This window comes from Ruditapes philippinarum, unplaced genomic scaffold, assembly GCF_026571515.1.
Source record: "Ruditapes philippinarum isolate M1 unplaced genomic scaffold, ASM2657151v2 ctg757_1_1_1_1, whole genome shotgun sequence".
Lineage (NCBI taxonomy): Eukaryota > Metazoa > Mollusca > Bivalvia > Venerida > Veneridae > Ruditapes > Ruditapes philippinarum.
Genome location: NW_026861682.1, coordinates 48,243 through 120,331, shown reverse-complemented (window position 1 = coordinate 120,331; position 72,089 = coordinate 48,243). Strand labels below are relative to the sequence as shown.

General features: G+C 32.3%; 4 protein-coding genes across 7 annotated transcripts in view; 1 reads left to right on the top strand and 3 right to left on the bottom strand.

Moving 5' to 3' along the window:
- Positions 1–24,249, top strand: part of LOC132716493 (dual serine/threonine and tyrosine protein kinase-like) — a 26,211-nt gene extending 1,962 nt beyond the window's left edge. The window contains exons 2-14 of one of the 3 annotated variants that reach the window (XM_060699780.1): positions 2,278–2,792; positions 3,265–4,162; positions 5,653–5,805; positions 11,004–11,089; positions 15,648–15,725; positions 17,370–17,467; positions 18,530–18,738; positions 19,342–19,498; positions 20,195–20,350; positions 21,288–21,378; positions 22,041–22,119; positions 22,798–22,968; positions 23,502–24,249. In XM_060699780.1, coding sequence (XP_060555763.1) covers positions 2,278–2,792; positions 3,265–4,162; positions 5,653–5,805; positions 11,004–11,089; positions 15,648–15,725; positions 17,370–17,467; positions 18,530–18,738; positions 19,342–19,498; positions 20,195–20,350; positions 21,288–21,378; positions 22,041–22,119; positions 22,798–22,968; positions 23,502–23,737 — 2,927 coding nt within the window. In that variant the 3' untranslated portion in view covers positions 23,738–24,249. Of the gene's footprint in view, positions 1–2,277; positions 2,793–3,264; positions 4,163–5,652; positions 5,806–11,003; positions 11,090–13,770; positions 13,855–15,611; positions 15,726–17,369; positions 17,468–18,529; positions 18,739–19,341; positions 19,499–20,194; positions 20,351–21,287; positions 21,379–22,040; positions 22,120–22,797; positions 22,969–23,501 lie in introns of all 3 variants that reach the window. The other 2 variants (XM_060699778.1, XM_060699779.1) reach the window with 2 other exon arrangements.
- An 8,616-nt stretch (positions 24,250–32,865) lies between these two features.
- Positions 32,866–40,532, bottom strand: LOC132716492 (uncharacterized). The gene is made up of 2 exons (XM_060699777.1): positions 37,591–40,532; positions 32,866–34,589 (listed from the first exon to the last, which is right to left on the bottom strand). The coding sequence occupies exons 1-2, from the start codon at positions 40,529–40,531 to the stop codon at positions 33,430–33,432; spliced, it is 4,101 nt and encodes a 1,366-aa protein (XP_060555760.1). The 5' UTR covers position 40,532; the 3' UTR covers positions 32,866–33,429.
- Positions 40,533–40,537: 5 nt separating this feature from the next.
- Positions 40,538–63,455, bottom strand: LOC132716494 (uncharacterized). Its single transcript, XM_060699781.1, has 3 exons — positions 63,298–63,455; positions 41,712–41,919; positions 40,538–40,933 (listed from the first exon to the last, which is right to left on the bottom strand). The coding sequence occupies exons 2-3, from the start codon at positions 41,868–41,870 to the stop codon at positions 40,538–40,540; spliced, it is 555 nt and encodes a 184-aa protein (XP_060555764.1). The 5' UTR covers positions 41,871–41,919; positions 63,298–63,455.
- Positions 63,456–65,267: 1,812 nt separating this feature from the next.
- LOC132716491 (uncharacterized) overlaps positions 65,268–72,089 on the bottom strand; it is a 7,712-nt gene continuing 890 nt past the window's right edge. The window contains exons 2-5 of one of the 2 annotated variants that reach the window (XM_060699776.1): positions 71,279–71,983; positions 69,613–69,775; positions 67,463–67,648; positions 65,268–65,628 (exon numbers count right to left, since the gene is read on the bottom strand). In XM_060699776.1, the coding sequence (XP_060555759.1) occupies positions 65,279–65,628; positions 67,463–67,648; positions 69,613–69,757 (681 nt within the window). In that variant the 5' untranslated portion in view covers positions 69,758–69,775; positions 71,279–71,983 and the 3' untranslated portion in view covers positions 65,268–65,278. Of the gene's footprint in view, positions 65,629–67,462; positions 67,649–69,612; positions 69,776–70,808; positions 70,952–71,278; positions 71,984–72,089 lie in introns of those variants that run through there. The other variant, XM_060699775.1, reaches the window with a different exon arrangement.

Here is a 72,089-nt window from a genome sequence, read left to right as displayed (position 1 = left end):
TTCATGCGTTTTTATTCTATAAAAGTTGTTAGTATATTTTTCCAGTTTATATAAATAACGAAGTTATAAAATGTGTTACGTAATTTTGTTAATAAAATATTTGGTTTTCGTGTGTTTTTTATTCAATAAAAGCTGTATTCAGTGTAATTAATTTATGTAATTAACAAATGAAATATAAAATGGAAAAAAAATCCCATCAACAATTTGAAAACATGTGTGAAAAAGTTTGTATTTGAACACGTGGCGAATCGTTATTTAACTGTGGCGAATCGTTATTACTCTGTGGCGAATCGTTATGTGGCGAATCGTTAGTGTGGCGATTCGTTACATTACCCTGCACGGCTAGCCAAAAGTTCTAGCCATTTGTGAGTCACATACAACGTTTCATGGAACATGCAAACTTTCCTTAATGATGGACAAACTACTGTGGGTAATTGACGCAATTATCAGAGCCCAACAACAATTATTTTCGGTGCTTTTTTCATTTTTAAAGGTGTTGAAAATAAAACTTATTGAAACAAAAAAGGATTATTGTCATAATTTCCAAAACTATTTCAACTGACGCTATTCAACTGCAACCTAATGCTCTTTTATTTTCGCCATCAGGATATTAGTACTTTCTTTACGGGGCTTTCTTTACTGTAGCCAACATGGCGATTAATCTCTAAAAAGTCAACATACGAAGACAATTGCTGTTTCTTGGTTAAAATCCTCGCTTAAAAACATAAAATAACATGTGCATTTTCGACTTTCATGTAATTTTAAAAAGTGCGGTACGGCTAGCCAATACAGTGTGTCCTGGCTAGCCGTACGTGACTCACATACGGCTAGAACTTTTGGTTAGCCGTACAGGCCAGTACGACTGGCCACTTCTATTTATAAATTTATACTTTAAGATGTTTTCTGGAGTTTTCATATTATTATTATAGAAAATAAATTTCTAATTACTTCCTTTTATTTACATGAAATGTTAAATTTGGTAATATCTTTATAAATAATGCTTTTATCATATTTATGATACAAAACCATAAAAAAATTGTGTTAAAGAATTTTTAACATACAAATGTACAACATGACAACTTTCAATATATGACAACAAACATAATGCTATTTTAAAGACAATGTACAGTTAACATACAACTCAAAAGTTTGATATATTACTATATTTAAAAAAAATGTAAGGCAATTTAAAGATGACATGCAAATAGGAAAAAAATCAATAAACAATTATATTGTATATACTTGCTGACAAATACATTAATTGTATATGTGTAACTTGACTTTCAGCATGAGCAGAACTATCAATGTGCAGTTAATTAAAGAACAAAGGAAGTGTGAAAGGGATTAAAGTATCATCATGTATCTAAGACGAACTTTCATACAGTGTGATATGCACTTTATATGACTCATATAAAATAAGATATTTTAATCAGTCAAACTTTCATGGCAACTGAAATGTTCTAATGATATATTAGAAAAAAAATACATTAATGATCATATTTATTTGCTATTTCAAAAATACTATTATGGAAGAGCCTTTTTAGGAAACAATATCTCTATTTAATATGGTCTACCTTTAATATACAATAAAAGATATGGCAAAACAATGATGAATGATTATTTAATTTTTATTCATCACTAACTCCATTTTACATGTTTCACCTTCATTTGTATGAAAAGGCAAAGCCAAACAATTATTGTGGTAAAGTGTCTCAATCAGTTTTCATAAAAAGAGAGGTGAAGTGTTTGCAAAAAATGGTCTGGGATGAAGTGTCTGAGGGGTGAAGTGTCTGTAAATCTGTGAATATGATGAATGCAATTCTACAACATGTATCTCATCAAGGACAATCTCCAGGAATACATGTATATTTTTTTGCAACAGTCAGTTGTAGCTTCAGACCCAATAGAAGGAACTTCAGCTTTTGCGTTATCAGACTCCTGAAAATTGTCAGACTAAATTGCCCTGCTCTGCAAGTTTTAAATATCTCCTGATATTTTGACACCAATCAAAACCACTGCATTGGGACAGGCTGAAGGTTAAAATTGCCCTGCTCTGCAAGTTTTAAATATCTCCTGATATTTTGACACCAATCAAAACCACTGCATTGGGACAGGCTGAAGGTTAAAAGGTGATTCATTTGAATTGCTAACCCCTGGGCTGTGTTACAAATCACTGGCACCTTATAGAGAAACATATTTCTAATTGTGTTTAACTCTACTTTCTCTAGATCGTTATTATTAGTATTAAAGCTACATATATTAGAACTTCTGTTTCAGGTCCACTTTTGCCACTTGAGGTTCTCCATGAGGAGGAGGAAGAAATCCTGTCTACAGCTGACAAACTTCCAGGCATTGTCGTTCTCGGACAGAATGAGTATTGCAAGTCTCGAATAGTGAATGAATTATTTCAGAGAACTATATTCCCAACTTTTGATTCTAATGACAATGATAACCGGTATCGCACCGTTAGATTTAAGTATGGGGAAAATCTCTGTATAAATCTAGAGCTACCTGATGATGAGTATGCTCTTGCAGAAAACTTAGAAGCATACAAAGGACCCTGGAATACCATTCCACATAAAGATCTTGAGATCTCAGTTAATGACAAATCTGATTCTGCAATGGGATCGGCTGTACTAGAGGTTAAATTCAATCATCAGTTGTTGAGGTATGGATGTACTTTGGTGGTGGCCGCATCAAATATATCATTTGAGGAGGAGCTTAAACGATGCACTGAAAACATAGCACCAGTTATAATCTATGCATTTCACACAGAATCATTTTCTACCAAGGTAATACTTCTAGTGTTTGGACTATTAATATAATACTTATTTGTTGGAATCTATCTTAAGGATAGATAGTGGACTGAGATATCCTAACAACCTTAGGGTTGGGATCTTTCAATCCTATCTGATTGCTTAGTTTTCTTAATAAAACATAACAGTACTCAGTGACTGTTGAATCAATGATCTGTCGCAATACAGTTAGAAGTGCCATGTACACTGTACCTTTCTAAAACTTACTGGTAAGCAGTGCTTCACAGAATTCGTCACCTTAGTGCAATAACTGGTTAACTCCTTGAATTAACCTGTTACTGCACTAAGGTGACAATATGAGCTTCCTGATACATATGTATGTTTATATTCAAAGTCCCTGTCATTTGATTCCATTGATTGTTGTCAATTTAAATGTTAGAAGGGATATTGTTGTAATCAAAATACCAAATCAGTCTTTCTAACATTTTCTAACATTTTCTCATTACAGGAGATTCAAGACTTAGAGTTACTGAAGGAGATTACCAATTTTCAGCCCATCTGCTTCGTACATGTACCAGATCCATACGTGATGCCGCATATTGTAGCTGGAAATCCATTCTGTGGTGTTGTTCACAGTCAAAAACTTCCAGGAGATGGTCACTCATCGCAGAATAATTCTGTGTTATCCACAGTGGAGAACAATAATAACACAGTGACAGAAAATGCACAAGCAAATAGTGACAGTGCAAAATCGAACGATAAATGTGATAAATCAGGCATTCAAAATGCTGGCGATCACAGTCCCAGAAATGATAACAATTTTGAAACTGGCAAATCTGATATAGATAAGATAAATGCCAACAAATCATCAACACCAAGTAGCGAGCCCTCGTCCACACCAACAGTTACCTCCCCTAGTCACAGAATGGGTAAAGTGTTTGCTACGTCAATACCTCCGCCTATCTGTCAAAAGATATTCATGGAACTTTGTAAGGTTGGATATCTTACAGAAACACCAGGTGTAAGAAATATCAGTCGAAATATGCTGGAAGACTATTTTGAGGTAGATAGTATATTAATAACAGACTTAAAACAGTTCCAAGATTCTTTCTCAAATTTTTCCGAACTTACAATGCAGCGTTTCTTAGTGAACGCAGTGACTGTGTTAAACAATACTCATATACGATGTCTCAATACTTTCATAATCTGTGCGTTTGACATGGCGAGGGAAGTGCTAATCACACCAAAGAAAATTGAATTCGCTCGGGAAAAAGAAGAGGAATTGTTCAAATCGTTAATGAAAATTGCGATTGAGAAAGGTGATGAGATTAAGGACATGATCGAACGAACTGTTCAAGACAGTAAATCAAGTCTGGTTCAAAAGGCATATGATTATGACTTTATTGGTAAGTTTTGTTTGTTTGTTTGGTTTAGGTTTTACATCACACCGACACAATATATGTCATATGGCAACGTTCCAGCTTTACTGGTGGAGGAAGACCTCAGGTGCCCCTCCGTGCATTATTTCAGGCACGAACGGGCACCTGAGTAGAACCACCAACGTTCTGTAAGCTAGCTGGATAGCTTCCATACATAAAAGAATCCAAAGTCCCAGTCGGGATTCAAACCCACAGCGATGAGGGGCAAGTGGTTTATTGGTTAGTAAAACCTAGTTTATATTCACTCAGTGATTATTTTGAAAAAGCTATGAAATTGTGAATAATTTTTATTTTTTTCATTTTTTTTTTGGTATCTAATATAAATCATTTTAAATACAGGCACCTTTCATTTATAAATCTTTACTACAATACTATATATCTAAACTGGTCCATCTTTCGAAGTAAATACTACCTGAGTTATAGCGGACAGTTTAGACCATGAGCTGTCTGATCTTGGTATTTGATATTTTTCTGTCAATCAATAATCGATACACATTTGAAAAAATCGATAATTTTGATTTGAATTATCTAAATGTCTATGAATTATGTAAATTCACCCAAAACATATTCAAAAGCAGGTGGCCATGTCCAACACCAAGCTGTTGTTCCATAATGGGAATTAATAAAAGGATAAAAACATGATTTTTTAAATCCTGAATAAGTATGGCAAATAATTTTAACCATACACATTCTTAACTTCATTAAAAAGGCCTCAACAATTCAAAATTATATAATTATTTATAATATACTGTTAAAAGTGTGTAGAAGTAGCATGTAAGGTGGTAAGGACCATAGCAATAGTTATGTCATGAACAAAACCCGAGATCGTGTAATTATGATCTGATTCTATAAAATTAAGAGACTTACAATACGTTAATCTTGTGTAAATTTAAGTATTTGTGTTACTGTAAAATCCAATGTTAGTTGGCAAGGGCCATAACTCTGTTTTGCTCAATGTATATCAAAGGTCAGGATTGTTGTTTTTTTCATCAGTTTCCTGAAAGGCCCATTATGCCATCTTAATTCTTATTTTTTTGTTTCTCAAAAACATGTATTTTTGGTATTTTGTGTCAATTTCGAAAAAATACTTTTTTGCCATAATTATACATGAACTATCTGTTGGCAATTGGTATAATTATAGTGAATAAGTATTTTATTTGGAAGTCAAAATACTACTTTATTTACATTTTGCTACCTTGACAACACATTACTGCACATTTACTACTTTGTTTACATTTTGCTACCTTGACAACACATTACTTCACATTCAGAACCACTTTTCTCAGCTATTAAGCATATAACATGCTCTAAATTCGTTATTAGAACATTATTAAACACATGTTTTGACATTTCTTAAGAATTTAATAAATATGTATCTCTGAGGCATAATGTGCCTTTAAAGAATTACAATGTTGAAAGCTTATTTGAATATGAATCTTATTTGTTGATTATTTAAGGTGTTGACTTTACGGAAAAAGGAGAGATTCTGACCCATAAAGGTCTGAAAATCTGTACCGGACAGATCCAGGAGCTTGTGCTTGGTGGACTGAACCAGGCTGTTGCTGGGAAGCTGGTCAATTCTGTGGACATCATGAGAGATTCATACACAGGTCAGTATTCAAAAAACTGATTAATACCTAAGTACATAAACATTACATGTGTATAACTACTTGTTTCCCAATCTTAATTCCAGTGATTTTACTACTTATATAACAGAAGAGGAAAAAAAGACCTCTTCCCAATTGAAATATTCTTTAAAATCTTGCAGTTTTCCCAAAGATCTGAACTTAAACCAGCTTTTATACTTCACAAATCAGCAATTTTAGCGATATTTTTTCCCAAAATCAAGAGGCTAAGGCCTCTTTCCAATTAGTTGAGAAAAATCACTGGGTTCGTAATAATTATGATGATGATAAAATTGGGAAATGTTGGATAGTGAAGTTAGATTACTTTGGGAAAAATAAGTCTCTGTGTATTCTAGGGTTTAAATGAGAGTCCAGGCACTGAAAGTATGGACCCTAAAAAATAGGTCTATCAAATTCATGACCTGTTTAAGCTCTTACGTAATTGACCCTTGTCTCAAAAACCAATTTTCCCACTAGTGAGATGTAAATATATGATATTTGGTTGTTCATGTAGATACGCGTTTTCCCACACATAGGATGTGGATAAATGTTAAAATGTATCTAATTATGTAAGGGGTGTCGTGGCCGAGTGCTAAAGGTTGTTGACGAAACGAAGGTGGTTTCTACTCAAGTGCCTATTTGTGCCTGAAATAATGCACAGAAGGGTATTTGAGGTCTTCCTCCACCATTAAAGCTTAAAAGTCGCCATATAACCTATACTGTGTTGTGTAGCCAATAGCACTCTAGAAATGATCATTTATCAGATCTATATATATCTAGTACTTGTTACTTAAAAAAATCATGACATGTTTTGACAAGTAATGTATCACATGAAAGTGGGTCATTATAAGTCAATATACTATAGGAAGTACAATTGGTTTTATGATTACTACAGTACAGCTTCAAAAAATCAACCCCCTATGTGAGACAAATGTTGTTGTTGTTGTTGTTGCTCTGGAGAGGTTGATTTGTTGGAAAAAAATTATTTTGTAAAAAGCTGATGCCATTTTTGTAAAAAGGCCATTTTTCTAGGTTTAACTGTATTTTTAAGATTTTTGTTTAATCAAAATTGATTAACTAACTTGATAACTAAAATTGAAAAGGCTGTCTAATTTATAGGTCACTTTAAGGAGACAATACTTTTTAAAGATAATTACAACTGTACATGTACTTCAATTGTGTTTCCACAACTTAAAAGGTATAATATTACTCATTTCAAATTGTATCAGTAAACAATAGTGTGACAAACACAGGATATCATTTATGATAGTCCATCTTAACGCCTTATCACACCAAACATCATAAATGGACTCTTCAGTCATTCAATCTGGACAAAACCATTACTCAAGTTTAGGGAAAATTTCAAAAATATGCACTGAGTGAATAGTTTACAGACTTTGATCAGACGACAAGGATGACTGCTTGATGATTTTAGTCTGCACTTAGTTAAGGCGGAACTTCAGATTTTATTTTTTTTTGAAAAACTATTCTGTGTTGTTTCAAACTTAGTATTTCAGTAATTTTATCTTTGAAAAGTGCACTATAGCACTTTTAGGCCTTTTTCAAAATGGCGTCCCAAGAGCTATTTATAGTTTAAACTTAGAAGATTGGGAAATGAATCACCCACTTTACTAATATACAAATAGAGAGCAGACCAGAAGATTAGAGGTATTGAGGGGTTTCCTTATTGTTTATGTATTTTATTGACGACAAATTTCATTTTACACCTTAATTTTTTTGCTGAAACAGTTTATCTAAAAATAGAATAAAATAAAAGCTGAAGGCGGCTTTAATAATCAAATAAGTAGAATCTGTTGCTAAGGATTATTATTGCATTCTGGGAGAGTTAGGAGGTCATTTCATATACATAAAAACTTACGTTGGCGAAATGCCAGAGAAAAAGACGTCACCGTTTCAACACAAGGATCATTGGAGACATCAAATTTATTAAAATGGTCTTCCAGGATCATTTACCAAGAAAAGTATGAGATAATGCATGTTACAAGTAACTAAAATTGGAATACAAAATAAGATAGCCTCATAATGAGCTCTATTGTTTTTTATGTTTTTGGGGGTGGGGGGAGGAGTTTCTGTCAAATCTGAAGTGTTGGTACATGTATATATTGTTAATCAATAACAATGTAGTGATATCTCTTAAACAATATGATAATAATGTTGCAACTTGGTTATTCACTTATGTGACCTTAAATGTTGACAAACAAGTTTACATAAGGATGGAGGTAGAAAATTGATGCATTTGGTTTTATTTATGGTATCTCTATTGTTCATAATTTTAATACCATTATGGCAGTTAGAAGATAGTTATGATATCCGATGGAAGTTACATTTTGTTTTCCCATTTCAACACTAAACCTGCATAATGTGAAATGGATTTGCCCATCTTTAAACCTGGCACAGTTCATTTATAGCCATTGGAATTTAATAACAATATACAAAAATTGAGCTACCAAACAGTATAGAGCTTGGTCAGACTTCACGGTCAGTGCAGGTTGGCCTGGCTCTATACTGCTGGCAAAGGCTTATCACTTTCGGTTCCAGCAGGTTAACAGCTAATGTCAAACCCCTTCTCTGGCCCTGGACTTGTATTCTAAGTCATTTCAGGTGACTTGTTCCTTGATATTGCAACCAGTAATTGATCTAGTGTGGTTTGGGAAAGTTGAAAAAGACTGCAAAGATTTGGACCTATGACCTTCAGAATAGAAATTCAATGCTGTACCCCTACACTTAACTTTTCCTCTGTAATAATTAAGTGATTATAAATTATTTCTTGTAATAAGTTAATATTACAGTGTACTTTATATCCTTAGGCCCTGTATTCACTAAGATTTAAGGATCAGGATCAAGATCAAAAACAGGATCAAATTTAAAAACTCAAATACATGTATTCTCCATTGTTTTTCCTTACAGATTAAATATTTAATATTTACTTGATAAAATTGGACTAGAAATACATTTTTGTAGCAATAGCATTTATATGAAATTTTTGAATAAATTTCTTGTTATCTTAAAAGATATGGGCATTTTACAGTTTGTCCAAATATTGATCTTGATCCTTAAATTGATCCTTATTTTGATCTAATTATTTAGAATTAGTCATGTTATTTGTTAATTTTATCTGTTATTAGGGTTGTTTCTATGCAAATCTTTTACATTTTATTTATGTTCCTTATAATCTTAAAAAGATACAATCAATTTTAGTTTTATAAAGCTATGAAAATAAAATCATGGTCACTTGATTCTTGTTTTAATAGTGAACACAGGGCCAGGAGACGAAATGAAACTATTTATTTTAGATATTTGATGTATGATAAATTGAAAATTATGGTCAATTAATAAAAGGATAAAGATTGAAGTGTTTGCTATATCAGAAGGGTTCAGAAAATGATAGTTGTCATTTTAGTTTCCTGTAACCCCTCACATCAAGGAAATATATTTAAGCATTAGGAAATTGGTGGTAAATAGAGTGAAGTAGGCTGGACTGTTTGGTTGTTTTGAATCGAATTAAACCACATTGTGATAAAAGGACTATTGTTGTAGTATTATGTTTACAGAAAATATGGTCATGTGTATTGTTTCTGGCCATTTGAATTGATTTTTACATACAAGAATAGGGGTGTCCGTGGCCGAGTGGATAAGGTCGTTGACTTCAAACCACTTGCCCCTCACAGCTGTGGGTTCAAATCCCGACAGGGACTTTGGATTCTTTCATGTGAGGAAGCTATCCAGCTAGCTTAGGGAACGTCGGTGGTTCTACTCAGGTGCACGTTTTTGCCTGAAAAAATGCACGGAGAGGCACCAGTGAGGTCTTCCTCCACCAGTAAAGCTGGAACGTCGCCAAATGACTTATACTGTGTCAGTGTGACTTAAAACCCAAGTAAAAAAAACAAACAAAAAAAACATACAAGTATATTCCATGAATTTTAATATTGATATTTGTGCACCGTTACAAATGGAACAAAACAAACAAATAAAACATTGACATAATTGTGGTGTGGTATTTTTTGGATGATATTCTCATGAGCTATTAGGTGGTAATATGCCACCCTGGCTAAATTAGCTTGTGTTTTGTTGCATTGTTTTATTTTTCTCATTTTTTCGTTTGTTAGAAACAATCAATCAATGCCTTGCTAAAGTGTCAGAATATACATTGCACTGTCACAGCTTGCCAGAGCTGTTAATGATATCAATCAATGATAAATTTGATCGAAATAAATTGTAACTTCAACTTTTAGGTATTTGGCCTTAAAAGGATAGTTCTTTTTGTTGTATTGAATTATCTCTGATATTTTTTATACGAAAAGGAACGCCACTGCATGAGGTCTCAAAACCTGAAAACATAAAACTGAATGGCTTAAACATAGATAAACATTTAAACTGTGCCTGTATTCAATAAAAAGATATGCAAAAGATGATGTTCATGAAATATACTGAAAACTTTATTGAAAATCATAGTTTAGTGTGATTCTTAGCCTCATTTAAGTTAATAGCATTTAAACACTTTATTGTTAGGCAATTTTTCACCTACAGTTAAAACATTTTTCTGGAGAATAAAAGGAGGGAACAAACTGAAATTTTGCATGTCCAGACCTTCATCGATCATACATGTATGGTACATAAATGATAAAATCTCAAAAACTTATTTCCAGTCGAATCATGTTAAAAAACATCAGTGGTGTCCTTTTAAATCAACAAATAAACCACGAAAAGAACAAACTAAAAATATCTGTTATCAGTTGAAGGTGAAAAAAAGAAAAGTTTAAATCAAAGCACTGAAAATGCTTCTAGTTATTTTGCCAAATCTTGAGCCGCATTTTTTTATCTGAAATTCTCAAAACATTTAATCAATGACAGTTCACGATTCAGACCAAGATGTTAAATTGGGAAAAATGCAAGACTGAATTTTAAAGTGATTAAATGAATGCAAACATTCAGTGTCTAGGATTGCATCTTCAATCATTTAAGCACTATAACAGTGATGCAGATTTTAAAGATTTTAGAATTCTTTATTCAATATATTTATTTTATAACTTTCAATTGGGAGTTTTCTCCTGTAGATTGGGAAAATAATATACTATTTTCAGTTGGGAATATGACCGTATAACAGCTATTAAAATTAGCCAAAACAGTCACTGGAAACTGATCTGTAACTTATTGTTTTGCAGGTACATTGACAAGATGTTTAGAAAGTTTGGAGAAGGTAGAAATAGAAAACCCAGGCAACAGTACCACCACAGAGGCTTTGAAACAGGTAGTCATACAAATATATGCTTCAAATTTGTCCTGTACATTTAGGTCCATTTTGAAAAAAATATGCAATGAATGAATAGAAATTGCAGTTATAGAAATTCAAGTGCCTGAAGGTCAAGTGCAATTTTAAAAATACTGGTTATGTTGAGACTTTAGTCTTGATGAGTAATGTTTGATCAAATTTATTTTCCTTTTGGTTGTGAAAGTAAAATCATAATATCTAATTATGTGGTAAAATATGGGTCCTTTATTTCACAAACAAAGAAAACATCAAGCATTTGTCTGATTGATACTCAGAAAATACAGATAAATTTAAGTTTCTTCTTAATTAAAACAGAAGTGGAGTTAAATAAAACAAAATGTAATAGATTTGATCTTTTAATATTTATACAATCATTTGACACTTTGTTGCTATGACAACTTTTCATTCTTATTTAAGTCCACTGTGGTTCTTAATATATTAAAGGATGATGGTTCTTTTAAACAATTCTGCTTTAAGACTAAGCAGGGTTTGTTTCAGTATGAAATTGATTTTCAGTCAGTGTTTCAACCAAGGCATCTGCCTGATATTATGCACTGACAGGCAGCTGAGCTCTTCCTCCACAGTAAAACTTGAAATGTGTCATTTGACCGTTGCAGTATCTATATGACCTTAACAGTATCTATATGAACTTAGCAATGTCTATATGACCTTAACAGTGTCTATATGACTTTAACAATGTCTTTATGACCTTAAATGTGTCTATATGACATTAACAGTGTCTATATGACTTTAACAATGTCTATATGATCTTAACAATGTCTATATGACCTTAACAATGTATATATGACCTTAACAGTGTCTGTATGACATTAACAGTGTCTGTATGATCTTAACAGTGTCTATATGACCTTAACAGTGTCTGTATGACCTTAACAGTGTCTGTATGACATTAACAGTGTCTGAATGACATTAACAATGGCTGTTAGGCTGTATGATCTTAACAATGTCTATATGACCTTAACAGTGTCTGTATGATCTTAACAGTGTCTTTATGACCTTAACAGTGTCTATATGACCTTACCAATGTCTATATGACCTTAACAGTGTCGATATGACCTTAACAATGTCTATATGATCTTAACAATGTCTATATGACCTTAACAATGTATATATGACCTTAACAATGTATATATGACCTTAACAGTGTCTGTATGACATTAACAGTGTCTGTATGATCTTAACAGTGTCTATATGATGTTAACAGTGTCTGTATGACCTTAACAGTGTCTGTATGACATTAACAGTGTCTGAATGACATTAACAATGCCTGTTAGGCTGTATGATCTTAACAATGTCTATATGACCTTAACAGTGTCTGTATGATCTTAACAGTGTCTTTATGACCTTAACAGTGTCTATATGACCTGACCAATGTCTATATGACCTTAACAGTGTCGATATGACCTTAACAGTGTCTATATGACCTTACCAATGTCTATATGACCTTAACAGTGTCTATTTGACCTTAACAATGTCTGTATGACCTTAACAATGTCTATATGACCTTAACAATGTCTATATGACCTTAACAATGTCTATATGATTTTAACAATGTCTTTATGACATTAACAATGCCTGTATGATCTTAACAGTGTCTATATGATCTTAACAGTGTCTGTATGACCTCTTCAGTGTCTGTATGACATTAACAGTGTCTGTATGACCTTTGAAGCGTGACCTTAAAAGTGTCATTATGACCTTGACCTTGCAGTGTCTGTATGACCTTAATAGTGTCAGTATGACCTTGACCTTTGCAGTGTCTGTATGACCTTAATAGTGTATGTTGGATTTAGATATTTATAAAAAAATAAAAAAAAGCAGAACAGCTTCCTGATACAAATATCATTTTTGATTTCTTGTAATTTCAATTTGTTGTATTTGTTTAATTATGATGATAATGATGTTATTATTTTCAGATATTGTCTGCCTTGTTATGAACTATTTCTGATATATTATATCTCACATATATATATATTCACATCTATTTATAAGATTTAATTCTTGTCTGGTAAAGAAAACTGAATGTCTATTACATACATTATATTCTTTATTCTTTTTCTAGCCTTTTTTTTTTGTAAAAAAAAACAACAAAATCTAATTCCATTGCCCAATGACTGTAATGAGACAATAGATTGTGATTATTTTTGTTAAATAAATGCCACATGATGAAGACAAGTTCAAATTTGGCTTCAAACCGCTATTCTATATAGTTTTGCCCACCTTTTTTTCTGTTTTGGAAAAAAAACATGGTTAGTAGATAATTACTCTTAAATAAGGCAATAAATTGTAATAATTTTTGGTACACAAATGTTTAAAGTATAGGTCAAGTTTAAGTTTGGCTCCAGACCACTTAAGTTTTTCAATAAATAAAGGTAGCAGGTGGGGTATTTATTAAATGAACAGCATGAAAGAGTCAACTTTGGGAGTTGAAAAATAATTGGGTTTTGAATGATTTTAAAAACTTAAGATTTTCATAGGTTTTTATATTGTGTAGGTTAGTAAAATTAATACTGAAAACTGCTGTGACTAGGTTAGGAAATTGATACTAAAAACTGCTGTCACTTGGTTAGGAAATAGATACTGAAAACTGCCGTGACACATAAATGCATGAAGCATGTTTATCTATCTTTTCCTTACAGATTTTGAATGCTGCGTACCAGGTCGAGATTACTGTTCGATCAAGCTCCAATATTATAAACTTTCTGCTTCAACGAATGAAACAGGTACGATTTAACTCTATTATATATATGTCAAACTTTTGCTTCTTGCTCTGTGGCTTATTGCCTTCTCAGCATGATTTGATGTGGGAGTTCCTGGTTATAATATGCCCTCTGCATATAAGACTGCATTATACATGATCATAGCTTTGTTTCTTCACTTGTATATCCATTTTTCTTTTCCTCAGTCTGAAAGAAGTTTGACCCTTATCACACTGATATCTTAAATGGACTTGTCCGTCTTTCAATCTGGAATAATTCATTCATCGTTTTTAGGTAGAATTTCAAAGCAAGTACTGACTGAATTAGTCAGAATAGCAGATAGTGCAGACCTTGATCAGACTGATGTGCCAGCTGATGTTGGTCTGCTTAAGTAGCAGTCGGTGGGGGGGGGGGGGGGGGGGGGGGGGGGGGGGACTCAATCTCTGCAAGCAAGCTGAGGATCAAATTAATCTATTCTAGGATAGCACTTGTTGGTAGTATTTATTTTACATTGTTGAGTGAGGATTTTTATTATAATTGAGGAAGAAAACCAAACTCTGCTAAATTTAGGTCTTGAAAATTTTCTTTCTAGTATTTCACAGTGAATGTTACATAAATGTGAATATTCCTAAAATAATTCACAGTCTTTGCCACCAGTAAAGAGCCTGGTCAGATTGCACAAAGCCAGGTCAGTTTGCAAATCTGTAGAGTCTGACCAGCCTCTATACTGTTGTCTGATTTACTTTTGATTTTCATCTTGATTATAATCCCCCAAATTGATAATGGACTGTTTATAAAATGGTTGCTGGACAAGTCCATTTAGAAAAGTCAGCAGATTAGGGGTTAATGTAGCACATATATCAATACACTGTTTACAAGGTCAAGGTCAAATCTTTTGTTGTGATGTCATGGCATTATTTTTGCCTTCTCTTCCTTTGCATAAAACTGGAGAAAGATTTTATAGGTGAAGATCTAAATGGATGCTAATGGTACATTTCATTTACACTTATCCTGGTTTTATTGTTGTATAACTGAATTAATTTTGCTTGGCCAAGTTACTCTAACTGGTCCAGTATACTTTTCAACTTCTTGTTTCTTTCATTTTCGGGCATAAAAGGGAAGGAAAAGGTCATTTTTCTTATACTTGTATTCTCTACATAAAAGTTTTTAAAATTGTCAAGTCATTGATACTTTGTGTCTGATACATTCAGATTGTCCTAGTTATTGACATCATCTGTGTGTCTGACTGGCTAAAATGTTTAGCCTAAAATCTAGAAATGTCTGAATAATGTATTGACGCAGTGTTGATAGAACCTTTGGTATTTTTCCTGAATCTTAACATTCTATACCATACACCTCTTGGATTTGCTTCATATTAAGCGTTTGTGCCTTTGCCTTAAACTTAACTCAGCATTTTACCTAAATCTTCTAGGAATTGCCTTTAGGTCGTTGACATGCTATGCCTTTGCCTTAGTTTTCCTGGAATTGCCTTATCTTTGACATATTTATCCTTTGCTTCTGATGAATGTCTGATCTTTAAATGTAATGATTAAATCCTTTAGAAATATTCTTGTTCCTGGCTGATCTTCTATAAACATTCTAGGAATATATCTTGAAACTTCCATATGTTTGACTGCAAGTTGTACTTTTTGCATGGGCTCTGAGTTTTTGTTCTTTGATTGTGTCTGTCTCTATGAAGAAGTTATCTCGCTGCATGTCTATGGTATGTTATTGTATGGTATGCTCTGTATGGTATGGTAAAGTCATTTTAGATTTGTTAGGTAATAAATAAGGCAGATTTGAATCCATCCACACAGATGCTATTGACGGCTTACAGGCTGGAAATTAATCTAGATATATCTCTTGGGTTTGGTTTTCGCAAGAAAATGAAAAAGGTAAGCTTTAGTGCATGGACTTAGTTGCAAACTTAAGTTATTGTTAAGGCATATTCTTACTTTGCTCATTAAGTGAAATACAAGATTCAGTAAAATTTTAATCGCAAAATCAGCATTACATTTTAACAACAAAATTGTTTGTTGACAACCTGCAGACAGAATGTTTTTTTGTTGTTTTTTTTAAACTTAGAGGCCACAAATGTTATAATGATTATACAATTAGTATATTTTATGGAATGTTTGTAGTTCAACTAGGGCAACCATTTGTCCTTGATAAAATACACAAATGAAGTTCATGAACACTTTTTTGAGGGTGTTTTCCATTAGTAAATCTTATAAGAATCTTACACCCCCTGCCGGTACAGATCGGAATTAATCTAGCTCAAGGGTAACAATTTATAAACGAGGCTCCGCCTTGTTTCCACTAAACCGTTAGCTGGGAGTTTGATCTTTTTTCTTGCATATCCCATTAATGTCAATCTTTTTCAGGACAGAAATTACAAAAACTGATATTTTCCAAACACTCATTGTTATTAGTAGTGTATGAACTTACAACTTCATTCATAACAATAAAATGACGTCATCCTAAGAACACAGTTCATTCATTACAGGCTGGCATCATTTAAAGCATGTGAATTGTATAACATGGGGTGTAAGCCAGGTTTTTCTAGCACCAGTGTTAATGGTAGATAAACCTGTCTGATATGCAAGAAAACAAGTCTCCATTTGACTGTAATAATATTTATGTGACAACAAAATCTAGCCAATGAAAGGAAATATCTTATAGCAGAACTTATAAGGAATTAGATAAGGAAATTTTGTAGTTATAAGTAAAAAAAAATTATATAATTATTATTTTAAGCCAAATAATTTACTGCATACCTTCAACAGTAAATTGATTGGTTAATTTAAAATGTTTAAGAGTTGTTTGATAGTTGTCAATTCATTTGGAAGAGATTAACTTATAATAAATATGTAAAGTAGCCTTTTGCTTTGATATGCTAGTTAATTGCTGTAAGTTTATTCAATGTATTTATTGGCAAGTTGACCAAATAGGACAGATTGGTAGCTGGCATAGGACCAATCTTATTGTACAGGAATCTTATTGTACTAATTTAAGAACATAAGGGAGGAATATACATGCAATTTTAGGAGTGATTAATCTTGCCAATGAAATTGGTGTGCTTATCATGTATGCTTTTCTGAGTCTTGAAATAAACCCAAAGGCCTCTAATGATTCAAGTTGATGGCATTGATCCACTTGCCCCTTACTGTTACGAAATGGAATACCAGCACTTACAGAAGGTTGTTATTTTTCATTTGCGAAATTTATCCAGCTAATTTAAAGAAGTTTGGTTGCTCTACTTTAATGCCGTAAAATAAAGTATAGATGATCACCTGAGAATTATTCTACCATCTGCAAAGCTTGATTGAAAGCTGGCCTATGACCTTAACAGCTCATACTTGTGTTACTGAACTTTCCCACCTCAAAAATAAATAAATTATTATGACATTATGTAAATCAATAGAATTTGAAAAATAATTATCTTAAATTGTCAGTAAAATTGGTTTATTTGTAGATATGCATGTTATATGCATGTATATAGCATGAATGATAATAGAGTAATGTGTTTGTATTCACAGTTAGTTCAAGCTATGCCATGGAGTCAGAGCCCCAAGATTGATGATGAGTGGAAGACAAAAGTTGCCTCTGACATGTTAGCCAGTCTCAGTGCTGCTAGGTACACTGAATAAATACTTGAGATGAATATATTGAAATCCTAAAATAATATCTAAAGTTCAATTAATATGCCCTTTATCCTATAATAAGATTTAAAGCTGCATGCCTCCAGGTTCATAAATATTTGAAAATTATTTAGAAATAAAATATTGTGAAGTGACCAAAGAAAGTAGTTTACACATTGCAAACAGCACTTGCAATCCATGTAGATTACAAAAAAAGAGGCCATTAACAAAATAAGAAAAAAACTAGCCCTTACTGCATTGCACAGTAGAATTATAGTAACAAATACTAAAAAAACAGTCATTAATGGCTCATAACAAGTAAATTATTACTTTATTCTTAAATCTTTTTACTTTTCTCAAAATCTTAGTACATTTTCCTCAAGTTTGATTTTTTGAAAATATTTTGGCTCATCTGGAAGGCATGCATCTTTAAAATACTATAAATATTACCTATACAATCGCCCTAAAAGGTGTCTTCCTGCCTAGTTATTGCATTTAAATGTGATGTTTCGCTTGAACATAAGTTAGAAATATATTATTGTACAGTGCAATCCCTGCAGAATGACTCTAATTATAGTAACATCTTCTTTAAAACATCAGTAATCACTTCTTTCTGCGGTAAGAGGTCAAAATGAATTTATTCTATTAAGCAAAATAAATTTAACATTTAAGGAGCAACACTTCTCGGCAACAAACAAAATCATTGTCTTCCAAATGGTGCTGCTCTGCCGAGGTTGTACTGTATTTAATTTGATCACAAATCATGAATTCATAAAGTAGTTCCATTTTCTCTGCCATTATTCATAAAGTAGTTCCATTTACACTGCCATTATTCATAAAGTAGTTCCATTTTCTCTGCCATTATTCATAAAGTAGTTCTATTTTCTCTGCCATTATTCATAAAATGTTCCATTTTCTCTGTCAAATTCTTTTTCAAATGGCATGTTAAGTGAGTACAAATTATAACCCATTTTAAAAACTTTATTGCTCTGAAATGCTGTAGATAAAATTTATATTCACTACTTACCTGTATTTATTTATTCTGTGTTTGTGTTTAGGTTAGCCAAAAGTATATCTTCTCAGATCAAGGACCGCCTGAACAAATCTCATGAGGCATTCTTGTCAGCATTAAAACAACTAGAAATGAAGCATTGTGGGAGACTGGACAAGATTGAAGAGGAGAGACTCAAACTTAGGAAGGTTCATGCTCCACGAGTTGCTAAGGTTGCTCTCGAGAGCACATCTCTAAAAGATCTCATTTTACATGGTAGGAGTGTTTCTTTCATGAAATTGTAACAAAAATCTAGATATGAATTATATAAGCAGGGTTATTTCTCTCTGTTTTGGAGGACTAGTCTCTGTACCTGTAGGAGGGAAATTTTCACATTGAAATAAATAAGTTTTAAAATGTTACATAATAGATTCTTAGGGTAGTCATTTTTATAAGTTTTGGAAACAAGACTGAATTGTGGTGGACTCGTTATCTAAGGATTGTTGGCCACATGGGTTCAAACCCTGTCACCCTGTCAGGGGCAAGTTTTTTCCGTTAGCAAGAAACTTTACACTCATTGCTTAGTACTAGTTGGTTCCAGGAACAGATTTGAGAGTGTTTTAATAAGCTTCCAGTTTCCAACACAATCAAACTAACATTGGTATATACTATAAAAGACTAAAGTATGACCCTGTTAATATGTAAAATTAATTTACTTGAATTATCACCAGCTATTTTCCCTGTTTGTATAAAAGTATAGGTCAAAATTATATTGTCTAGAAGTTTGTTAGAAGATGTGTAAGCTTGACTCCGATCTGTACTGGTGACATAGCCAAGTAAGGGACTTTTATTAAATTTTTTTTGATATTATGGTGACAGGTATGCCTCAGATGGGTAAAGAGATTGGGCGGGGCCAGTATGGAGTGGTATATGCATGTGATAGATGGGCAGGCCACACCCCTTGTGCCATAAAGTCTGTGGTCCCACCTGATGACAAACATTGGAATGATCTTGCCTTGGAATTCTTTTATACAAAGTAAGTTTAAGTTCATAAAACTGATATTTTTATTTAGAACGTTTTACTTCTTAATAATATCTTTATTTAGTACTTTTATGTTCTAATGACAAGATGTGAATTTACAACTTCATTAACAATCATGATAAGCAGTGAACTAATTCATAAGGACATAATGAGTTTTTATTTCAAAAATGGGTCATATAATAGGAACACCCCAGGCATTATCCATAATGTCCACATCTCCATCAAAACTTTTTGTGACGGGTGTATTTTGCGACAATGTTGCCCTTACTTAAGTGTGCAACTTAACCATTGGTGACAGCACTTGTGTACACTATAAAATCTATTCAGACTTATTTCTGATATGCAAGAATGATGGAAACTCTTGTATGAAGAGTGAAATTATTATTTTCTCAACTCAAAAAGGAAGGACTATTGTTGAGTAAGTTGAGAAATTAAGCATTATTGAAACTAGCAAAAAGGAATTCAATATTGTTAGTAAGAAGACATGGCTGTCTGAATAAAAGGTTTATAATAATTATGTTTTCAGAGCTATTACATTTAGTTGCAAGTACTTTTGAAATCGAAAGGAATGTTGTTTCTTTAAACCATAACAGTATTACCAGTCTTGTTCTAAGACCTATCAAATTTTCAGGTTTACAAGTTATATATTTACAGTGATTAACAGTTGTGTTAATTTTAATTTATTCATAGGAATATACCTGATCATGACCGCGTGGTAATGTTACGGGGGTCGATTATAGATTACACATACGGAGGGGGGACAACTCCAGCTGTGTTACTGGTCATGGATAGACTTCAACGAGATTTGTATACGGCAATAAAACAACACCTTGATTGGGTGGGCAGGTAAGTTCTCATTAGCATTTCTTTGTGGTATTTTTATACTATCTGTAATTCTGTCAGTATTTGCAAATTTCTTTTCATTAGGTTCTCTTAAAGATTTATCACCTTGAGTGAAATTTCTTTTCATTGGGTTCTTTGAAGATTTATGACCTTGACTGAAATTTCTTTTTGTTGGGTTCTTTTGAAGATTTATCACCTTGACTGAAATTTCTTTTTGTTGGGTTCTTTTGAAGATTGATCACCTTGACTGAAATTTCTTTTTGTTGGGTTCTTTTGAAGATTTATGACCTTGACTGAAATTTTTTTTTGTTGGGTTCTTTTGAAGATTTATCATATTGACTGGTAAAAAACATCAGGTGCACCACTGTTAATTGTTTAAGGCACAATAAGTCAGCCTAATTGTCATTTTTTGAAACAATTTTAATCAAAAGTGTAATTGTGGTAACATATTTGTTTAATCAAAAGTGTAAAATCTTGTTTATATAAAGGATTGAGACTATAAATAATACTTGAGCAAAAGTTACAGAGCTTTTTATCTGTGTTTTGTATAGGTTTATGATGTTAAGATGTTCAGAGCTTATGGATTGAGACTTTATTCCAAATAAGAGTTAAATTAAAGCTATTTTCTCAGTGTTTATTTTATTTTCCCAGATCTGTGGAGTAATGCAAAAATATTTCAAACCTTTATTGAAAAAGATTAAGCTTTGCCAGCGTTATTAGAACGCTAGCCTTAAGACTGCACTCATTACAGTCTGACCTGGCTCTAATGGTGGCTCAACAACTTCAAATTTTCATCTTGATCCCCAAACTGTATAATGGACAGTTATGAAAGTGAATGATGGACAAGTCTATTTAAGAAAAATCATGGTTTTAGGATTAAAAAGACATAGTAGTGCATATTTTTTACCATTATATATTTTAACTTTTGAAATTATTTAAGGTTACAAGTGTCTATAGACGTGGTTGAAGGAATAAGGTTTTTACACAGTCAGGGTCTAGTACACAGGGATATCAAATTGAAAAATGTCTTGGTAAGGTTTACACACAAATTTTATTATCACTCTCTTCTCACAACATGCTTGTGAACTGCTTAAGAAAGACCATTTTTTAATTTAAAAAAGTATCAGGTGCTAAGATTTTTGTCTAATTGCATAAACCGTGGTGCAGGAGTGTATTAAAGACATTTAATAAAAATGATATTACACTAGTGTAATAAGACTTTGACTTGACATCATTTGCGTTACTGAGTATATATAAACATAATGTTTAAGTGTGCTAATGTAGCGTTACTGTACACTATAGCCACATCATAGAAAAATGACTCTTTTCAACAGTTTACCGTTCATATTTTATACATGATATAAAAGAATATTATATATATATATATTATTATATATTGAATAAAACAGTATTACGCTCGCCAAGGCTCAAATAATATGCTTTTATTAAACTCGTTCAATTTATTTAGTATTAAACCTACACTCATTCAATATCCTACATTTGTTTAATTTTATAATACATTATACATGTATTGTATTGTATACACAATGCATTTATGAAATAATACAAAATATTCCTATACAAAAGGGTTGGGGCAAAAGTTGGTTCATTATTACAGGGGGCCTCTTTTGATGTACTTACTTTATTGGTGAAATTAATAATAATCCAATGTATATGTGTGTTATATTTTTAGCTTGACTCCCAAAACAGAGGTAAAATAACAGATCTAGGTTTCTGTAAACCGGAGGCCATGATGAGTGGTAGCATAGTAGGTAAGTAGAAAGAGATTTTATGTGTCCCCCACAACCCTCAGTCCCCAATCCACAAAATTTGGGATGACATATAATTATGTCTTTTCATACATTCTTACATCAATGCATCCTGAAAATCTGTTAGTATACAGGCTGTTACTTGTGACAGAGATTTACAACAAAATTTAACAAATTTTTATTGGAGTAAGATAAATTTGAGCTCAAAGGTTTTAGTTTTCAACTCAGAGCTATGACCCTTGATCTAGTAAAAACCATTTCATACACTGCCCAGTATTTAAATGACAGAGTAACTTGACTTTTCACAAATATTTATTTGAATAAAAGAGATGTTTTGCATGTAGAATTTGCATATTCTACATGCATAACTATCACAGTTTTGAATTTGAGACAGATTTTTTGAATACATAAATGAGCGGTGTCATGACAAAACCAATGTAATGTGTTTGCGACCAGCATGGATCCAGACCAGCCGCAGTCTGATCAGGATCCATGCTGTTCGCTATCAGTTTCTCTACTTGTTATAGGGTTTGTAAGTGAACAGCATGGATCCTGATCAGACTGCGGCTGGTCTGGATCCATGCTGGTCGCAAAGGCATTATGTTGGTTTTGTCATGACATGGCTCAAATGTATTTATATATGTGAATAAAAGATAAAGACATGTTTATTGCTCTTTTCAGGTACACCTATCCACATGGCACCAGAACTGTTTACAGGCCGGTATGACAGCAGTGTTGACGTGTACGCGTTCGGTATATTGTTCTGGTATATTTGTGCCGGAAGTGTACGCCTTCCACAAAATTTTGAACAATGTGCCAACAAGGACCAGCTTTGGACAAATGTTAAACGAGGTATGTTTTCATTATAACCTAATAATATACATCAACAACAGTTTGACTTGTCCAACATCTGGCTAGAATAAATTGAATTGCAGTCTAAATTGTGTTTAAGATGACTTTTAAATAAAGACGAAATCCTATTTAATTTAACAAACAATATTGAAAAAGGCCATCTGAAAACTTCAGACAGTGTTCTTCTAATTTACAAGATGCACTTTCCTTGTTAAAAATGCCACACTGTTCCTTTTCTACATGTAATATTACTTCAATTAGCATATGAAAATTAAACAAATGATTGTTTGAGATACTAATATACTTAAATCAATTACATAAATACATCAGATTTTCATTGAGTGTTCATGTGCTCTATTTTTGAAACTGTCCCTAAAATATCAATTTTGTGGATATCAAGTGAAAAATTAGTTAGCCAAAAGAATCAAGCTTTGTCAGATAGAATGGATGTGCAGGTTGACTTTCGTTATGAAATCTTCAAATATAGATTAATGGAAAATGTTCAATAATTTCTCTTGTATATTTACATACAGGTTTACGACCGGAAAGTCTTCCGGTCTTTGATGATGAATGCTGGGACTTAATGACAGAGTGCTGGGAATGCGAGCCAGTCAAGCGCCCTCTACTGGGTGACGTTCAACAGAGGCTGATAAAAATATACGAAAGGTATCGTAACAAGCCTGGTGGCCCGGTTAAAACAGCCAAAGATTCCGCATCAGTCAAAATTAGTAAATTAAAATACAAGACCAAAACATCAGACAAAAAATAAACTGTGATTGTCATTTAGTTCGGAAACACATTTTTACAGCTTTGAAGTTATTAGTTATTTTCTAGATACTTTTACCACTTGGTTTGTATTGAGGTATGTTTGTTAATTTTATGTAGAGTTTTTGTTGCATATAAATTTTGGGAGGTCATCTTAGTTACGTGGGTTGCAACCATCAGGTCTCATCTAATTTGGTTCCTTCATGAATGCTTGTGATTCTTCACTTTTTATTTTATTGCACATTTTCATATTCATACTATGTATGTAGGTGAATAGTATTTGGTTAACTGTGACAAGATCATTCAATCATTCTGATTTCAAGCTTAGAGGAAGCTGCCTTGCTAGCTTACTTAACACCAAGGTCAGAGATTATTGAGAAAAAAAATCAAACTCCGAGCTCAGGCATCTGTTTGGTCAAAAACTTGCAAAAAATTTACACTGAAGAATGAAAATCCAGAGAATCAAGAAAAAAATCAGAGAAAAAGTTTAAAAAATCTCTAGACCTGATTATATGATATTGCTGCCTTGTGCCCGAAAATTAAGTAAAAAAAGTGCACATGAAGTTTTTTCATAGGCACCTCGAATGTGACTGTGTCTATTGGATATTAACCATACCCCAAACAGTTAAGCTATTTATATCTCTACAAATAGTTTGTGCATACCAACTCTTTACAAATTATTTGTGCAATTTGAAATCGGTGCCAAATTAATCTTTCAAGACAAGTATACAAAATGGGAAATTATCAATGGTCATGATAGACATTTTCTTGTTTGCTTTTTGTTTTCTTCTTACACTGTTATTGTTTTACATTTTTGAACAAATTATTTATTTTTTCTTGTTAAGAGTGGGCATTTCTTGAAACTTGAACACTGTGTATGTATTGTATGTGATATTTATATCTCATAGAAGTTATATGTAGAATTAATCATTTTACCTGGAAATCAAACTAACTGAATGTTTGACTTAAATATGAACAAATCAAAGATGTAATATAATGCTGTATATAAGAATTTTGTTTAAAATGACAGCAAAATGTACAGTTTACTGTATTTATGTTATAATGGACCAAATTGAAATGATGTGTGATATGTTAAAGTGACACAATACACATATGTGAATGTTAAAATGACATTATACACATGTGATGTGTTAAAGTGACATTATACACATATGTGATATGTTAAAGTGACATTATGCACATATGTGATATGTTAAAGTGACATTGTACACATATGTGATATGTTAAAGTGACATTATACACATATGTGATGTGTAAAAGTGACATTATACACATATGTGATGTGTTAAAGTGACAATACACATAAATATGTGATATGTTAAAGTGATCATTTTGAAATACATGTATATAGCTGATTTGGCTTAATATTATAGCCAAAATATGAGCATAATGTCACTTTAATACAGTCATGTACTTGAGGGAGTAACTCCCTTAGGTTGCTTATGTAACTAGATTGTGTACATAAAACAATATTTATTATATTATTATGACTTTCAGAAATAATAACTAAATAATTAGGTATATATTGTAGAATGTGGTAGTATATAATGCTTGGTGCAATAGTAACAGAGTAATTTTTGTTTGGCCTTTCCCTTTCAGCTTGATAGTGGGAGGGGCATGGCTAATTTTTGTTTGGCCACTCCCTTTCAGCTTGATAGAGGGAGGGGCATGGCTGTGTACGCTTGATAAAGGGAGGGACATAGCTGTGTGCACTTGATAGAGAGAGAGGTATGGCTGTGTACATTGATAGAGGGAGATACACTTGATTGAGGGAGGGGCATTTCTGTGTACATTGATTGAGGGAGGGGCATGTCTGTGTACATTGATAGAGGGAGGCGCATGGCTGTATAAACTTGATAGAGGGAGGGGTATGACTGTATACATTTGATAGAGGGAGGGGCATGGCTGTGTACACTTGGTAAAGGGAGGGGGAATGCTTGCATACACTTCAGAGAGGGAGGGGCATGGCTGTGCATATGTTTAATCTTGCCTTCTTTTCTCTCTACATGTTTTTTCTATGATGTGTTAACGATATGTTAGACAGTACTTCATATTTGAGATTTTATTCAGCATGTATCTGTTGACGTTCTTGTGAGGAGATTCAACAAAAATGTAACATATAATATACACTAGATAGATAGATGTTATAGGATTTTGACTATGTTACTGCAGAGTTACGATTCCTGGCATATAATTATGCTGCATAGTTTTTTTGGGGGAAATTTTATTTTTGTAATCATACCATTATATCTAGAAATCCAATCGAAATGATATACAATGTATATCAAGCAGGTATCAAAACTAGAAGGTTTATAGGATATATAATATACATTGTATATACATTACATGTTGAAATTATATTTTTTATCAAAGTTTCAGTGAATTATAGCTATTATTTACTTGATAAGGCACCAGTGTTAATACAGAATTAACCCGTCATTATCACAAATGTTAGGTTTGAAAAATTAATAAAATGTTTTACAAATTAATAAAATGTTACACACACTAATGAAATATTTATACAGGGAGATGATATACATACAAATATAGCTTTGTGACACAAAGAAGTTTTTTTTATATATCTGTATGAATGCTATGATTTTTTTATTAGCTGATACAGGTCCTTAAGATCAAAATATTGAATACTGATTGTTACTAGTATTACATGGGTGCAAGTTAAAAATATTCCTGAATTTAGTATCATTTCAATTGGTTTCATAAAGAAAAAGAGAGCTTTAAAAAGTAGAAAAAAAACCTGAACTTCAGGAAAATGCTTGAAAACTTGTACCTATGTGATAATGTATTCATGAACATGCATGTAGACCCCCTTTTTTTGGTATCATAAATTTTGAATATATTTTTTTTAATTACTTGTTTTCAAAGAATTTAGTTTTGAAAGTTTATATTTATTGAATATTATTTATTTGTTGTAAATAAACCACAAGTGTCATTGTTTTCATATGAATACACAAAATAATATATACTATAAAATTATTATTTAAGGGACATTTAAATGTACATGGTTTTCATTGATGGGTTTACAAAGTCAAGATCCAAAATTTTTTATTTTATCTGCTTAAAATTCTTTTGCATTACATTATTTGAATTTTACTTTTTCTTGCAAAAAAAAACGACAATCCGAGAATTTAAGAAACCCACAAAAACGTCCTTTTTGGACAATATATACCACGAAATGTTATGCCCACAAAATTAAAGATATACTATGGTCAAATTTGATATTAGAAAATATTGATAATTGTTCTCTGTAGATATAAAATTAACATGTTTTTACTTCACACAAAGTAGATGTGTTACATTTGAAACTCTACACACAATAGGAGGTCACAATATGAATAATATAGTGTTGGTTTGTGTTTTATTTATTTATTTTAAGAAAGTACCAACTTTACTTGACCTGTAATAGGGAACACCGCTTCCCATACATAGTTTATTTATATTTTTTTTCAAATTAAATATATTCAGTAAGAACTTCATGGATTTCATAATAAATTTTTATGATTAACATATTTTACTCAAAGATGAGTATAGTATATCTTTAAATGAATGCACAGTAGATAGAGTAACTTGTAAATGTGTAGAGATTGTACAGGAAGAATATACAATAGAATTGCTTTTTTTTGTTATAATTAAGATTATTTAGAAACTGGACATAGTTATGAAAGTGCCATATATTGACTATTCCATGAGATTAAGATTTTTGATACAGATTTTTTTTTTGAAATTGTATTGTAAAATTTATAGCCATTAACCCTGTCCATGCTTAATTTGTAAAATGGACTGGTCCTTCTTTGTATTTGGATCTATCCATTGTATGTATGAGGGTTTTTTTTAAATACAATACATAGCCTTTTCAAACAGTTTTCAGCGAATTCACAGAGGTACATGTATATACATGTATTTGCTTACTTATGTTCTGGTTGAATAGGCAAGTCATTATAGGAACTTGTTCACAGAGAGTAATTTAAGCCTACCGGCTCTGGTTATATTTCCAAACAACTATTTATATAGGGCCATATAATCTGTCAAACATCTTTATAACTAATAATATAACTGTATATACAGAATGGGAGAGAATACCCTCTTTCCCTCCCATCCCAAGTACTTTCAGATAATCATGCTGAAATATAATTGCCCATTATACATAATATTATATGCACTGAAATAATAATGCAACATGTGAGTCTAAATGATATGCATTTGTAATAAAAGACATATAAAAGCCAATATATATTCTTTTCTTGTTTTAAGAGAATGTCGAAAAAAATCAAATATGAAATACGGTACAACCTCTGCAGAGTAACACCCTTTGCAAAAACTGAAACTATTGTTGTATAGAGGTAATTGCTCTCAAAAGGGCCACTCTGTAGAGATTATGCTGTAATAAATGAAAATAAGTACTTTATACCAAACTGGCGTTTTTTTCTCCAATCTTAACAAAAAAACACAGAATAAGTGATAAAATAAAAGTTGAAACTGTAATGTACATGTATTTTTATTTTGTTAAAATATTCTATTATGTTTATGCATGTATTTTGAAGTATTATTGCAATCAATTTTTTTTGCCGATATACACTGTATATTACATAATTTCTTGCTTTGTTCTTGATATGTTGTTATCAAAATAAATTATATCATTTCTTTAAGACATGCGTTTGTTATTATCTTAACATAGTTTTTGAACAAATGACCCATGGATTCATAGATTGACTCAAAGTTTGTATTAGCTCCTTTTTTAGTACAAATGAATATGTATATGGTTGCAGGACAAGTAAATCATTGCACAACATTAAAGCAATTACTTTATATACTTGATACATCCCTAATGTTTTGTCACATACACAATATAATGTCATTCCAATCACCCATATTTTTAGACTTTATTTCATTATGGCATTTTGTTTTTCCCTTTACTGTAAAAAAAAGTCGTAGTCCACATGACCAAAAAGAAGCATCACCAGTCTTTGATAAAGGGGAGAAATAACACATCTTCCCAAAAGCAAATAGTATTACATGTACATACATTATATGTATATAAAGGAATAATTAAAAACTGAAACACCATTATACAGTATGAAATGTTATTATTCATATTAACAAATTTATTACACGGCCTTAAAACAGGAATATTCAAACCTTAATTCTAAATACTTCCGCTGAAAGATAACGGCCTGACTTTTTTTAGCAGTCTGTCAATACTTTATACTGTTTATTGAAAACTTCCAAATTTGACATTATCTAATAATGCTAAAACTGACTGCTTCAAAATGTAAGTTGACAAGTACAGACAGAAAATAAGGCAGGACACAGATTAATTTGTCCTGATGGCACAAAGATTTAAAAATATGTACTGACTGAATTTAATACCTTACAATATAAACCATGATTAGATGGCACAGATGTGCCGAAATCACATCTAATCATGGTTTGCACTGGTCACATGGGTAGAATCAGTTGCTGCTAGCAGGCTAAGGGATAATTGGTTATAATGTAAACCATGTTTAGAATAGTCTTAACTGTTGACTGACCAATTACAGCAATTGTCAATTTGAACACAGACTTCCAATATGTAAGCTGGGCTGCGTTTCATGGAGAGTGTTAAGTTTATCCTAAATCTTAGGACTTGTGAATAATTCGCTCTCCTGAAAAAAAAGTTACAAAATACATGTCGAAAAATATGTCAATGTTCGTTTGTCAAAAATGGATACATTCAGCAAATGTAGAAGGCAAATTGAACGGACACAGATTTTTATCTTGGGACCGATTGAAGACTTATTAGGACTCTCCATTAAACGCATACCGAGACTAGAAATTCAGCAGATTAAGTAGGAGTTCAGTTGTTAAGTACAAGATTTCCTTATGGCACATATCGTATAAAAAATACATTTCTATCATTATATAATCAATGTTAATCATGTTGAAAATAATATACATGTACTTGTATGTAAGATATAGACTTCATCAAATGTATAAAACCAAACTTAAGATATATACAGTCAAACCTGTGTTTAATATCACCTCTGAATAAAGGTCACCCTGTATATAAAGGCCGCTCTTTGAAATCCCTTCAATGATAAAAAAGAACAAAGTAACCTCTAAATAAAACCCACCTGTCTGTTAAAGCTATTTTCGGTCTCTTTTCTTTTGATGAACTTTGCTCACAGGGTTGACTGTACATTGTAATTGTAAGTCAAGACCACCTTCCATCCCCTCAGAGAGAAAATCTGTTGCTGTACCCCTGAATTAGCTGGGAAAACCCAAAATATTCTTATTTCGCAGTAAGTATATTGATTTTGCTCTGAGGGGACGTTCTCTTGTGCAATACAAAATTAATTTGGTCTGCGGGGATGTTTTCTTGAATACAATGTCTTGTAGTTCACAGACAAATTCTGTATGCCAGATAATTTGCAGCTTCAGTGCAAGAAAAAAATTTGCATCAAGAAAGTAAATTGAACATTTTTTTTTCAAGGAAGTGAAGCTTTCACTTTTCCTTTTAATTTCCAGTCCTGTCTGAAATGTTATGTTGTAAGTACAATTGAACCCCGAGCCAACCACTTTAATATCAAGGCAAAGAGATCACAATAGAGGAAGCTCTTTTTGTGGTATTTCAACACTGAAATCACTTTAACTTTAAATGGACTGTTCCAAATTCAAAAGTAGCGCCAATCTGTTACACAATTTCAGTAGGTTTATATCTCACAAGGACCTATATAACTTGACTCTTCTCAAATATAAACATCAGCAAATAAATGCTGTCGTACCTGATATTAAGCTGAATTGCGCCTGATATGTTTCTGTACTTATTTTCAGCACGTCGCATTTTAAGTAGTAACGTCACATGTATAATGATTACATTACATGTCTAAATATAGAATGTGAAACAGTGATTTTATTGCCTAATAACACACACTTCTACATTCAATTGCGAAAAATGTGTGCCTTGTTAGAATCAAATATAATAATACAGCTGGAAAAGATACATTTATATACAAGTCTTTATATAGTCTATAAATAATCAATGATATACAATGTAGTTATAATGTAATTTGTTTTCTTGTGATCTTCATCAAAAGGTTTAAATCTCATAAAATATGTAAAAGGTATTCAAAACTGGGAAACTGGTGGATATCAGCAAGAACATATTAATAACAAAAGCATATTAAATAATACTGACTATAAGCAAAATACAAAAATTGCACAGGGATATAAAAAAAGTATTTATTGAGCTTATATTTCTTATATGTCTCTATGAAAACTCCCGAAAATGTCCTTAATATATAATTTTTAAAGCAAAATGACTAAACATTGAATACTGTCAACCTGTCAAAAAACTGCATCAAAGTGTGTGCTATAAATTTAAATTTACAAATGGCACATGGTATAAAAGTGACATAATTCAAACTAAGAAAGTAAAAGGGATTTCAAATAAAAACCATCAAAACTTTGTCAGATTCTTATTATTTCTGCCTTTTCTCAATATGATCCATACAACAGTATCTCCTTACAAAATTTTAATAAATAGATTGATACATAAGCAAGGCAATTAAATCAGGTCAATAACGCATTCATGCATGTCATAACAAATTACTGTAAAATAGCAAAAAACAACTAGCTAACAAAAAAGTGTAATATTCATCATAACAAGTGAGCACCTTTAACAATGGCAAAAAATGTAAAATACATCAAGCAAACAAAAAATCATTTTTTTGGCATAAAAGCTTGTAGAAATGTAGGAAAAAATAAGAAAAAAAATTACATTTCACATTGCACATTTGTTTCATTTGCACCAGCCATGTACACAAGTATTTGTGTACATGTATTATGTAAAATGTCCAATAGTTGAGTTTTTATCCCCCTTTCAACACAAATCGCAATTATACTTCAATAATCTCATAGGTAATTAATTATACTGTACAAAATTGCGGCAGCTCTAAATAAAAGACATGGAAATTGTCAACCTATCCCACAACACAACACAACAAACCCTGAATTTCCTTAGCCCAGATTTCTTACCACAAATATCCCATAATCCCTGACCCACTATACCCCATTCCCCCCACATCAACTCCCACTCAATGTTAAAACACTTAAGTCCAAACATCAAATTTCCTTCCTTTTGAAGGACATGTTACAGAAATCATGAAAAATTTCGTACATTCCTTTAATTAAATTAAGCAACCTGACATAAGTACAAGCATGGCATCACATAAAAAAATCAAATACAGCAGTAGATCAAGTAAAAGCAGCTTTTAACAATAGAGACAACAAAATAATGAAACTATAAAACATGTAACTTGCTGATTTTTTTGACATGGACTTTCTCAGCTTCCATTTTTGGGTCTGTCCCGACTATTATCAATTTTTGGAATATAAAGATGAAATTTTAAAGTAATTTTTTCAATAGTATTCTAGAAGAAGGCCTTTCATCAATAATTTAAAATCTGTGACATGATTTTACTAATTTAAACAATAAATTAAAGCGAATATCTATTGCAAGTATAATAATAGTTAAGAAGTTTTTAATCTCAAAAAAAGCTTTGACCTTTGAACTTGGTATATTAATAGAATTTATGATCTTTATTCAAAATGAATACAAAATACATAATATATTAGGAATACTTATTTTTCAACTAAGCATTTTTAAAACTTTATCTGATCTTTTCTGATTGGGTAGCTATAACAAAAACATTTTAAATCTTAGAAAGTCAATACAGTATATCTACATTTTTCTATACTTAAAATGCAATGTATATACATGTTTTTCATGAATAATATTTAAGAACCATTTTATGAGATACTGCATGAGATAATACACAAGATAATTTATCGAGATAATACAAGAGATAATTCATTGAGATAATGCATGAGATAATTAAATGAGATAATAAATGTGATTATTTATGAGATAATGCATGAGATAATTTATCTCAATAATCATGTGACAAATGCAGTGGAAACATTATCTACAAAATCTATACTAAAGTGATTGTCTACGAGAAACAAAGTAGAAAATACAAAAGTAACATATTCTATAAACTCATATTTTTTCTATTTTTTTATAAAAGAAAATTGTGAATTTCTTTTTGCTCTAAAATAATTTTACAGCTCATATAAAACTAGTTGTCCATAAATTTTCTATAATTTATATAAAAGTTAGTTTTTTTCCTATAAAAATGAAATAATTGATACAAATCTAACAGTGGGTACAAAAATAATACTTCTATTCATGTTTTACTTGATTCTATAATTAATGCATTTAATACAAATGTAAATCATGTGCAGTGATAATTTTGTTTCAATGGCGGACAAAGGATGATGGCTGACTTTGTAAAATGAAATTAATTATGATTAATAAATAGGTGTAGTTCTATACATTCAAAATACTGAATATGATGGAAAAATACTATATGTATCCTAAAGAAATATACATTAGGTATTTTCATTCATTTATATATCTTCAGAATTTGTTTTCATGAATCGTTTGCAATTAACAAAAATGTATCTCAATATTTAACATCATATTTTAATGATTTTTTCTTACATTGAAATTTTTCTGTATTTTTTAAATGAGAGCCATGCACTTCATACATTATACAAATATAATGGTTAACAGTAAATCAGTGTATACTATATTAGTGTCCTTAACTATGAAATAACCTATGCCATTCTATGTGGATTAAAGTATGGTGGAGGTAGACGGTATGGTGGTGGTTCAGTGTTCTGTGAATCTCCTCTATATGAAGGTGGAGGGGGCTGATCATCGTCCTCCCCTGAAAACATATCATCATCTAACATTGCTGCACGATAGGGCGGGGCTTGCCGTCCATGAGGTGGAACAGCAGGCGGAGTCTCTGTTAAATAGTCTGATGGAAGCACAAGAGGTGTTTTTGGTTTTAATGAGGGATCAACCATTTCCAGTTCATCTGGGAAGATAATTGGGCGTCGATCTTCAAGGAAGGCGGGTTTATCTGAATCTTTGATTTCTTTGCTTGGTCGTCTGTGTCGACAACAGATTAAAAGTAATAAAGCTATAATAACTATAACTAATATGGCAATTAAAGCAGGAAGAACAATTTCTATCCACATTCTGTTATCAGTTTCAGCAACAGGAGATTGGGTGGGCGGAGCTATGGATGAAATTGGTAAAAGACACGCCCCCAAAAATTCCAGACTTGTATTCATTGGTATGTAGTCCGTAAATAATGCTAAAAATTGGTCTGATATTGTTCCATTCTCATCAGTGAGTCTATCATAGAGATTTTGAATCTCTTCTTTCTGACAAGAGGTCCCTATCAAGGAATTATTACTCCAAACAATCAACACAGACCCTTTCTCCACACTAGAAAAAGACAAAAAGTTCAACTCGTCATCTTCATAGAAGTCTGCTAGTTTTCTAGCTACCTGAATCAAGTTATTCCTGTCATCAGTAAATTTTTCATAACTGCCATTCAACATTACACTTATTTTATGATTCACATTTTTTTCGTACTCGTATGTCAATGTTATCGCATCTTTGGCAACCTGACCTTTTGAATCTTTCGCGATAAGAGTAAACTCACTGATCCTTTTACCTCCTTCTGAATCATTTCGTAGAGGAATTCCATAAAACGTTTGCGTACTTTCGTTGAACATAAGCCAAGAACCTTTGGGAAACGGTTTACTGTAAGTCAGACTGAGCCGCAAAGTTAGATTTCTCGTGTTACCGTCCTCTTTGTCGGAGAAAGTATCTTCCGGGATCTGGTATTCAAAGTATCGACCAACCACTACATTAAGATGGTCTATGGATTTCACCAATTTTGGGGACTGGTCAGGTGCAGCTGAAAAAATAGAATTAAAACTAAGTCAATGTGCTTTCAAATTCTTACTCTTTATATAGACTAGTTGAAATATATTATATAGTAACAATATTCATGCTTTTCTTATGAAAATAAAATATCTAGAAATACAATATTTTATATGGAAATGATACAGCTTATATAAAAACAAGAGCTGTCCGTAAGACAGCGCGCTCGACTTTTTTAGTGCTTGCCTATAATACAAAACATTGACAGTTAAGGGCCATAATTCAAATAAAATCTTTGACAGAATTACCTTCTCCTGGACATGTTTGGGAATCATGATTGTAAACAAGTATTCCAACTTTCAAATTAATATCTCAAACAGTTCAGTCAAAAAGTGGACTGGTACTAAAAACTTAACCAAGATTCTAAGTCGATAAAAGGCCTTAATTTTTAAAACAAATCCTTGACAGAGTTACCTTCTCTTGCGTACAGATGGGGGTAATGATGTGAAATAGCATTAAAAGTTTCAAAGCAATATCTCAAAGGGTTAAGGCAATAAGTGGATTTTACCCATATTCAATGTATTTTCTAAGTCAAAAAGGGGCATAATTCTGTCAAAAACCTTGACAGAGTTATGTCCTCTTGTCTGTTGATGAAGGTCGTGATGGTAAACAAGTATGGTCAGTTTCAAAGCAATACCTCCAATGGTTTTGAAATAAAGTGAGGTGGTACAAAAAACTTAACCAAGATTCTAAGTCGATAAAAGGCCTTAATTTTTAAAACAAATCCTTGACAGAGTTACCTTCTCTTGCGTACAGATGGGGGTAATGATGTGAAATAGCATTAAAAGTTTCAAAGCAATATCTCAAAGGGTTAAGGCAATAAGTGGATTTTACCCATATTCAATGTATTTTCTAAGTCAAAAAGGGGCATAATTCTGTCAAAAACCTTGACAGAGTTATGTCCTCTTGTCTGTTGATGAAGGTCGTGATGGTAAACAAGTATGGTCAGTTTCAAAGCAATACCTCCAATGGTTTTGAAATAAAGTGAGGTGGTACAAAAAAACTTAACCAAGCTCAATACACTTTCTAAGTCAAAAAAGGGCCATAATTCTGTCAAAAAACCTTGACAGAGTTATGTACTCTTGTCTGTAGATGGAGGTTATGATGGTGAACAAGTATGGTAAGTTTCAAAGCCATACTTGTAATACTTCTGAAATAAAGTGGGGTGGTACGAAAAACTTAACCAAGGTGTGACGCCAACGCTAACGCTAACGCCGACGCCGACGCCGGGGCGAGTAGGATAGCTCCCCTTTTCATAGAAAAGTCGAGCTAATAATTTACATTATAATTTCCATACAAAATCATTTATAAATCATCATAATTATTCAAATCAATTTAAGAAAGTAAATAGCAACAAAAACCAAAAGAAGAGATGAAAAAGGATTTGGTTTATACAGATTTTTTTTTCTAGTTCGATTGTGTATGAAGCTATAAGCTTATAGACACGCTTTAAATCCATTCCTGGAACCAACCAGTACTAAGCAATGATTGTAAAGTTTTTTGCTCAAGGACACAACAGTTTGCCTCTGATAGGGTTTAAACCCATGCGGTTAGCGGTCATTAGATTACTAGTCTGATGTGTTAACCACTAAGCCATGCCACCACTTAATTTTGAATGAGAACCATAAACATAACATTTGATATGCTGGAACCAAGTGATTAGACTTTGCCGCCAATACAGCCAGCCAGTATAGAGCCAGAATAATGATGCTCTATGGGGTATGACAAGCTTTTGTCCTGTTTACAGCTCAATTTTAATGTTTTGATATTGAAACCTTAACTGTTCAAAATTAAGAGCATAACTGATTATTTAAACATACTCAGTAGGTTATAGGTTGAATAATTTAAACCAGAAAAATCAAATTTCATTTTTATTTTTGCAAGAAAAAATTTAGTAATAATGCTTAACTGAATTAGAAACATCAGTTCTGTAGGTTTTCCTTCATTAATAGTCTTTATTGAATTAGTTAAAAACTGTGATTTATTCTAAATGGTGCAAGTATCAAGCACATAAAAATGAGCATTAACACATCACAAACAAAGCAAAGCAATACAAAGTTAAAAAAAAGGTGAATAACTGAATTCTCAAGATCACTCAGGCAATGCAGGAAAATTCATATGACAACATAATTATACTGGAGTAAAGCTTAGTTCTGCTAATAAATACATGTACATAAAATATATTAGTAACAAGATATCAGAAAACTGTCATTAAATGTTATTTTATGAAAGTCTTTAAGTCATGCAGAATGGAAATCTCATGCAAAATACACGATTAATAAGCACATAGAAAATATCAAATACCAAGAATGCATAATAAATATAGAATACATAATTTATACGAAGTCACATCATGTCTACTCAAATATACCATCAAATATAATATTTAAATGAGCTTCTACAATATTAAAATTAGATATATGTTAAATGTTTATGAGATTTGGTTTCGTTTATTCATTCACAAGTATTTTTTCTGTCAAGCATTTTGTTTTCTTTCATACATTATTCAACAAAATTAGTACATTGCCACTACCTTTCTTATAAATTAAGAATAGACAAAAATTAATTAACTTTTGAGGGGTTTCAAAATTCAGCATCCAGTACGTTAGACTTCAATAATTTTGCAGGATGGCATGGATCTATATGCTTGGGACTAAGACAAAATAATAAAGGGGAAACAAATTTAAACCTTAGTCAAGTCAACATTGCTAATATTACTCAAATCTAAATAAACTGCCACAAACAGCCTTTCTAATTTCAAAAAAGATGTCAGTTTCATCTCCTGGATTTTCAACCTTTGAGAAAGAAACTATGAAAATTAAACAAAGACATATGGTTTGAACAATAAAATATGATAAATTTGAATAATTGCATTTGCATAACTGTAAGAAAAACATTACGAAAAAAAGACAAAAAAATAGAGTGATGAGAATCTAGAACAAAACTAAAAGCAACAATACTATCTAAATGTTTACCAGTAGATACAACTCTTGTACTTGACAGAGATGTTAATGAATATGTCTCTGATACTCTTGTTGGTGAAATAATTGTAGCTGCAACAACTGTTGACATCACTGAAGCTTCTGACGATGTAGATGGTGTAGTTATTTGAAATGAAGTTGTTAATGCTTCGGATGTCGAATACGTTGCTGAAAATCTAGAAGTAACTTCTGGAAAACTTGGCGTCACAACAGGTAATGAGTCTGAACTTGATGCAGAAGGTGATATTGTGTCAATAGTCAAAAAAGAAGAGATAGTGACTGATAGAATGCCAGTTGTAGAAACCATTGGTGAACTGAGTACTGAACTTAAAATATCAGATGCATTAGTTGTAGTAAAAGTTTCCAATGATGTGACTGAAGAAAATGTTGATGAAAAGATATCGCTGTGGTAAGAAGACACTAATGATGATGCTGTTGATAATGAAGGAGTCAAAGTAGTTTTTTCAATTGGTAAAGTATTTACTGAACTTGAATTTGAAATAAAATCAGAAGAAGTTAATGTTGATGACACCACTGATGGTGCAGAGATGGTCGTATATTCTGAAGATGGTGTAAATGATGGTGTCAATGTCTGTGAAGACTTCAGAGATGTCTTTTCTGTAGACTGTGAATAAAACCTTGATGTAACTGAATCAATTATAAAATCTGATGTTGAGTTGAGTGCTAGGTAACCTGATGAAGTTGACATAAATGATGTTTGAAAAGTTGATGTCTCCAAATAACTTGAAGGTAATGAAACTGATTCCATAGACAAAAAGTCAGATGAAAAGTCAGATGAATTTGCAACAACTGTACTAAATGTAGAAACAAATGATGTTGAAAGTAATAATGATGTTAATGACATTGATGATTCAAAAGTACCTATAAAACTAATTGACGGTGATGAACTAGTAATTGCAAATGGTATGCTTGTAATCTTTACAGGAGATGAAAGCAAATATGAAGATGAAGATGTGGATAATGGCAGTCCTGATGAGAGAAAAAGTTCAGATTGTGAAGAACTGAAACTTGATATTTCTGACAATGTTGTAAATACAATGTCTTTTGATGAGGTCATAGATTGTTCAGAGACTCTGGATTCAATGGAGGAAGTGAGAATGCCAGAAGAGACTAAAGGAGACATAGAGGATATAACTGCTGAATAAGATGATCCTATTCTTGATGAAGATATAAAAGAAATATTTGATGTAAAAGATGTAGAGTACCTTTGAGATGGTGGAATGTAAAATGATTCAGAAGTAGTGATATCAAGAAGAGTTGTCTTACTTGATGAAAATATTGCATCAGAAAAGGAGAAAGATGTCAAACTTGGTGTAGGCCAAACTACCACAGAATTGCTACTGCTCTTTTTTGTGAGTGAGAAAACAACCGATAACTTTGTGGTGGTTGGAATAAATGAAGTTTGAGAGATTGCAATTGAAGATGATGGTAAAATCACAGTTGTAGGAAAAGACAATAAGGAAACATCTGAATAAGAAATTGTTGGAGATAAGACAGAATAAGATTTGCTGACAAATAAAGGTGATGATGATAATTCAGTATTTGTTGTAAACAATGAAGTAAAACTATCTGAAAATTCAAAAAAATCACTAGTAACACTTGAGCTCAAACTGATGGAGAAAAAAGAATCAGGTTGTGTGCTCAGTGGTATTACTGAAAATAGTGAAGTTGGCAAAGATGCTAATGATGAAGAGGAAGTTATAAATGGGATTAAAACCTCTGTAGAGAAAAAGAATGAAGAAGATAATAATGACATATCAGTTTCAGTTGACAACATTTCAGATAACGTTGTTGGCACTGGTGGTGAATATGTTGGTGTTGCAGTTCGTCTGTGTCTTGAATGAGCTTGACGTCGGACACGTTTCGGCAAAGGTCTATCTGTATAAACATACCAGGCAATCACATCAAAGCCAATCTCCTTAGTGACTCTTCCAACTTCAATGTTATGCTGCATAACTTGGGTGAAATCTTCTACTTGATCAAACTTCTCACATGCTAGATGCCATGACAATTCTAAACTTTTAGACAAAGACTCGATTGCATTTCCTGGCCCAGCTGTCAAAATATACTTTCCATTATATCTCAAACCCTGAACATCGGATTCCTCCTTATCAATGAAAATCATATTATGATCTTTAGAAATAAAATTTGCCCACTTGTTTTTAAGAATGTCTTCTTGAGCAGATGTAAGGCTATCAATCATATATAAAATCAAGCTGGCATAAAAAACTGTTTGATCACCTAAACATATATTTGGTATTCCATATCCAGGGCTCTCAGTGTCAGTGTTTTTGTTAGATTTGGGAAGGAAAATATTGTTTAAAGTGGTATCTAAGTCAATAATGTTTTCTGCTTTTTCTTTATCATAGCTTTTACTTGCTACAGCACCATGCTCTGTGAACAACAATTCTTCTGAAGTCTTTGTAACAATCTGGCTTTGAAAACCCTTGTCTGAGAAGAAAGTTGGTGTATTAACAGCACCTTTGTTGCTGGGGACTATCACACGCAAATCCCTGTGAGGACTTATACTTAACTGCATAGATGAAAATATTTCAGTTTTGAGCAATGGAAGTTCATCACTGTTATGAACATTGTCACTTCTAGAATAATATGGCATTAAGTGCTGCAAAGGTCTATCACTGTACTGAACCCTGTCAACTCTGGAGTTATACTGCATAGATGAAAATGAATATCTGGAAGGCATAAAGAGAATATCACTCTTATAAATATGTGCATTGTTAATAAAATTAGATGGATAATTTGCTGCAATGCTAGAAAATTGTTGGTGTACATCACTCATAGGCAAAATGTTAATTGAAGCTGAAGTATATTGCATAGCTAGATATGAGTTGCTAGAAAGCTTGTCATGCATATTTTTGTTAGGAAAATACTTGGCAACACTGTCAAACTGCATAGCTGGCTACAAGGCACCATAAGACAACACATGCTCTGAACCTGAATCTAGCATACCAGACTTATTTTCTACTACTGTACCATGCCTGGATATATCATACTCCACATACAACCCTGCGTTACCATTATGCATGTTAGTAAATCTCCACTTTTCTTTCTTTCCATGCTTAGAAAAAGTTTTTCTACCCCTAGATTCCGCCGATATCAAGGGCTCCATAACATTAATGTGAAATGTTCGGGAGAGTTTGTCCTGACATTTTGAAACTGTTGGGTCTATACACTGGGCTCTCATTCTCAATGTGTACATGCCCACATCTTCTGTCTTTGGATAGCCAATCAGCATACTCGAATTTGTGTCAAAGGTCAACCAGTTAGGAAGTTTCCTTTGACCTCTCTGTACCATCTAAAATGGAGGTAAACAGGAAATATCATTCTGGAGGAAAAATCTTACCATCTTAACAATGATTAATATTACTTGTCAGTTTGGTAATTACATTTTTATAGAAAAGATGACTGTTCTTACAATACTTTAAACTTGCATCTTCAACATTTTGCATTTTTTCTTTTCTTCATATTCATGAATGCACATTTGTGAATATGCATCATCATCATAATAAAAGTCGAAAGTGTTGCTGAATAAAATATGATATTGCTTATTAGGCACATATATTTTATTCATGATAACTATAAATTTTCTAAGGAAGTAATTTGCAAGTATTAGCAACAATTAATCTTACTCGTATAACACAAGTTCTACAGTATTCAGTTATCACATAGTCGGTGGTTCTAATAAGGTGCCTGTTCATGCCTGAAATAAGAGGCTCATAGGGAAGACTGGGCTTGCCTAACTATGTTGCCTCTTTAAATAAAGTCTTTATTAATATTATTATTATTATTAAATAATGCACGAAAGGGCACCTGAGGTCTTCCTGCACCAGTAAAGCTGGAAATGTCGCCATATGACCTATACTGTGTCAGTGTGACGTAAGACCTTATCAAACAAATAAAAAGTTATCACATAATACATTATGTAACAAATCGACGTATAATGCACAGAAGGGCACCTGAGGTCATCCTCCATCAATAAAGCTGGAACGTCGCGATATGACCTATACTGTGTTGATCTGACGTAAAACCGAAAACAAAACAAACAAACAAACAAATCGATGTATCAAACTCACCCTGTAAATTTTATATGTTGACTGAAAGGCTTCATCCCCAATCTGGTAATCAAATTTCTCTCCAACTATGGCTGACACATCATCTAGATTCAGTTCCTCTTTGGTTTCTATGGTTACACACAATAAGGTCAAGGTCACAATAATGTTCAGCAATGCCATCCTTCAGCAAAGGTCAAGAGATCATGCTTGCATTTAAATGAACCTATTCCTGAAAATAGAATAGAAAGATGAGAAGAAGTGTATATTATGAACACCTCATACATAAAATCATCAAAGAAAGCTGGGCCTTTCAAAGAACCATATAAAAATCATAGGAACTCATCACAGAACCTTATAATGTAAGTCTTACTTAAATTGTCCTCTGAGATTGGTCTGACAGGGACACTTTTAGATGTGAAAATAATTAGCATCTTAATGTAATACATTTGTGAATATTATTTTTAGTTTTATTTCATACTGTTAAATGTAACTACTAAATGGTGCAAAAAGTTTTAATCATTTGTTAGAAAATGCCTTAATTCAGGATAAAAACCTTATTAATTAAAGTCTCATTGTTTAACCATAAAATGTCTCTCTTTCTTATGTTTTCAAGTTTATAATTGACAATTTCTGTCAATGACTTTAATTTGGCAATCGTGCCTTTTCGTTAAGCAAATGTGGGGGAAAAAAAATTGTTTTTTGTCTTTGTGAATGGGGCCTTATACAGGTAGAATATGGTAAATAAGCATTATTATAGTTTACCCTAAAGCTATAAAAAAAAAAAAATTGTGGCCTTTTTTATGCACCTAGTTATAATAATTGTTGTGACCTTTTTTATGCACTTACATTTGATACATACTTAATATTTGAACATTTAATGTGTTGGTGGCAAATTATTATCTACCGTTATACTTAATGCAGACCAAGATCTGAGCCAGCACATCTGTCCCGTCTGATCATGGTCTGCACTGTTAGCTATCTTACATATTCTTAATCCCCCCTCTAAAAACTGATGAATGGTATTGTCCAGATTGAAAATTGGACTAGTCCATGTAAGATATTTTTATAAATTTTCATTTATATTAAATTTACATAGCGCGCTTATTTAAGATAAATTTGAAAAAGAACAAGAGCTGTCCGTAAGACAGCGCGCTCGACTTTTTTATTGCTTGCCAATAAAAAAAGTTTTTGCAGTAAAAGGCAATACAAGAATCTCTGTATTTTTAAAGTGAACTAGTTGTTTGATACCCTTGAATATTACAGCAATGTTTATATGACATAATTTATGGTAAAGTGAACAAGTGGATAGGAATGAATTTTTTTAGATTTTTTAAGTTTTTTAGTGCTTGCCTATAATACAAAACATTGACAGTTAAGGGCCATAATTCAAATAAAATCTTTGACAGAATTACCTTCTCCTGGACATGTTTGGGAATCATGATTGTAAACAAGTATTCCAACTTTCAAATTAATATCTCAAACAGTTCAGTCAAAAAGTGGACTGGTACTAAAAACTTAACCAAGATTCTAAGTCGATAAAAGGCCTTAATTTTTAAAACAAATCCTTGACAGAGTTACCTTCTCTTGCGTACAGATGGGGGTAATGATGTGAAATAGCATTAAAAGTTTCAAAGCAATATCTCAAAGGGTTAAGGCAATAAGTGGATTTTACCCATATTCAATGTATTTTCTAAGTCAAAAAGGGGCATAATTCTGTCAAAAACCTTGACAGAGTTATGTCCTCTTGTCTGTTGATGAGGTCGTGATGGTAAACAAGTATGGTCAGTTTCAAAGCAATACCTCCAATGGTTTTGAAATAAAGTGAGGTGGTACAAAAAACTTAACCAAGCTCAATACACTTTCTAAGTCAAAAAAGGGCCATAATTCTGTCAAAAACCTTGACAGAGTTATGTACTCTTGTCTGTAGATGGAGGTTATGATGGTGAACAAGTATGGTAAGTTTCAAAGCCATACTTGTAATACTTCTGAAATAAAGTGGGGTGGTACGAAAAACTTAACCAAGGTGTGACGCCAACGCCGACGCCGACGCCGGGGCGAGTAGGATAGCTCCCCTTTTCATAGAAAAGTCGAGCTAAAAATCCAAAACCAGACGATGTTATATACCAAATATCTAAGCTCTTACTCTCAGGGTTTTTAAAAAGAAGATTTTTTAAGTTTTTTCTTTCGGTTGCCATGGCAACCAGAGTTCTGCATGGAATTACATTCTTTGAACAATTTTCAAAGGTGACCTTCCATAGGAACATTCATATTAAGTTTTGAAGAAATTGTCTAAAAGGTTTATGAGGAGATGTTCTTTAAAGTAAAACTTTAAGGACGGACAGACGACTGACGGAATTGCGATCACAAAAGCTCACTTTGTAACAGGTGAGCTAAAAAACTAACAGACTGCTACGTCAGATAAGATTATTTCTATAAAACTGAATAATTTTCATTGCACATAATTATATTTTACACTGTACATAGATCAGTATAGGCTATCAAACAGCTAAATCACATTTTCAACACTGTTTTACCATTTTGTAATGACTCTTTTTCTTACTCAGAAATAAGAGAAAATATCTAACAATATCTCAGACTGAAAGATGGGCCATTTAGACTTTGGCATTGATTATTGGGCAAAAGAATCTTTGGTATCTACTCAACAGATTCCAAACTTTGACCTGAAACAACATTCACAACTCTAAATAGCCAGACTGAAATCTTTCAAAATTACTGCAGGATCACTGAATTCTGTAGGGAAATTAATGTAGTTTTAGCAAACATTACCATTTTTTTCTTTTTCTCTTTCCTTTTTCTTCTTTCAAATAAATCAATACTTTAAGTTTCATAGTTTTTATAACATTATTTAAAAAAACAAAAACATTGAAGAACAAATCTGTTAGGCTAAGTTTTTTTTAAAACTATAAATATGAAATATTTACTGGTAAATACATGAAATAAGAAGTCTGTAAAATAACAAATTTCAATATTATGCTGTTATTTAAACTTAATTCACTATTTCTTTGATTCCAATATAATTGTATTAATGTGTATATTTTCTACATCAGCACATACATGTAAATTTTCCTGCCCTTGTTGTTTACAACTTACTATACTTAAAGACAAACAAGACATTTTGCTTAAAGAGACATTTAAATTAACAAACTAAAATCTTTTCTTCTTCAGGGATAAATAACCAATAATTGGGCTGCTCTTTTTCATAAACAAAGTCAAAATGCAGGTTTCCCTAACATTATGTAAATCAAAAGTCCTGTTCCTAACAAATACTATATGGCTGTCTTTATGTCTATGATGGTAAAATTTTTAGTCTGCACGGGTCATGAAAACAAAACTGAGCAAATTTTTGTCTGCGGTGAGTCTAAGTCCGCAGTGTTGCCTGATTGTACAAAATCTGCGCTGAGCGAACTGTATAAACATTTTTCAACAAAATTTTTACTCAATCTTGAATGTATAATATTGTGGCAACAAAGTCGTAATTGCATTAATAATGTCGCCAGGTTACAGCCTAAACCCTTGTAAAATCATCAATGTGGTGTTACCAATTCTTTTCTGTAAGCATCCTTTTTTTCATTTCCTTTTCATTTTTATAGCGTTCTTATTAAAATCTACTATAATTATACTTTAGCCTTTTTGCACAGAAACTTGGAGAATCACTGTTAAATCCAAACAAACACTTTGAAACAAATTTATTAATATTCCTCAAAATAATGACACACAGTTCCACGTTTCAAAAAGTTCTGATTTTCAGTGTTGACCTATTTTATCTCATTTTTTATTCATATACTTTTACACCAGTATCGCTCTAAGGTGACAGAATACTTTGTTCAATATAATATACATGTATTTACAAATCTTTTACCAACTGCCTGTGGCTGCAAATTACCACCAAATACCAAGCACACATATCACAAACTGTTTCACTGTATTCCATTAATATTTTATACATGTAAACATCTGTTCCATTAATAGGGAAACTGTTCTGGATAATTAATTCCAATATTCCCCCTAGAAACTAAAATAAATACATGAAGACTGGTTTTTCAAACATGTATATTTTACAGTACAGTTACTCTGAAGTGGTATAAATATAAATACTGCAAGCTAGTGGAAGTCTCCAAGAAATATGGTATTTTACTTTGGAAAAAAAAAAGAAAAAAAAATTCTTAGGAAAAAAACACATGGCCTTCAAAGAGTCCACATCATTTTATTGGGATATTCTATGTTTATACAACAACATCTTGTGCCATTCTAAGGTAACCAGACTGTATGTCTATACTTCCAGAAGAAAATAATCAAACAAGCATCTTCTAAGTAAACAGACAGGGAGAATTTTACCAATAATTGTTACATGTACATCTTAGAAGTCAATTTAAATAAATTAAAGCCTTGTTAAAGTCCCTTGCATTTCATGTCAATGAATACTACTGGCATGTAGATTTTGGTTCTCCAAAACAATTTTATTTTCCTCTTTTTTCTTTTTTTTCTCCATTAACCCTTTTAGGTGAATAAAAAGTGTCACTACATGTATATACTGTACAAACTGTTAGCTCATTAAAACACAAAGATAGAAAACCCCACCTATTCTGGTGGCTTTAAAAAAATACAATAGAATAATTTCTTTTTTCATTTAACCATTTGAAATCACAATCAACAAATCAAATTTGACTTACACTCAATTAATCAGACACATTGCTTTAATTATGACTTCATATGTCTCAGACATCACTGAAGTTCCTAATTCCATTAGGACCAGTTTAATGCATTGTTAACCGGTATTAAACTGAAATAACTGTCAATGTTATAGTATTAAAATTCCATTAAATATTAATCCATGTAGTAATTTCAAATTCAAACGGAAACATTATTCTTTAACATCCATTGTATTGTTTTATACTGAATCACTGATATTCAATACCTAACTCTTATTTGTTATTCCATCATCAAAACCATCTCCTATACAATCAGTATAATAACAATAAAAATCAATTTACCTAGCACAGTATTTCAATCCAAGTAAAATATTCCCAATTCAAATGTATCTAATCAGATAACATGCAGAAATTATGCATGCAGTTTACACTCCCGAGCCTTGTTCTGAATAATCACCTTTGTTATAACAAATATTGCCGAGCACTGCTAACAGAGTATCATTAGGCTGGTAATTAATATCCCATGTCAAAACTATCAATGGAGATGAAACAGGTTTCCTTTGTTGAAATGTCGACTAAACAACAAAAAACACCAAACACCATTATGCTCGACAGCTTCCAGGAAAACACCATAAAACAACAAAGTAATACAGCAACCCTGGTGTACTGTAGTTTGTTTTATTCCTGTGAGAAAATAAACTTAGGCCAATAAAAAAAGAAGATAAATGTTCTGTTTCTTGTCACCCCACATAGGGCAAATATGTTGAAATTACTCTTATTTTTATAAATTAAATCATATACATTTTCAAATTATAATAATCATAATTCATATGTTTATAAATTGTAAAAAAAAATGTCCTACAAAATGATAACTGTTCCTCACTATCAAATTTAAACATTTAATAAATTAAATTCCAGAATATATATATTCCTACACTGTGTCTTAAAAATCTAAGAGAACATAAAACACATATAACAAGAGCTTGACATAATATGTGTAATGTGTAACCCTTGTACACAGATTATACACAGATCAAGGTCAGCAAAATCTGATTTTGACTTATTTTCCCTTTAATCTAAAGCATTTCTTTACTTCTGGATTATTTTTTTTTTATAAATTGTCGGACTAACAGTGTTGCTTTTGCCAGCACTGCGGAATGATGATAAAGATTTTATTATTTATTTTATGAATGATGTATTTTCATTGGATAATTGTGTAGCTCTTATATTTAATGGCTACTGAAATTTATGAATCAATCTTTTTGTGTTTTTTTTTATTGAAACAAAAAAATTGTGCAGCATTTCTGTGGTTATTAAAATTTCTGACATGTTATATGGTTATATAATACAGTAAATGTTTGTTTGTTATATAACCATTCATACCTAGCCATATAAACCATAAAAAAATCTTTATAACTAGTAATATACCAGTAAATCAAAGTAAATGTCAGAGCTTCAAGAATTTGAATAAATACAAATCCACTACATTAGAGGAAATCAATTTTTGACGTATAAGAATATGGTTCTGGCACAAAAAAGCCATGGTAATGACAATTTGATTCAATATAATATACCCTACAGACACTTAAGACTTCTCTGTAGAAATTCTGACCTTCTGAGAGTAATGAAGAGGAAAATTGTTTTGAAGTAAATCCGAACACAAATCTGAAAACTGAAGAAGAAAAAAGTTCTTGATAATAATAATCCTGCATGGAACCTTTTCTTTGTCTACCAAATCACAATCTCTCAACTAACACCAAAGAAATACCTTAAAGCAGCATGTTTCCAGTTTTGAGTATTTTTTATGAAAACTTATTAAAATTGCTGTAAATAGTTAAAATACTGTCAAATGTACAAATCAAGTGATTTTAGCTGGTATGAAAATATGCAGAAATTTCTACAACTGTGTTAGTAAGGGAGTGGAATCTTGATAATTGTAGTAACTAAAATCTGTCATATTTGCATCTTACATTAAACTTATTTGATTACTTGTTGCATAAAAATACATATTTTACATACAAATCCACGCAAAATGGTGTTTTTCAGTAAGAAACTCTGACATATTCAAATAATGTTATTAACAACATCAAAATACAAAATAGTAAAACATTCCATTTGTTTATATAGTAGCAATAATTCATAATTAAATTCAAGTTATTAACTAAATGACTAACAAGAGTATTTTCCCCCTAATACTTCAACACAAAAACTAATATTCTCAAAATTAATGCAATTTACAGTAAACATTCTGATATAGGTACCATAAAAACCTGTCAGAATGAATGTTTAACCCTGTGATGATAGATCTGTGCCTCTCATCATAACACTATAGCCTGGGAAACTCACTTCTAATTACTCCAAGACATGCCTTGAAGACAGCAACATGTTTAATGAGTATTCCTGAGTATGCTACCCTCTTCTTTATGTGAACAATCTCTGAGAGGCACTTGTACATGTCGGTCTTTTAATTACACAAGGATGCAGCTTAATAGCATACGTAAACAGCTAAATACCATACGTATGCCGCTACAGTTACTTACCTTGCATGTGAAGCTGTCAGATTTGTGCAATTTTGACATGACCAACCTGATAGAAAATCAGGAAACCTTTGCCAGAAAAAGCTCTATATTATACCTTCCATACTAATTAAATGTCAGGAAACATAATTACTGAAGAAAAATAAACAATTTTACCCAGACTACAAAGAATTATTCAACCCTTGAACTCTGTTATAACTTGTTTTGAAATATTATCAGACTTCATACATGAAGAAGGCCAAAATAATTGCATGCAGTACAAAACATTTTGTATTCTGTATGATTATCTACTCTACTCTATTCTCAATCATGATCTTTAAATAAATCTAACCTTTCAGCGAGAAAAATAATCAAAAACCTTTCAAACAAAATAGAGCAAAAGCTGTCCAGGATCAGACTGCACACTTGAATATCCTCAGTGCTTGACAGTTAAAGAAAAGGGACATAAATCCATATAAAAAAATAATTCAGAGTTGTGGGACCTTTGCCCATCATGTAAGATAATCACACAGAGAACAAATGTGTGAAGTTTCAACCCAATCCCTAAAGTAGTTTTGGAGATACCAACTTGCAGCAAAAACTAAATTACAAAGTTATAATGACAGCTATGGCAACTACAAATACAACTATGTACATTGTACATAATATTAAGAAAAAGAAGTAAGATATAGTATAAACAACCAAAACTTTCTCTTACCAATTTTACATATTATTTTCCAAAGTAAAATGAACAATTATCCCCTGCATATTTTCATAGATTCTCTAATCCCCAGTATAATATATTGTATGAGCACAAAGTCAATAAAACCATTATAGTTCTGACAGCCCATGACAATATTCAATTAACTTCTACCAGATCTTATCCTACATGACTGACATTGGTTAACCATGTTAAAGATTTTAAGATGTTACAACTTTCCCCTGCAATTTTGTTTCCATATGTTGGCAAACTTTCTGTCTAAGCTATCATTGGGTTTTAGATAGTGGCAACAGAAATGATTGGTTCCACCAGATCAAGCCTTATGGTGAGCCTTAGTGTGAATTAGAAATTCTTTGAGTGACCTTGTCCTTTGAGTGTAGTGACCTGAATGCTGCACTCTGCACATCATGTCATAGTGGTGATTATTTGTGGCAAGTAATTTTAAAAGCTTTCAAATTGTCAATATGTAATGGAACGAACATGAAGTGTGGGCTTTTAAAAATTTGTTCTGTGCCTTTGACCTTTTGGTAGCAACCTGTTTGATGTGCCAGCTCTGTCATAATGGTGAATGTTTGTGTCAAGTTATCTTAAACCCTTTCAACAATCTAAAAGTCAAAAGTTAATTCACTGGAATTCCATTTTGTGTGACCTTGACCTTGGGAAAGAAATATGGATGTTGTGAAGAGCTTAGACAGATGGACTAGCAGAGGCCATTCTATAATTTACTGGCCAAGCAGCCATGCATTTATAGAATCATGTAAAATGGGCATCTCACAAATTTATTATTTAGCAATTAGATTGTTAAAAGTTTGTGTTTCTTAAACTTGAACTGAAAGATGACATGAAATTAATGCCAAAATTTAATACTTTGAACTAGTAATAATCATTACAGTCAACAAATTAAGCTGTACCCTAATTGTTAAGATAAACTTAAGTATTTTGTTTTGCTTACCAAGATATGGTCAATTTCCACATAGGGACCTTTTCAGGACTTTTTGTCCCCCCAATGGTCGTTGTTACCAACATATGGCACAATTTGTCAGTCTTTAAAACTGATTGTATTCTGCCATGGTACATTTACATAATTACATTTCTGAAAATGAAAAATGTTCTAGCCAGGAGACATGAATCTTATCTGTTATGAATAAATAAAAATACTGTTACATAATTGAATATTCTGAATTTCTCAGCAATTTATGATCTGGTTTGATATGCTTGTATTGGGGTTTTTTGTCTGTTTTGCATCAGGAGTTAGGTCATATTTTTTTCTGGTATTTGTAAATCTTAGTTTAGCAAGTGTTCCTGAATTATTTTTACAAGATTTAACATGTTCTCTGTAAGAAATTACTAATTTTTCTATGTGAATAACTTTAAATCAGCTGTTGAGGGCAAGATGGCATCAAATTTATAAAATTCAACATTATCATGACAGGCACACTAAAGCTGATGGTAGGACAGCATGCTCAACTTATCTCAAAGCTTGATAGTAAAACACAAACAATTTTCTAAGTGTAAAAAAGGATATAATATTGTCAAAATCCATGTTAAAGTTTTGGGCCTCAAACAATGATCTTTGACTGATGTATGGTCATTTCTCATATAAATGTTCCTACTCTGTTTTGAATTGAAAACTACACTGTCACTAATTCAGAACATCTCCACCTCTTATTTCTGTTCAAACAGTATTTTTCCCTGTATTTTACAGCCTTCCCCTAGCTCAAAATAGGTTTATTTTCCCCTAAAAATGCTTATGTTTTCCCTTTAAATGCCCTGTGCACATTCTTCACTTAACAGCAGCTGACTTATATCAGCTAGAAGACAGAAAAATTGAAAAAAAATCATTGAACCAAAATAGTGTTATTTTCACTCTATATGGTAACTGCCAAAGGGACCTCAGGAGGTAGAACAATATGTATTACCGGTATATGGGAATTCTCGCAGCCGGGACTGGGCGATGAGTTCGAGCAAGCAAAGTTTAACTGTAATTTGTTACAATTACAAAAAAAAACTTACATATATTAAATGTACAGTTAGAAATGTTTCATTACTCCCAATGTCACATTGAGGAAAACATTTGCATTAAATATACAACAAGATTGTATTATTGCCAAGTTTTACACTTACTTAAGCTACTGCCAAATCCCTCTAGACTATTAAAACATAAAAGCTTTGTTGCAATATGTAATGTTTATCAATTAGTGTAATGCTTGAAAATAATCTCATATTATTATTCATTTAACTTCAAAGAACATAAACCAACGCAGCCACTTAATCAAGCCACTTACAGGCTCTTATTAGTCTTAGTAAAATGTGGCGCTGCAACATAATTATTTCACAATACTGCAGTGTAATTATTTCACAATAATCATAAAAATTACAGTTTATTGGTAGGTCTATTGTTCATTAATGTTTTCAATGTGCTAGCTACTTGTTAAGAATTAAAAAATTTGGTGTATGTCTGAATGAAGTAAATAAAAAAACTAAAGGGAGGTAATAACAAGAATAAATTCTAATTATTCTTTTAATAACCTCCCCTTTACATTTTTTCTCCTATTAGTTACACAAACACTGTCTAGGTTACCTGCAATTTTCCAGCTTTTTTGGTGGACTAAGACATAAGATGACCCCTAAATAAAATGTCACTAAACTAAGATCTGTTTTTGTCCATCTGTCAGGCTGTCCATCCATAGACTAACAGATGAGCAAATGTGGGGGCATCCATGTTGGATACACTTCTAGTACATTTGTACACTTCTAGTTTGTACTATAACGTTATTTTATATATTTTCAGGTAAATTTTGTACTTATTTTCACTTTAACATAAACACAAACTAAAGCTTAATGTAACAATGATCGAAATTTCACCATGGGCCTGTAAAAACTGTACAGCTATTGCCCAGTGCGTAAGCCAAAGTCAGACAATATCTTTGCCAGACCAAAAATCACTTCACCGTCTTGTGGTTATCTTTAGCACAGGATGTTTTATAAATCAAACTTCTCTAACATGTAGTCAAAGAGAAATTATTAGCAAAATTCTACTTCCAAAAGAGCAGTGATCCATCAAAGCTAAAATATTCCAGCCATTAAACTTCTCAAGATGAAAATTTATTGAACTGTTCCAGTACTTTCTACCTCTTTTATCTTTGAACAACTAGCGAATTAAACACCATAAATTTCTGAGGCAATCAACAATACAATGTCATTAATGTGTTGTAGAATCAGATTTTACAGTGTAGAATTTGAGCAGATAATATAGGATTTCTCTTCTATTTCTGTGAAAGGAAATTTCTCTAAAACCATTATTATTCAGTATTTTAATTCAATAGAATACACATCAATTTTCCATATTTCCACAATTTCAATCACCGTGTTATTGATTTAGGAAATATAAGGATATATAAATGTAATTTGCCAGAAGTTATCTTCTCAGAGAAAGATGCATAAATCCACTAAAACAGCTGTTAATAGTTTTAAAACTTAAGAATTCTATATATAAATATTTATCATTTTTCATCAGACATTGGCTTTCCTATTTTTTAACATTTTCTTATTCTTCAATTTATTCTCTTTACAAATTACTACAAATAGAGACATGCTTCTAACTTAAGCTTAAACTATAGCTGCATTTCATTTATAGTTCTCTCCTGAACAGTTTCAGTATATAAGCCTTAAATAAACCACAGAACCGAACACCTTTGAGGCAGTAATTATAAGCATCAGCAGTACTAAACACAATCTATCCACATCCTAATAATATACATGTAATACCAGCTAAATCAGAATGTAACAATTTAATATGAGCACAAAGCAGATACAAATCTCTCGCATATAAAAATAAGTTAAATTCCTTGATTCTATCCAAAAACCATGGTAAACTTCAATAAGAAAACTATAGTAAACTTCAACCTGAAACCTATAGTAAACTTCAACCAGAAAACCGTAGTAAACTTCAACCAGAAAACCATTGTAAACTTCAACCTGAAAACTATGGTAAACTTTAACCTGAAAACCACAGTAATTTTCAACCAGAAAACCATGGTAAACTTTAACCAGAAAACCATAGTAAACTTTAACCTGAAAACCATAGTAAACTTCAACCAGAAAACCATGGTAAACTTCAACCTGAAAACCATTATAAGTAAACTTCAATCTGAAAACCAAAGTAAACTTTAACCAGAAAACCAAAGTAAACTTCAATTAGAAAACCAAAGTAAACTTCAACCAGATAACCAAAGTAAACTTTAACTTGAAAACCAAAGTAATCTTTAACCTGAAAACCAAAGTAAACTTTAACCCAAAAACCAAAGTAAACTTCAACCTGAAAAGTTCAAAACCAAAGTCAACTTCAACCTGAAAACTAAAGTCAACTTCAATAAGAAAACCAAAGTAAACTTTAATAAGAAAACCATAGTAAACTTCAACCTGAAAACCATCCAGAAACAGATGCTCATTTTTCTTTCTTTTAGCAAAATTTCATACTATACATAAAAATATAAGTTTACAACAAAGCCTTTGAGGCAATAAAAGCTTGTTTCTGCCATTTGTTCTGTCTGAACCGACTCTACATTGATCATATGGCTGACTTACATCAAAATTCAACACCATATTTACCCTTACCAATAACCAATATAATTGCTTAAATTATCTTAAATATACTTGCTCATCTTTCAACCCTAACAAAACCATTAAATAACACTTAAAAAAAAAAAAATTCTAATAAGGGTAAGTACAATCACATACTGATTGAATAGGGAATAGCGAAGACCATGATCAGATTGGAAAGATGTGTCGGCTGATCCTGCACTGGTCAAGTGAGTATATTCAGTTGCCACCAGAAAACTAAGGGATAAATAAAATGTTTAAGATTCAAAGGGCAGAAATGCCAGTTACCAACTGTAAAATTAATTCTTCAAAATAAGATTTTGATACTTACTACATACAAGGATCGAGTAATTTCACAAAAATAAAAACTTTAATGATAAATTTAATCACTTAAAACTAAATCTCCAGATACATGTACAAACACTCCATCTTACATATAAATCCCACAGTTTTTTTTTTATTCTCCCTCTCTCCCCCATAACTAGATTAGTCAAATCCAGAATTTATTCTTGACAGTTAATTCATTCCAAAGTGGCTCAATTAACTTACATGAATTCCAGGAAATGTGTTACAGGCACTGACTATAAAACTATAAAGTGCTGCTGCTATTTAAGCCAGTTCTTGTAGAGATCAGACAGAATAAATAGCTAATGCTTATCTTGAAGCCATATAATTAAGTCCAGATAATATCTTATTTCTCACCAGAACAGGTATTAATCTCATTCTATTGATTCTATGTCACTGTATTTGCATGAAATAAATTACATACATGTATAATGATTGCAGAATTTAAATTGTTAGAAGATTACATCATTAACCTATAATTAAATCCAAATAAACTGCAAGCAAGCACTTTAAATTATAAACTATATATATTTTACTTTTGTTTATTCAACAACAACATTTATTCAGTCATATTTAACATCCCTTAGTGTTCAACATCATTTGTCTACCACTGAAATACAATGTAGCTCCAATTTTCAAAAAAAAATGCCCTTTATATAGTCAAACACAAAAACAATGGATCAATCAACATATTCATAGAGAATATAGAATTATCTGATTCACCTTTCTTTAAAATATTGAATTAATTGAACAAATTACTGCTGCTGATCTCTTTAATTAAAATGCTCTGGTTTTATAAAACAAGCCAGATAATTAATGCAGGTAAATGAACTGTATCACAGAAAGATATTGCGAGCAGAAAAATCATCAATTTCCTAACAAAAAGCGACTGGTAAGAAAAAGGGTCTAAAATAAACCAATAATTTACAAGAAATAGTATATAAATTATAAACCCCCCCCCCCCCTTGAGAGGAATTCTGTTTCTGGTCTTCAGCAAAAGAATCTGGTAAGAACGAATTTATTTCATTTATACATTGTTGTACTATCTAGTATGAAAATAAATATTTCATGAGTGGCGGTAGCCACGAGTGAAATATGGTAATTTTCATGCCACAAGATGAAAATAAATCATGTATTTATAGAAAAAACTTGAATTTTCTGTTTATTATATACATTTTTCTCTTTTTTGCGATAAAATTTGAAAGACTTTCCCTTAAATTTTGTGTACTGGCAGAATTTAAAAGAAAGTAGTCCGGCAAGACACCAGTGAAAATACGGAAAATATGTTTCACTGCAGTGAAAAATAAATTTTTACAGTGAAAATACGGAAAATGAAAATACGCATTTTATTTCATCAATATTTCTCTATATTTCATTTATAAGTATATAATAAAATTTTTTCTAATACATGTACCTACTCTAACTTTTCATTAAATAATGGTTGATTTCCATATTATATAGTTGTGCAAAAAAATTCTTAAGGACATAGGTACATGTACATCTGAAACTTAACACAGCAAAAATACTCCAAAAATAACTTCAGTCAATGATCTTCACAATCTTATCTAAACATCTTTGCCATAAATAACAAGTCAACATCATAAAATGAAGAATAAAGTCAGTGCAGATTGTTGATTTCCCTTCAATGTTTATGATAATTCCCTGTTAGATATGGCATCAAAACTGAGTTATATTACAAGCTAAGAGCTGAGCAAGATATTTTAACCTGTTTCACAATCATCATCCACTGCAAACAAAAGATTTCTTAAAGGCCCATATGCCTCTGAAATGCTTTCTTTTCATTTCTCAAAGACTATTAATTTTTGGTAATTTGTTACAGTTTAAACAAAAATAATTTGCGATATACATGTATATAAAGATGAACAAACTTCTGCTTCTTTTGCTCTGTTTGCAATTGGTACAACTAAAGTGAATTAGTATTTTGTGAATTAGTATTTGGTTCTGGTGAGCTAAAAAAAACATTAAGATTTATGCATTTACCTCTGGATAAACAAGCATTTGATAGTATTGCGGGCAATACAGTAGTCCCCTACCGGTCCCTCAAAAAGTTCTTTAATTGTCATACACTCCTGTGTATTGCCATTTATAATGAATTTGAGGATGAAGTCTGTATTTGAAAATATCGACCACAAAACATAATAAAATAAGTTTGTTTATATCACAGTAATGTGTTAAGTTTCCATGCTTAGTAAGGACTAAGGAAATTATGTTTATACAACCTTGTCATATTATTACGATGTGGGATTTTAAAGTAAATCCTATAAGGAATGAAGAAGTTGGAGGGAAAATACCAGTTTCTCGAAAAAAATCTAAGTTCAAGGGGGACATAATTCTGGAAATAGTCTTGCTAGAGTATTTAACCTTCTCAAAAAATGTCGAGTGATAATAAGAAACATATATATGAAGTTTGAAGTAGATACATTAGGAAATAAAGAAGTTATTTAAAAAAGACAACATTTTTTCCCCTAAAAAATCTAAGTTCAAGGGAGGTAATATTTATATTTTTTGTGCTAGAGTTATAAACCTTGTCACATATGATGTGGTTGATGACCAGGAACTTATATTTAAAGTTTGAAGTAAAACACCTTAAGAAATAAAGAACATATAGTGAAAAAGCTGAAAAATTTAAATCAGAAATCTTGAAATTCAGGCTATTTGTTGCCATAGCAACCAGAATTTTTCAAACATAGGAAGAAAATAAAAAGATGTGCATAATCTCCAGACTGCCATCTACCCATATTTCAAGTTTCATAAAAATATTTTCAGTACTTTTTGAGTTATCACTGGATCCAGTTTATGTGTTAAATTTGCCATATTTTCAGACTATTTGTTGCCATAGCAACCAGAATTTTCAACATAGGAAGAAAAAAAAAAGACGTGCATAATCTCCATACTGCCATCTATCCATATATCAAGTTTCATAAAAATATTTTCAGTACTTTTAACCGGTTAAACCGGTAGGGGACTAAAAAAGCCATTTCTACAAAAAATGGTAAAAATAAAAATACTTTTTAAATTTAATTAAATTCAAGTCAAAATACCACTTTGTTTACATTTTACTACCTGCATGTTCAGTTGTTAAACTTCTCACATGCTCTAAATCCAATACTTAAGCATTATTAAATACATGTTTAAGATTTCTAAAGATTTTTAAAAATGTGGATTTCTGAGGCATGATGTGCCTTTAAGGATTTTCAACAATAATATCACTGTGCGTTGTCAGGGCCAAAACACCATTTTTGAGGAAGGGGCCTCAGCCTTTTTCTTGGGGAAAATATGCATGATTTTGGCATACTTTGGAAAATGGGGTCTCAAATTTAACACAAACTTTTAACAAGTTCTTCAAAAAAGAAAAGCAAAAAGCACTGGGAAATACTAATAAGGCAGTAAAAGACCTTAATTCAACACCGTCATTTAAGTTTGTTCTAAATTCTATGGGAAATTTCAAAAGACTGGGGAATTTTGAGGACCAAACTGGGGAAAAAAAGAGGCTAGTTTGGTTAGGGAAGCAGCCTATATTCGGCCTCTACAAAGAATGGTTTTTTGGCCCTCAGGTTATATAATATTATGTGCTTTTATAATCACATCCCTGGGGTGTGGTGCATTTTGCAAGTTGAATATTGTTCAGTACCTATTTTGATAAATTTGTTAACTGACTCTTGTTTTTGCTTGACTTAAATCAGTTTAATGTATTAATTTTCTTCTGTTGAAATTCCCCTTTGAATGAAAAATATTTGAAATCATGCGAAATTCCCCCCGCCACCCCCTGCATGGACCCTGGCCCCAGTCTCAAAATGCTTACAAGAGCCCTGACTTTATAAAAGCGACATGTATTCACTTTAAACTTGACATACAAGTTTATTGTCATAAAAAGATGACATTTCAAAAGAACAAAATACAATAATCCTAATACTCTTTTGTACAAAGTTCAACCCCTTCTATCGAAATGTTTACCCTATCGCTGAAAGATCTACCAAGTACATAAATCAGCATATAAATGCATTTATTTGAGCTGTTCATGAACAAAAGTAAAAAATAATTATCTTATACAAAAATAATTTGTCACAAATTTTCTAACTGAAAAATATATTTGTACATGCTGGGCAAATATTTCGTACAAAAACATTTCCTTCGAAATATTGGAATGAAGTCTGACTCTATTAAATTTCAGATTTAGTGTTTAGTGTTATGAACCTTTATTTAATAATTTTTATTTTTTGACTGCATAAGGACTTTAATCAAATAAAAGGATTTAAATATTATTTTCCGGATGTGGCACTTTTTTTATTTTGTTAAAAGATATTTTTCTTTTACTTTTGTTCACAAACACCTCAAAATTAATGCTTTTATGCTGTCTCAAGTGTTATATCTATAATCATTTGGCAAGATTTTCTTGTGGAACTTGCTACGTCATGTATGGGTTTGTGAGCATTTTCGCTATGAAGGAACTGTGCTAATGAGTAAAAATATCTCAAAGCAAAAGCACTTAATTAATAGGACTAAAGAGGACTAATTAATAAGGGTGTAACGGTTTACCGGTATACCGATATATTGCAATATGAAAAAATGAATTTTGAACCGCGGTACGATTTTTGGAAAACCGGTATTTTATAAAAATCATAATTTTCAATTAATTGCCTTCAAATTTTGTACAAATTTCACATAAAATCTTTAATTGGCAAATTTTGTTGGCGCCAACGTAAGATAAAAGTATCCGACAACTAGTACACTTAAAAGTCAATAAGCGGCCGCATAATTTACATAAGTGGCCCAGATGTGAAAGGTTACACGCGACTAGTTTTGTTTATCAAATTGTGTGACACTACTTTCTATTTATTCCTTACATTTTTAATATGAAAAAGGCAAAGCCTTAAAGCGAGCTCGATGTACTTTTTATGTGAAATAGCATGAAATAATCGCTAATTTTTATTTCAAATGCAGTAACGAGTGCGTGTGACGTCATACTACTGTCTTAATTTATGGCTCCGCCCCTGTCGTGAAATGAATAACGAGTTTTGAAAACGTTGATAAAACTTTGTTTATTTTATTTCACTCTATAAATTTTCAAGCGAAATAAAGATTATTTAAAGTGAAATACATGTAAAACTTAAAACATTTGCGACATTAAAATAGCGTACTTGATTTGTTTGTTTTGCACGTGCTGTTTGGCGCTACATTGTGACGTCAAGTAAACAATATTTTAAACGTCTGTACAGCGTTAACGACTGAATAAAAGATATTGGTGTTCGGATTCATTTTTCTTAGTTAGACCATTTTCTTTCATTCTAGATAGTTTTTCACAACAAAATTCGACAAAAAATTGTTTTTATTTATCAGATTTCAAACAAAATGGCGCCTTCGATTTTCATTTTTTATACACAGCTTCCGTTATTCTGGTTCCCTGTCCAATTATGGTTCCCATAGACGTGCGCGGGTGACCAGTCTACACATCCGTTTTAAGTCAGAATTCCTCAGTTTTTATCGTTATCTTTAAATTCGAAAGGTTGCGATGTGTCCAATTCGGTACTATGGACGAAAGTTTTCTAAACCATCACTTAGCAGGTACTCGCGTTACCGTAAAGCTCGCTTTGCGAGCAGGCCCTTCGGGCCAGCTCGTCGAGCTCGCTATTAAGTTTCTAATATGAAAAAGGCAAAGCCTCAAAGCGAGCTCGATGTACTTTTTATCCTGCTACTGTCTATATCATTAGCTGGATAAAGCCTTGCCTGATAAACTTATCTATCTCCAGTCATTACGTCATATGATGACGCCACATGTTTAGCAGCAAAACAAAAATACATATAGATGCCATTTTATGGGGGAAAAGGAAGAATGAAACCATTTAATTATTCTAAAAACATGATTAAAAGCAGGATAAATCAAATACATGGTTGATGTCTGGATGGAGAGGTTTATCCGGTTCTCTGCGAAAGTGAATCTTGGCTCGCTAAAGCTCGCCAAGATACACTTTCTCGCTCACCGGATAAACCTTCTCCATCCCGACATCAACCATGTATTTTCTATTAACGTGAAATAGTATGAAATAATCTCAAATGCAGTGACGAGTGCGTGTGACGTCACACGTACTGTGTTAAATATGGCTCCGCCCCTGTCGTTAAATGAATAACGAGTTTTGAAAACAAACGTTGATAAAACTTTGTTTGTTTATTTTATTTCACTCTATAATTTTTCAAGCGAAATAAAGATTATTAAAAGTGAAATAAATGTAAAACTTAACACGTTTGCGACATTAAAATAGCGTACTTGATTTGATTGTTTTGCACGTGCTGTTTGGCGCTACATTGTGACGTCACGTAAACAATACTTTAAACGTCTGTACAGCGTTAACGACTGAATAAAAGATATTGGTGTTAGGATTCATTTTCTTAGTTAGACCATTTTCTTTCATTCTAGATAGTTTTCACAACAAAATTCGACAAAAAATTGTTTTTATTTATCAGATTTTTCAAACAAAATGGCGCCTTCAATGTGAAAATACACGGGGAGATAATAAGAACGGCAGTGCATTGTAGAAATTTCCGATAGCCTAGAATGTTTTGTTTCTTCAAAAAGAGGAGGTAAATGTACATTTAATGAAATCAGGCAAAACCTATGTACGGGAAAGGTCGGTTAAAATAATCGTTCAATTTTCATTTTACATTTTCCGTTTTAAAACTGTCATTCGATATGAGTGATATTTTATACACAGCTTCCGTTATTCTGGTTCCCTGTCCAATTATGGTTCCCATAGACGTGCGCGGGTGACCAGTCTACACATCCGTTTTCAGTCAGAGTTCCTCAGTTTTTATCGTTATCTTTAAATTCGAAAAGTTGCGATGTGTCCAATTCGGTACTTCGGACGAAAGTTTTCAAAACCATCACTTAGCAGGTACTCACGTTACCGTAAAGCTCGCTTTGCGAGCAGGCCCTTCGGGCCAGCTCGTCGAGCTCGCTACTAAAAATATATACATATAATAATAATATATAAATGTTACTCCGTCTTTACATCAAAACATATACACGACAATACGTATTGCAATATATTGCAATACGCTTCAGCAAAATGGCAATATATTGCAATACGGTTTTTGCTGTATTGTTACACCCCTACTTATTAACTGAGTGATTCCAGGTCAACTCAGCCCTCAAATGTCTGTGCTATTTCATGGTAAAACTAAAAGTATGGTACTCCCGCAGGTACCACGTCCTTGCTCATTCCCGTGTAATCAGAACATGTGTGTCTTTACACACAGAACACCACTGACCAATCAACTATTTCCACCAATAAACTGAAAGTGGAAGTGCTGCTTTTTGAATTTGGATAAAAATTTTTAGAAATATTTTCAGTTCAAATAATTTCTGTCATTGATAGGAAAATCCAAAGCTGCCTGCGTGTGTTGAAAATACTTCTTTATTGCACCCCAAATTTACTAGTTAAACTGATAATTCCATGTTATGACAAGTGAAACTCGTCTGCTGAAACTGTAGTGAGGTCATGTTCTGTTGAAAAAAAAAATTCTACTGAAGCTGAAAAGGGCTATAGATCAATTTACATACCATGGTACCATAGTGCTCTCCATTTAAGCTCCCGTTTAAAACCACTGGTGACAGTATCAGTGTTTGGAAACCCCACCTCTACATGTATCTGCCCCTGGACCCACCCCTACTACAACCCTGAAAAAAAAATTCAACACTCTAAGGCTTACTATAAGGTACCTATTAAGTTGCTCCCAAAAAATTTGTTGAGCCCTGCGTGTCCAAACACTGATACTGCCACCTGTGGGTAAAGGGTCAACTCGGCCCTATACCAACCCGGCACAGGTCAACTCGGCCCTCTATTAAAAACCTATTAGGATATATAAATTGTTTAGCTTATAAAAATTTATGGAGTAAATTACTATAAAAGTATTCAGAGGTATCATACATTGTATGATCACTAACAAACAGAAATTTAAAAAGTTGGCTGTGAACATGTACGTATTATTTGAAATAATCTTTGTTAAGAAGATGTCAACCCAATAAATGTAACATATTGATCTTTAAATTGAATTTTTATGATAATAAATGTAATTGTATTTAACACTGTTTGTTCTTAAACACAAGCAACCAATGCTGTTTGAACAATATATTTTACAAAAAACATTGAAGTAAGCAAAATGTGCATATAAAGTAAATTCTTCCCATCTCTACAAATTCACATACAAATTGGTACTTTCTGTTTCATCAATAAAACTTTTCAATAACTTTGAGTAGAGGTCTGTTACTGTGAAAATGTTTAACAATGAAAGTTATGATGAAAACATATAAAATGTAATCATTACCATATATTATATAATTAAGGCCCAAGTTGACCCGTGCCGAGTTGGAATAGGGCCGAGCTGACTCGGGGGGCCGAGTACGTTTTAGGGCCGAGCTGACACTGATTCCCACCCGAGTTCAAAACATGGCTGACTGATCATAGATATTTCTAATTTGAATCATTGATTTATTCTATGAATGACAAGTGTATTTTAAAGTAAACTTGCGAGAGTTTAACACAATTTAATAAAATAGTACATAAAAGATACTTTTTTTATTTGTACAATTTGCTTGAAATTATAAATTATTAGAACAATTATGGTACAATAGCATGAATAGGGGACCATCCTAAATTACCAAATCGAGCTCGCTTTGACTTTTTAAAGAAAGCTCTACATTTGATTTTTCAACAATTTAAAATTATACATCAACTTACCAGTAAAAAGCTTATATCTCTTTGTAAAAAAAAAACCACTTGCTGAGTACTTCAAACACACCTAGTCCTTTGTAGGCCTACCTATTTTGTACCACCTATTTTGTATCAAAATATTGAATACTTGCTGCCTCTGCATCCGGTGCACATAATAATTACACCCGTGTAAAATAATTTGCTGTTGGTATCACACTACTAATTCTTAACCACACTATCCGAAGTTTGACGGAAAGAAGTCGAGAAGATGCCGTTACCACAACTAAATACAGTAGGAAACATTGCTTGGATCTGTTAAAAAGGAAAACTATATAGTTCTAAGAAGTTTCACGTCATTTTTCGATATGTGTTAGGATATTATGTTTTCTTGTTGTTCCTATAATACATGCGGACTGAATCACAGGCGTTCTGCACATTTCCCTTGCGGATATGCCAGGGTGTGTTCTTAATGATCAAGGGGAGATTATTTTATAATAATTTAAACATTATTGGCATGGCAATGTGGACTGAATAGTAGTCCTAATTTTCTCGTTGAACGAAAAATTATGTTTCATATATAGAAGTTTGGAAAACTTATGAAAAGAGCACGTGAAAACTCATTGTTTAAAGCACGGATTTTTATCCGTGTTTAAAGCGATTAAACGCTTTTTATTGCTATTATGCATTTTGTAATTTTGTACATACATTTTTAAATGGACTATCTATCCATTATCTGTTCTTGCAAATAAAATGGACAAGTAAAAATAATTCCACAGACTCCCAAGTCCAGTACAGCTAAATAATAATAATTATAAGAAAAAAAAGAGAAAGCTATGATTATATTATGTTTTATTTTATCAAAAAGAATAACAATTTATCAGACAGAAAATAATTGCAAATTACAGAAAATATGTGCATCACAGTCAATAAAATACTTTTAAAAAATTAAAAAGAATAAATGCAGTCACGGCAACACTTTATTTTAAAGTGAAAATGATATAATATAAAGTAAATACAGTGTACATGTACAATTTACGGTAGAAAAATAAAAATACAAATGTACAATAAACTCTGCCCAGCAAAATTTTACAATGTACATAATACATATTTTAAAATACATGTAAATATAGATATTTGATAGATCGTACAAAAACATTTCGTGCTATTTGATATTTTAATATCTAAGAGGTAAAAAAGAGAACGCTTAAAACTACATTTTAATGAATGAGAAGTTGTTTGAATAATAATATTAATGCAAATATAAATGCATTAAAAGTACAACATAGTACATACTTAAGTATCTTTTTCCAAAAATAAACGTATGGATTATTGATCAATGATAAATGCATGCACAAACATTTCGGTCGTTAAATATCAATTACTGTAACACTTTTATCACAATAATAGCTGAGGTAATCGGGATAATAGTGTGGTTTAAAATGCACAACATATTGAGTTCAACCAAACGTTCATCATGTAACGTTAATCACCGAGCTAGATTTAATGTAATATTTAAAGTCTCTGCTTTAATAAATCACCAGTATTGTTGAAAGAAAAATCCTCATTTAACCATTCATTTAAAGCACGATTGTTGCACAGTAGCGTGTCTTGAAATGACAAGCTATGATTACAAAACGTGATATTTGGCGCATGTTTGTAGATATTTACTTAAAATTCCTTTACGGTCGTCATTCAGAATTCCTTGGTGATTTTTGATCGACTTAAATATGGCAGTTTAATCAGTATTATAGTTTTTATGTCGTTTATGTTTCAACAAGGCATTTTGCAGTAAATTATAATTGCACTACTGGAACTACTTTTCATATATAATTCTTATATAATTATTTCTTTGTATCATGAAAGTAGCATAAACAAATAACAGAAAATACTTTTTTGTAATGACATCATGAACAAATAATGATTTGATTTGAGTTTATGATATCAAGAAGTAAATGTAAATATCACAGTTGCTTCCAGTTTCTTATTTTTTCTTACACATTACACATTTTTAAAGCCCTACTTTGTGTTCACTGCCGTTGGCATTCAGTGCAGGAGGGGGATTTGGGTAGACTGAACCAGATTGATACACTACTTCACCGTATGGTGGTGGTGGTGCCGTTCCAATATCCTCGACTCCAGGGTATGGTGGAGGTAATTGAACTGATTGCTGTTTTGTTACACATGCCGCAGGCTGGGTACCAGGCTGTGCCAGCTGGAACGGTAAGTGTGCAGGTTGAATTATAATGGCGGACGGGGTACTCGAACCATTCTCGTACACTGTTTGCGTCCCCGACACGGTGCTCGTTATCGCAGTCCCTCTGTCGTAGTCATCTATTTTGTTGTTATGGTAATATTCAACTGGAAAAAATAGATAAATATTAAGTTTATTTGTAATAACTTATAAGTTTGTTGTATTTCCTGTTTCAAAAAGAGTTTGCAGATTTGAATTGACTGAAAGACTGTCTCAACTGTAACACACAGATACCCTTTCCAGTTCAAAAAAAGATAAGCCCGTCGTTACAGTTACATTGCGATACCACTTTAATATATTTATTAATACTTTAACACTTTTCAAATGGTCTCATACTGCATGATGTTTTTTTCACATTAATGTTGCAATGCATTTGTTTAAACCACACTGCATATTACCAATATTGTGATAAACTTCCATAAGAAATGCGCGATATTAACAGTTGACAACACGTATGAGTAGCTTTACCCTTAACCTGCGAAATTTATTAAAAAATGGACTTGTCCAGGTTCCATTTCTGGAAAATGTCAATCATCAGTTAAGGTATATCAGGATTAAAATTTAATACATTGTAGTATAAGAGTCTGGTTAGACTGCACGTGCATGTAGGCTGCCATGACTCTATACTAGAAGCGATGCCTTATCTCTTTTGGCCATATACTAAAAGCAATGTCTTATCTCTTTTAGCCATATACTAAAAGCAATGTCTTATCTCTTTTGGCCATGACTCTATACTACAAGCGATGTCTTATATCTTTTGGCAATGACTCTATACTAGGAGTAATGTCTTATCTCTTTTTGCCATGACTCTATACACGAGGCAATGTCTTATCTCTTTTGGCAATGACTCTATACTACAAGCAATGTTTTATCTCTTTTGGCCATGACTCTATACTAGAAGTAATGTCTTATCTTTTTTGGCCGTGACTCTACTAGAAGCAATGTCTTATCTCTTTTGGCCATGACTCTATACTAGAAGCAATGTCTTATCTTTTTTGGCCATGACTCTACTAGAAGCAATGTCTTATTCTCTTTTTGGCCATATACTAGAAGCAATGCCTTATCTCTTTTTGCCATGACTATACTAGAAGCAATGTCTTATCTCTTTTGGCCATATACTAGAAGCAATGTCTTATCTCTTTTGGCCATATACTAGAAGCAATGTCTTATCTCTTTTGGCCATTACTCTATACTAGAAGCAATGTCTTATCTCTTTTGGCCATAAACTAGAAGCGATCCCTTATCTCTTTTTGCCATGACTATACTAGAAGCAATGTCTTATCTCTTTTGGCCATATACTAGAAGCAATGCCTTATCTCTTTTTGTCATTACTCTATACTAGAAGCAATGTCTTATCTCTTTTGGCCATTACTCTATACTAGAAGCAATAACTTATCTCTTTTTGTCATATACTAGAATCAATGTCTTATCTCTTTTGGCCATATACTAGAAGCAATGTCTTATCTCTTTTGGCCATATACTAGAATCAATGTCTTATCTCTTTTGGCCATATACTAGAAGCAATGTCTTATCTCTTTTGGCCATATACTAGAAGCAATGTCTTATCTCTTTTGGCCATTACTCTATACTAGAAGCAATGTCTTATCTCTTTTGGCCATTACTCTATACTAGAAGCAATGTCTTATCTCTTTTTGTCATGACTCTATACTAGAAGCAATGTCTTATCTCTTTTGGCCATGACTCTATACTAGAAGCAATGTCTTATCTCTTTTGGCCATATACTAGAAACAATGTCTTATCTCTTTTTGTCATGACTCTATACTAGAAGTAATGTCTTATCTCTTTTGGTTCTATCAGTGTAAGGGTTAACATTGTGATATAATTACAATAGATCAAAGTGACTGATTCTTCTAAATGGCCGCGAACAATATGGCCGTCATTAAAAATTGCATTTGTCTATATGGACTTATATGAACTTACTGCTCATCATCAGATATGTGACGCCCCAGAAACAGCTCCAAAACCAGCCAACAAACAACAAAACAGTTGTCACCAACTGCAGAAACCCTACACCACAGCTAGACACACAACTTAAAGCCTTAGCTGACTTGTCCATATCTTCATTTCGAGCACAACAAAACACGCTAACACCGGCAATTGCTGAACCTGAAATCAAAGACAAAGACATAATGCTGATATAATCTTAAAGGAATTCCACTGCGAGTTTTATACATGACGGGGTTTGAGATATATTTCCGAGATTTGCGAACCAATTAATGAAAGTCTGTATGCAAATTGTTATATAATTCCCTCACCCTGTTTTTCTAGAATATCTTCTAAAATAATTCCCAGATTTGATTGGCTGCCAAATGATTAATAAACTTGTCAAAATTCGAAGATTGGTGTGTACATGTAAAAAATGTAACACAATATGCAATATATGAACAAGAATGCACATATAATTTATATACTTTGTGCCTACATGCACGCCTCATATGAGCTCTGGAACAGGACCCGAGCTGGCTTTCAAAACTTTATAAACCGCTTTTTTAAGATTTTTGTTTTTCATCTGATGCGGCATTCACGTCATGTAAAAATATGTAAACGGGTACACTGAAGACCTTAATTAAGGTAGAACGCGACACTGCGATTTTTCGAGTAGCGTCTTGAAAATTAGCAATGTAAAAAGTTGATCATATTTCAGATTAGATTCCGTTGAATTTTGTGATTGATATTGTTACTATGTGTATACGTATGTATGTAGTTAAAGCTTTAATGAGGGTCCATCCGCCCTTCCGGGCACAAAATGCAGCTTGCGCTGGTCGAGTACGCTCGACCCCGGACATGTCACCAGTCATGTCCTTAAAGAGTTAATTTGAAGCACAAAATGGTGATAATTTTACCTCCATGCAATTTCCACGGAGTATTAGCCAAAGATATGAATTTTGAGCGAAAAGTAGGTCACTGTACGGCGGTCAATGAGAACCTAAATGTACAGCAACCTTGACAATATAGGAAAGGTGTTTTAGCCCTGAAAAGGGCTGTTGGTGCCAGCTATAGGCCTGCCTTACAAGCCGTCAATCTGTGCTAGGGGCTCACGCACCCTAGCACACCATCCTCGTCGTCTCAGCCTACTTTGTAGGGCCACTCCCCTCGGCATTAGTCAGGACATCGGCAGCTGGTCCGCAGAAGTGACGAAGTAGTTCCGTAGTTACCGCCCACGGTTGAAGGCAAAATTTAAGTTGTGTCTACCAGCCAAGTTGTAAATCTTCTGCCGATGCCCTGTGCCTTCTCATTCATTCGCGTTCATTCTTCGCGTTCTTCGCGTTCATTGAATGCCGCCCTTCCTTGTCGATCTTGTTTATCATATCATATCATATTCTCAGCGACGTGCACGCTCCGAGGGGAAGTGAGAAGACTATGTGTATACCACACTTGCGAAAAATTATATATGTATATAATTATGCAAATAAAACAATTTTCAAACATCGAAGAATATGTAAAATGTGTACTGCAAATATTTGTGCACATTATATTTAATCAATAAATTACATTCATTTATTTCTTATTGGAAATTTTGACTGAGAATTTATAGAAAATAAATTTCTAATTACCTCCCTTTATTTACACGAAATGTTAAATTGGATAATATCTTTATGAATAATGCTTATTGGAACTTGCAATATTGACAAATCTTATTTTGAGCTTAATATTTATGAAATAAAACCATAAAAATTGTGTTACAGGATCTTTAAGGTCTTCAGCGTACCTATTTATATACTATGACATGACATGAGCCGCAATCTGCGGTCCCGTTCCCGACTTCCTATAGGACGCATACGTATGCATGTTCGAAAAGAGACACTGAAAAATGATCAATATTATAACCAGAACACGTGGATTGATGTAAAAAAAGAGAGAAGGAAAGAAAGAAGTCATCTTTTTATCACTACAATTTGCTTATTTAACCAAAATATTATAATTATATGTAACATCAAATCCTTTTGTTTATATAGTTAATTGTGTAAATGATTTTTGAAAACTGTGTTTTGATTTTTTTGTCCTATAAATGCTTATTTGAAACTTTTTGAAACCAGTTTTGAATAAAAAGTTAATTGTAAGTCACTTACCTAAGCCAGGTATAAGGAAGTTAAACACACAGCACAAGATAGCCAAAGGGATTGGCATTGCTGGGAAGAAGACTCTTTCTGTCTTGCCTTTATAGCCACCACAGCCCCAGCCTGATCCCCAGCCAGATCCGTCTCCTCGGCCCATATTTGACTACTTCCGTTTCTACATAAAATGTGATAATGTAACGAATCAAGATCAAGAGTACATTTGAGCCGCGTCATGACAAAACCAACATAATGGGTTTGCGACCAGCATGGATCCAGACCAGCCTGCGCATCCGCGCAGTCTGATCAGGATCCATGCTGTTCGCTATCAGTTTCTCTACTTGTTATAGGGTTTGTAAGCGAACAGCATGGATCCTGATCAGACTGCGCGGATGCGCAGGCTGGTCTGGATCCATGCTGGTCGCAAACCCATTATGTTGGTTTTGTCGTGACACGGCTCATTTATAAATTTATTAAAGGCACATAATATTATGCTTCAGATAGATGCACAATTTTTCTTAATTCTTTAGAAATGTCAAAAATGTGTTTGATAATGTTTTAATAATGGATTTAGAAGATGTTACACGCTAATTAAGTAGCGCTTGACGTGCATTTATGTGCTGAAAAGATAGCAAAATGTACTCGAAGTAGTATTTTGACTTTCTTACAAAATACTTATTCAATATTAACATACCAATTGCTAACAGAAAAAAGAGGCAAAAGATAGTTCCTCTTTATGGCAAATGAGAATTTTCTTTCCTTTTCTGAAACTGTAACAAAATACCAAACAAGTTTTTTAGAAATAAAAACAGTAGCATTTCTGAAGCATAATGGGCCTTTAAAGTATATATACATGTTATGTTTACAAAAACTAGAGGACGCTTAAATTCAAAAACCTCTTCTTATATTGTCGTAACTCACCACATTGATTTAAGTTAACATGAAATGTATTTAATAAAGAATATTTGGCATTGACTTTACTTTACTTGAAATATTGATAATAGAAATTATTTACTGTAAAATAAAAACCAAACACACAAGGAGGAATGTTCTACACATGTTTTTCTTCACATTGTTATTGATATACGACGCATGATTTAGAATTTTTAAGATAATCTAGAACACAATTGTTTGTTTGCTAGCCTATGATTGCAAATCTTAACTAAGATGAAACTGTGTTATATGTAAATATATAAAACATAAAAAATTACCTTTGTTTGAAATAACAAAATGTGTACTGACGTACGTAATCCCTTTTTTGAAAATAGGCCTTACATATATATGTACACACGGTATTTGCTTTACTTAACCTACTTTTTTATCGATAATCACATACGGGTATATAGCTGATCGATTAATTGGCGGGGGGGGGAATAAAGAATTTATTTATAGAACGTTTGTTATTTCGAAAAACCGGTATGTGCTAGTTTCTACCCTTTAATTACACCCGGAGTCATTTAAAAAGTCGTCTGCTTTTAAAGAACAGAGTAAAAACATTATTTCAATCCCTGAAATCAAAGGGCTGCAGTCACTAACTGTTTTCTGTATTTGTTGTTTAATTTGGAAACAAATCAACAAAAAGTTCTGGGTATGAATATTTCTTACTTGTTACTGATTCTGGAAAAAAAATCCACAATGTGAAGACTATGTTAAGTATTAAATATCTTTTAAAGTTATATACCTCAACACATGTTGTTATCCGTTTTTGTTGTTGTATAATTGTTGATGTTGCTGCTGTTGATGTTTTAGTCAGTATAAATGTAATATGAAACTTGCACAAAATCTAGCTTGCTCTTAGCTTTGAAAAGTAAATCCAGTTCCAAACAATTCATAACAATTTCTAAAATTCCCAGCGTTTTATTTTGTTAACCAAAGGAAATAAATAAAAAAATATACAACAAAAACACAAGCAATCAAAAGCAAAGAAGAACAAAGTTGTTGTTGTATTTTTTTCAAAGTTCTCTTAAGGAAGTCAGGCTACTTGCATTATGTACAAGTTCACTGTAACTAATATGAAAACAAAACAATTATAAATAAATCAATTACAAATAAAAATTGGTAAACAAGATAAAAGTTACTAGTTTGATTGGTAAATATATTGTTCGAAAACGTTTTTGACATTTTCTTTACTTAGTTGGATGGACAACATTGTTAAATGTTGAAGCTTCAGTTCCAGGGTATGGTGGTGGACATGGGTTCACAGGGTATGGATTTCCCGATTGTTGCATATAAACCTGTGTTCCCGTTTGACTGTATTCCTGATTAACAATTACGGACATGGCTGACGGTTGTGAAAGTACAATACCAGTCTGACCTCCTTGACTGACGATAACAGCTTCCGGTGCACCATCTATGTCCTCCGGATTGTTGTCTTTGTAGTATTCACCTGGGATATAATGTTTTGAAGTAATGTTACTCTGTTTTATTTAGTAAGATAAATGTAACAGAAGTTTTATGAGAATGTTTAATGATAATGATAGCCGAAAACTTAA

What these genes read in the sequence shown, in the direction of transcription:
- LOC132716492 (XM_060699777.1), bottom strand. Translation starts at nt 40,531, where the DNA reads ATGCAGTTTGACAGTGTTGCCAAGTATTTTCCTAACAAAAATATGCAT. An exon ending in TACAAGAGTTGTATCTACTG is followed by an intron (nt 34,590 to 37,590) that starts GTAAACATTTAG and finishes CTATTTTTTCAG; the next exon opens with CTGCACCTGACCAGTCCCCA.
- LOC132716494 (XM_060699781.1), bottom strand. Translation starts at nt 41,870, where the DNA reads ATGGCATTGCTGAACATTATTGTGACCTTGACCTTATTGTGTGTAACC. An exon ending in CAACATATAAAATTTACAGG is followed by an intron (nt 40,934 to 41,711) that starts GTGAGTTTGATA and finishes CCTCCATTTTAG; the next exon opens with ATGGTACAGAGAGGTCAAAG.